This window comes from Oncorhynchus masou, chromosome 3 (assembly GCF_036934945.1).
Source record: "Oncorhynchus masou masou isolate Uvic2021 chromosome 3, UVic_Omas_1.1, whole genome shotgun sequence".
Lineage (NCBI taxonomy): Eukaryota > Metazoa > Chordata > Actinopteri > Salmoniformes > Salmonidae > Oncorhynchus > Oncorhynchus masou.
In genome coordinates, this window is record NC_088214.1 from 40,399,786 (window position 1) to 40,471,874 (window position 72,089).

The following is a 72,089-nucleotide window of genomic DNA, read 5'->3' on the forward strand; positions in this document are numbered from 1 at the left end:
CTTTGGGATGAAAATGTGTTTTTGTCTCACAGATTATTTGGAAATGGTCATCTTTATGCTTCATATGCGTTAGCCTACCTATTGTATGAAAGTCAACTCTTTGTCGCATTATTCACACACTATCAGCATTCCACTGCTTCAAGTTCAGTAGACTACAGATGTTGGATTTTAATTTGACCCCTTTTGTCTCAGGAGAAAAATAATCCTGTCGCAGGAGGATTTTAAGAAATATTTAGATTCTCCAGGGGGGCAGCTGGAAGCGGTGTTTGTATACAATGCACACCACAGTGGTGCAGACAGTGCGCCCCGGCTCCGAGCCTCATGAGTTCATGCCCCATTGCTGGGCGATATAGTGAGCAGCCTGAGCCTACATTATGCCCAAAAGTTAGTTGCATTTATTTCAATGTTTTCAAGAAGTAAAATGAACAGTCTGATAATTTACACATCAAAGAAAAGTGTGTCCACTCAACTAAATAGTCTTTGGATAGGCTCAAATGCATAAACATCTTGACAGCTTTACAAAATGAAATATTGAAGCCACACAATACAGGCTTTCGATATGAACCTATGTGTTGTGATAATTGCGCTGTTTGCTCCACAATATGCCACTATCATATATAGGCCTAAGGCCAAGACAATAAGAAGACAAAGTGGCAGAATACATTTAACCACACCTTTGTTTCATCACAAAACCAGAGAGCAACATCTGTCCGGTGAAATCCACAAAGCATATTGTATGTAACAAACAGTTACATGATCTATAGCATGGTCAAGCAAGTTAATGTTTCCGACATTTTCGGGTTACTCAACAACTATTGATTTAGAACTACCATTTCAACTTCAACATTTCAACATCATCAAATCACCTATGCTTAGTCTAATACAGTGATAACTAAAAGATACCAAAAACAATTTAGCCCAATCAACCTAAACTCTATATTATGTAGCTGTCCATGGTACTGATTTATGTGTGTGTGTGTGTGTGTGTGTGTGTGTGTGTGTGTGTGTGTGTGTGTGTGTGTGTGTGTGTGTGTGTGTGTGTGTGTGTGTGTGTGTGTGTGTGTGTGTGTGTGTGTGTGTGTGTGTGTGTGCAAGTAGACAACGTTAACATTGGACACTTGGACAGGGGAATATTCAGGATCATTGGACAGTGACAGTGATTTTGAGCACTTGAACAGTTGACTTTGAGTCTTGAACAATCCATTTAAGAAGGACAACAAAGCAAGTGTGAATAGTGATAACAAAAACCATGGCTAAGTAGTGTACGTATCCATTTGATCCTGAACCTAATGGGAAACCGTCTATGACTCTGTCATACAGTACATGCTTTTTGTTTTTGATGTCATAGGCTACCTGCCTAAAACGCTTGCTCGCTAGCCTAACTTAATGGATAACGATGAGTTGACTGTGCCATTAAACAGCTTGAAAATTCCAGAAGATTATGTCATGGCTTTAGAAGCTTCTGATAGGCTAATTGACATAATTTGAGTCAATTGGAGGTGTACCTGTGGATCTATTTCAAGGCCAACCTTCAAATTCAGTGCCTCTTTGCTTGACCGCATTGGAAAATCAAAAGAAATCAGCCAAAACATCAGAAAAAAAATGTAGACCTCCACAAGTCTGGTTCATCCTTGGGAGCAATTTCCAAACGCCTTAAGGTACCATGTTCATCTGTACAAACAATAGTACGCAAGTATAAACACCATGGGACCACGCAGCTGTCATACCCGCTCAGGAAGGAGACGCGTTCTGTCTCCTAGAGATGAACGTAGTTTGGTGCGAAAAGTGCAAATCAATCCCGGAACAACAGCAAGGTACCTTGTGAAGATGCTGGAGGAAACAGGTACCAAAGTGTCTATATCTACAGTAAAACGAGTCCTATATCGACATAACCTGACAGGCCGCTCAGCAAGGAAGAAACCACTGTTCCAGAACCGCCATAAAAAAAGCCAGACTATGGTTTGCAGCTGCACATGGGAACAAAGATCGTACTTTTTGGAGAAATGTCCTCTGGTCTGATGAAACAAAAATAGAACTGTTTGGTCATAAGGACCATCTTCATTTTTGGTGGAAAAAGGGGGAGGCTTTCATGCTGAAGAACACCATCCCAACCGTGAAGCACGGGGGTGGCAGCATCATGTTGTCGGGGTGCTTTGCTGCAGGAGGGACTGGTGCACCTCACAAAATAGATGGCATCATGAGGAAAGAAAATGATGTGGATATATTGAAGCAACATCTCAAGACGTCAGGAAGTTAAAGCTTAGTCGCAAATGGGTCTTCCAAATGGACCCCAAGCATACTGCCAAAGATGTGGCAAAATGGCTTAAGGACAACAAAGTCAAGGTATTGGAGTGGCCATCACAAAGCGCTGACCTCAATCCTATAGAAAATCGGTGGGCAGAATTGAAGTGTGTGCGAGCAAGGAGGCCTACAGACTTAGCTCAGTTACATCAGCTCTGTCAGGAGGAATGGGACAAAATTCACCCAACTTATTGTCGGAAGCTTGTGGAAGGCTATCCCAAAAGTTTGACACAAGTTAAACAATTTAAAGGCAATACTACCAAATACTAATTGAGTGTATGTAAACTTCTGACCCACTGAGAATATGATGAAAGAAATAAAAGCTGCAATAAATAATTCTCTGTACTATTATTCTGACATTTCACATTCTGAAAATAAAGTAGTAATCTTAACTGACCTAAAACAGGGAATGTTTACTAGGATTAAATGTCAGGAATTGTGAAAATTGAGTTTTTAAATGTATTTGGCTAAGGTTTATTTAAACTTCTGACTTCAACTGTACATATTGAACTTCAATCCTCTCAGGCCAGGGGCACAATGTATTAATTTATGGTTGTATCAGAATCACCGCTATAATCATTGGCCAGTACGGAGAATTAAGTAAAACCACAAGGTTAAATCCCTATCTCCATCCATGGCTAATTTAGAAGGGACGATTTTAGCTAGCTTTTTTATTTTTCCCTTATTTTGCCAGGTAAGTTGACTGGGAACACATTCTAATTTACAGCAACAACCTGGGGAATAGTTACAGGGGAGAGGAGGGAGAATGAATAAGCTTATTGGAAAGTGGGGATGATTTGGTTGGCCGTGATGGTATGAGGGCCAGATTGGGAATTTAGTCAGGACACCAGGGTTAACACCCTACTCTAATGATAAATGTCATGAGATCTTTATGCAACATCTTTATGGACCACAGAGTGTCAGGATACCCTACACAGGGAAATGTCCACAATCACTGCCCTGGGGCATTTTGATATTTTTATTTGTAAAACTTTTTTTAGCTTAGCTAGCCACCGGAGGACAACGACACAAGAATTTTGTTCTGTTTGTTTGTTCTGACATTTAGCTTTTGATGTAACTGGTGTGAAGCCAAATCCAGACATAATTTCTTTGGGTGTACCAGGACCATTCACAGTTGAGCTCACTCAGTTTAGCTCAGATTGGTGTTATTTTATTGTATTTTTTATCAAGGGAGGCCACATGCTCGCTGGCTTCCCTTACATTCAATGCTACGGGCGGCAACAAAGAAACTTTAAAATTATGTATTGTTTCGTTGGTCTGACTGGTCTTGGAACTGTGACAATGGGCAGCCTCTCCCTGCTTGGCTCGCCGTTAAGTAGTAATGATATGTAGTGATTTTGCCAAAACACAGTTGTACCATTAACCTATTGTATTAGTTGATTACATTTACTTTATTAATGAGTAATCCAGGAATGTCACGAGTTAATTGACACCACAAGAAAATGGAGAAAATAGAAACTATCGATCGCAATGACTACAATGAAATGGCTAAATTACTTCCGGACACTAAGGGTCCGCAGAGCTCCTCCTCCTCACCACACTATTGTGATTCTACAAGTACAATTGGTAGGTTACAGTGTATTCGGAAAGTATTCAGACCCCTTCACTTTTTCCACATTTTTGTTTTTAACATTACAGCCTTTATCAAGCTACGCACAATACCCTAGAATGACAAAGCAAAAACAGGTTTCGAAATTTTAGCAAACTAACATAAGTATTCAGACCCTTTGCTATGAGACTCAAAATTGAGCTCAGGTGCATCCTGTTTTCATTGATCATCCTTGATGTTTCTACAACTTGATTGGAGTCCCCCTGTGGTACATTCAATTGATTGGACATGATTTTGAAACGCGCACACCTGTCTATATAAGGACACACAGTTGACAGTGCGTCTGAGCAAAAACCAAGCCATGAGGTCGAAGGAATTGTCCGTAGAGCTCTGAGACAGGATTGTTTCGAGGCACAGATCTGGGGAAAGTTACCAAAAATGTTCTGCAGCCTTGAAGGTTCCCCAAGAACACAGTGGCCTCCATCATTCTTAAATGGAAGAAGTTTGGAACCACCAAACTGAGCAATCCGGGGAGCAATCAGGGTAGAAGGGCCTTGGTAAAGGAGGTGACCAAAAACCTGATGGTCATTCTGACATATATCCAGAGCTTAATTATTACAACTGTTTTACCCTGTCTTAACCCCAAATACAGTTACAGTTGTATTAGGCTTCTCCATTGTTTATGTTTTTGTCGTCATATGAGTCTTTATAAACAGTGATTCAAAATATGTTTAAAACTATCATGTCAATCTCATGAACAGCCAGTCCTTGTATAGCTCTGTAGGCAGGCTATAGAAATGACAGGTTGTGTCTTTAGAGCTGAAGATCGGCAGATTAACACATTAAAGCATTGCATTTAAAAGTGAAGTATATTTATATCTTCTGATGACATACATTTTTAATGTCAGTTGCTGCGAGCCTATGGTAATCGCTGCGAGCCTATGGTAATCGCTGCAAGTTGAAGGACTATCGGCTACAATGTAACAATAATTCTACGTATCATGTCAATCATCAAACTTCCTTACTCATCCTCTTTTTTCCCCTCCTATCCTTATTTAATCTCCTATAGGTCCATATCAGCTGGCAGATGACATGATGCTCATGTTTTATAGTTACTACAAGCAGGCTATGTTACATTCCAAGACCCACAGGATACTGGGACACCACAGGCAAAGCCAAATGGTAAATTATGTTTCTGGACTGTGTCGTGTTCATTAGCACTCACCGTAGCAAAACATTTTGCAACAGAAAACAAACATTTGTGTTTCTCATTGGACATGTTCAGATAGAGTAGAACCTCCCAGTTTCACTCCACTTTAGACCTCTTCGGTTCTGTGGCTACTGAACATGACCCTGTTGAATGATGTTGTTGGAGCAATAGGTTATCAAATCAGCTGACAGTCAATTTGCCCCATGTTAGAAAAAAACATTGCATGTTTTAACATATAAAAGATAAACAAGTAATTGTGAACGTTGTTGACACATACGTATTTGACTACTAAGACAGGAGATATGCCAGCCTACAGCAAGAGCACTTCTGAAAGTACTGCTTGGCAAAGCAACCGCTTGAAAATATGATTAAACAGCAGAAGAATGGCATAGCGAGGCAAAGACGAATGAAAAGTAAAAACATTGGTTGAGTTTTTGCCTCAAGGTAGTGGGCTGCATTCCTGCTGGACCTTACAGAGATCATAGCGGCGCAGTCAGCATTTATTATGCTGCGGGCTGGAATGGGTGGTCAGACAGACAACTTTGGGATGAAAATGTGTTTTTGTCTCACAGATTATTTGGAAATGGTCATCTTTATGCTTCATATGCGTTAGCCTACCTATTGTATGAAAGTCAACTCTTTGTCGCATTATTCACACACTATCAGCATTCCACTGCTTCAAGTTCAGTAGACTACAGATGTTGGATTTTAATTTGACCCCTTTTGTCTCAGGAGAAAAATAATCCTGTCGCAGGAGGATTTGAAGAAATATTTAGATTCTCCAGGGGGGCAGCTGGAAGCGGTGTTTGTATACAATGCACACCACAGTGGTGCAGACAGTGCGCCCGGCTCCGAGCCTCATGAGTTCATGCCCCATTGCTGGGCGATATAGTGAGCAGCCTGAGCCTACATTATGCCCAAAAGTTAGTTGCATTTATTTCAATGTTTTCAAGAAGTAAAATGAACAGTCTGATAATTTACACATCAAAGAAAAGTGTGTCCACTCAACTAAATAGTCTTTGGATAGGCTCAAATGCATAAACATCTTGACAGCTTTACAAAATGAAATATTGAAGCCACACAATACAGGCTTTCGATATGAACCTATGTGTTGTGATAATTGCGCTGTTTGCTCCACAATATGCCACTATCATATATAGGCCTAAGGCCAAGACAATAAGAAGACAAAGTGGCAGAATACATTTAACCACACCTTTGTTTCATCACAAAACCAGAGAGCAACATCTGTCCGGTGAAATCCACAAAGCATATTGTATGTAACAAACATACATAGCATGGTCAAGCAAGTTAATGTTTCCGACATTTTCGGGTTACTCAACAACTATTGATTTAGAACTACCATTTCAACTTCAACATTTCAACATCATCAAATCACCTATGCTTAGTCTAATACAGTGATAACTAAAAGATACCAAAAACAATTTAGCCTAATCAACCTAAACTCTATATTATGTAGCTGTCCATGGTACTGATTTATGTGTGTGTGTGTGTGTGTGTGTGTGTGTGTGTGTGTGTGTGTGTGTGTGTGTGTGTGTGTGTGTGTGTGTGTGTGTGTGTGTGTGTGTGTGTGTGTGTGCAAGTAGACAACGTTAACATTGGACACTTGGAAAGGGGAATATTCAGGATCATTGGACAGTGACAGTGATTTTGAGCACTTGAACAGTTGACTTTGAGTCTTGAACAATCCATTTAAGAAGGACAACAAAGCAAGTGTGAATAGTGATAACAAAAACCATGGCTAAGTATTGTACGTATCCATTTGATCCTGAACCTAATGGGAAACCGTCTATGACTCTGTCATACAGTACATGCTTTTTGTTTTTGATGTCATAGGCTACCTGCCTAAAACGCTTGCTCGCTAGCCTAACTTTCTTTAATGGATAACGATGAGTTGACTGTGTCAGCTTGGTGATTTGAACTTGCAACCTTTTGCTTACTAGTCCAACGCTCTAACCACTAGGCTACCCTGCCGCCCCAGGGTAGCTATATAAAATGATGGTTGCATTTTTGAATGTTGCAGTAATAAGATCTAGGCCTCGGTTTAAGCGAGCGAGAGAGGAAATTATTTTGTTAGCATGCCCTGATCCCAATGACTCGACTGCCCCCGCATTTGAGAGAAAGAGAACTGCTCTTTTTAAGGGACTCACAAGGCTCATTTGATTTTCCTGGTGCAGCAACTCTCAGTGACAATCTAGCATAACATTTGCCTTGATGACAGCTTTGCACGCTCTTGGCATTCTCTCAAATATCAAACCAACTTTGTGCTAAATCGCCTTAAGACGTCACGTCTCATCTTATGTGTCTGAACTGTGCTTTAGAAAGTAGCTTGATTTATCTTTCTTCATATAGGAATTGCATCTATTTCCCAATTGCAGTCAGATTTTCTAGCTTTGGCGCAGTCCTGATTTCTCATCATAATGAGATCTAAAAGTTCTATGGAGAGCCAATGATTTTTTTAAATGTTAATGGCAAGGTAGTTCGATTCGGCCAAAGATGGTGATAAATACTGACTGATAAATACTGGTTGTTTCTTTAAGCCATTAGCCAGCGAATTTACTCCGGTTGTCAAAAAGAAAAATATCCGGTTGACCTTTAAAATGAGCAGCTTTCCTCTTGCGAACTTCACAAGCTAAATGGGTGGATCGCACATTGAACAGGAGTTTCAGTAACATTAGCTAAAGGAACACAGACAGAGAAACAAGGATAATTCGGAAAGGAACGTTGAAACATATTTGTTGGCCTGTCTAAGAGCGACATTGGAAATGTTTTCCTTGTCAACAACAGTCCAACCACAGGTAAGAAAGTAGCTAGCGTTAATGTAATAGAGTAACTAGCTAGCCATTGACATTGAGTGTTGAATGTTTACCCGTTAACGTCAGCTAACCATAGTTGTGCAAAGCTAACCTTATCTCTGTCAGTCGATTCTTCTCATGAGATAGTTATTGAGCAGTTTGTAAGGGATATGTTGTCAATTTCACCAGGGTTTTAAGATATACGTTATCTAGCCTAGGCTAATGTGTCTGCCGCTGCAGAAATGCTAGAAACTCAGCCACTCAGGCCCTGCTCTCTTCCTGGGTAATAGCAACAATCTAGCTAGCACAGCTATAAGTCAAAGTTGTATATACAAGCCAAGAGTTGCATACTTCTGCAGACCCATAAGCAACTCTTCAATTGTAGCTAGTTTATGCTATCATTGTAATACCACGTGGATAGCTTGTTACATTGAGGTCAGTGGTCTGCAGAAGAGTATCACGAGTTCTTATTTTGGTGCTGCTATTAATCTCTGGTGGACAGATGAAACGGCGAGAATCTGTCAACGCTCACGACGTATAATTGTGTAATTATGAGCAGTAGTAGTTTTCTTCCATTATTTGGACGAATCAGGATTTGGCAAAGGCGGTGCTTAAACTAGTGCGGTGGTTTCCAAGCCCTTGTGCAGACGATAGACGGATTCTTCCGCCCAAAAATGCTTTAGTGTGGCCAGGGAGTTGACATGACGCCTCCTTGCGGCCATGTTGTAAAACCACACAATCAATTATTTCGACCACATCTGAGAGGCTACCCCAAGCTGCGTGCTAACGGTTCCTAAAACTAGTTGATTCATCACCACAGTCAATTTCTGTGCTGTATTTGGTTGCTCTAACAAGGTAGAAAAGACAACGGGAAAATACGAGATAAGACTCAACAACTGTCAGAAAAGCGAAGAAACCTTTTTGCCCGTCAAGACCTGAACCAACTGGTAAGTCCGATTTCGAGTTCCCCTGCTAACAAGGTGTTCACAACAAGACTTAAGTCAGCCAACATTAGCTAGCTAGATTGCTTGTAGTCTCTCTTACATAGGCAGCGCGTAAGTTTCAAGTTTTTAGGAACCCCCCCATAAAAAAATTCACCTTTGTAACAAAGGATTGATTTCATGCATTTATCATTGCATTTGCAGTCTGATGTAAGCCTACTATTCCTAATGTGATGAGTAGATTGGATAGTCATAATTTAGGCTATTAATGAGCGCGTAGGCCTATAGGCTATATCAGAGTTTATTTCCATTGCAAAAAAATGTGTAATTTGTTAAACTTTTCATGCAATTCCACTACACTGAAACATCAGCAGAATCAGAATAGCCTGGCGCTGTAAACAGATAAATAAAAACGACCTTGTCTTGAATGCAACCATGTAATCTTGGCCTTTGAAAAGGGGTCATGGCGAGAAGGGATCCAGCAAATTAACTTTAAAACATGTATTTTTATGGCATTTTAGCTTACCCTTTTCCTAACCTTAACCTACTATGAAAAGTTAAATTTGACATTCATTTTACAAAAGCTGGATCCCTTCTAGCCATGACCATGAAAAAGGGGAGACACAAATTGTACAATATGACTACCATATAGAGTCGTGGCCAAAAGTTTTGAGAATGACAAAAATATAAATTTCCACTAAGTTTGCTGCTTCAGTGTCTTTAGATATTTTGTCAGATGTTACTATGGAATACTGAGATATAATTACAATCATTTCATAAGTGTCAAAGGCTTTTATTGCCAATTACATGAAATTGATGCAAAAAGTCAATATTTGCAGTGTTGACCCTTCTTTTCAAGACCTCTGCAATCTGCCCAGGCATGCTGTCAATTAACTTCTGGGCCACATCCTGACTGATGGCAGCCCATTCTTGCATAATCAATGCTTGGAGTTTGTCAGAATTTGTGGGTTTTTGTTTGTCCACCATCCTCTTGAGGATTGACCACAAGTTCTCAATGGGATTAAGGTCTGGGGAGTTTCCTGGCCATTGACCCAAAATAGTGATGTTTTGTTCCCAGAGCCTCTGAGTTATCACTTTTGCCTTATGGCAAGGTGCTCCATCATGCTGGAAAAGGAATTGTTCATCACCAAACTCAGAGAATGTGTTACCATTCTTTATTCATGGCAAAATTGTAAGTGAGCCCACTCCCTTGGCTGAGAAGCAACCCCACACATGAATGGTAGCCTTGTGGTTAAAGCAGGGCGGCAGGGTAGCCTAGTGGTTAGAGCACAAGTTCAAACCCCCGAGCTGACAAGGTACAAATCTGTCGTTCTGCCCCTGAACCGTCACTGAAAATAAGAATTTGTTCTTAACTGATGCCTAGTTAAATAAAAAATAAAAAAATGGTCTCAGGATGCTTTACTGTTGGAATGAAACAGGACTGATGGTAGCACTCACCTTGTCTTCTCCGGACAAGCTTTTTTCCAGATGCCCCAAACAATCGGAAAGGGGATTCAGAGAAAATTACTTTACCCCAGTCCTCAGCAGTCCAATCCTTTTGTACCTTTTGCAGAATATCAGTCTGTCCCTTTCCTGGAGAGAAATGGCTTCTTTGCTGCCCTTCTTGACACCAGGCCATCCTCCAAAAGTCTTCGCCTCACTGCGTGCAGATGCACTCACACCTGCCTGCTGCCATTCCTGAGCAAGCTCTGTACTGGTGATGCCCGGATCCCGCAACTGAATCAACTTTAGGAGATGGTCCTGGCGCTTGCTGGACTTTCTTGGGCGCCCTAAAGCCTTCTTCACAACAATTGAACCACTCTCCTTGAAGTACGCAATGATGACGGCACGTGTTTCCTTCCAGGTAACCATGGTTGACAGAGGAAGAACAATGATTCCAAGCACCACGCTCCTTTTGAAGCTTTGTCTGTTATTCAAACTCAATCAGCATGACAGAGTGATATCCAGTCTTGTCCTCATCAACACTCACACCTGTGTTAATGAGAGAATCACTGACATGATGTTAGCTGGTCCTTTTGTGGCAGGGCTGAAATGCAGTAGAAATGTTTTGGGGGGATTCAGTTCATTTGCATGGCAAATACAAACTGAGGTAGCAGACTTTGAATTAATATTTGTTTCATTCTCAAAACATTCTCAAAAAGAAGTGATAGTCTAACATCAGGTATGCTTTTTATTTGTTTTACTGTAGGTTCACCAGCTGACCTCTATCAAGACACCCATGTTGACTGGATTCATCTACAAAGATGGCAATGCTGCAGCATCAGTTTCTCCTTTACTAATTGGTCCTTTTCCAGATATGAAAGGAGACATCCCTCAGTTACAGTGCATTTGGAAAGTATTCAGACCCCATTACCTTTTCCACATTTTGCCTTATTCTAACATGGATTTAAAAACATAAATCCCCATCAATACCCCATAATGACAAAGTGAAACAGGTTTAGAAAGCATTACAAATTGTATAAAAAATATATATAATTATTCAGAGCCTTTGCTATGAGACTTGAAATTGAGCTCAGGTGCATCCTGTTGCCATTGATCATCCTTGAGATGTTTCTGCAACTTGATTCGAGTCGACCTGTGGTAAATTAGATTGATTGAACATTATTTGAAAAGGTGCACACCTGTTTATATAAGGTCTCACAGTTGACAGTGCATGTCAGAGCAAAAACCAAGCCATGAGGTCGAAGGAATTGTCTGTAGAGCTCCGAGACAGGATTGTGTAGAGGCACAGGTCTGGTGAAAGATACCAAAAATTGTCTGCAGCATTGAACAGTGGCCTCCATTATTCTTCCCCCGGCCAAACTGGGCAATCGGGGAAGAAGGGCCTTGGTCAGGGAGGTGACCCAAGAACCCGATGGTCACTCTGAGAGAGCTCCAGAATCCTCTGTGGAGATGGGAGAATCTTCTAGTAGGACAATCATCTTTGCAGCACTCCACCAGTCAGGCCTTTATGGTAGAGTGGCCAGACCGAAGCCACTCTTCAGTAAAAGGCACATGATGGCCTGCTTGGTTTTGCCAAAAAAAGCACTTAAAGGATTGACCATGAGAAACAAAATGCTCTTGTCTGATCAAACCAAGAATTAACTCTTTGGCCTGAATGCCAAGCATCACATCTGGAGTAAACATGACACCATCTCTACGGTGAGGCATGGTGGTGACAGCATCATGCTGTGGGGCTGTTTTTCAGCGACAGGGGCTGGGAGACTAGTCAGGATTGAGGGAAAGATGAATGGAGCAAAGTACAGAGAGATCCTTGATGAGAACCTGCTCCAGAGCACTCAGGACCTCAGGCTGGGGTGATTGTTCACCTTCCAACAGGACAACGACCCTAAGCACACAGCCAGGACAACGCAGTAGTGGCTTCGGGACAAGTCTCTGATTGTCTTTGTGGCCCAGCCAGAGCTCAGACTTGAACCCAATCTCAGGGAAGCACAAATACATGCTCGTCATCCTCACCAGGGTCTTGACCTGACTGCAGTTTGGCATCATAACTGACTTCATTGGGCAAATGCTCACCTTCGATGGCCACTGGCACACTGGAGAAGTGTGCTCTTCATGGATGAATCCCGGTTTCAACCATAACGGGCAGACTGCATGTATGGCGTCCTGTGGGCTAGCGGTTTTCTGATGTCACCATGATGCCCTATGGTGGGGTTATGGCATAAACTACAGACAATGAACACACTTGCATTTTATCAATGGGAATTTGAAGGCACAGAGATACCGTTACGAGATCCTGAGGCCCATTGTCGTGCCATCTGCTGCCATCACCTCGCAAGGATCTGTACACAATTCCTGGAAGCTGAAAATGTCCCAGTTCTTCCATGACCTGCATACTCACCAGACATGTCACCCATTAAGCAATGGGATGCTCTGGATCGACATGTACGACAACATGTTCCAGTTCCCGCCAATATCCAGCATCTTCGCACAGCAATTGAAGAGTGGGACAACATTCCACAATCAACAGCTTGATCAACTCTATGCGAGGCAAATGGTCACACCAGATACTGACTAGTTTTCTTGTCCACACCCATACATAACTTTTTTTTAAGGTATCTGTATTCCCAGTCATGTGAAATCCATAGATTAGGGCCTAATGAATTTATTTAAATTGACTGATTTCCTTATATGAACTGTAACTCAGTAAAATCTTTGAAATTGTTGCATTCATTTTTGTAAAGTGTAAATGCAATTGTGTTTTAAAAGGTTTTGGCCATGATTAAAAATAGTTTTTTATTAAGAAGACCGGCTTCATCAGCACGACACACCACTTTGCAATGAGCTGGAGGCAGTATGCATTTTGAAAACATATCGCTACTTAACTAATTTTTTGAAACCTGAACGTTTTACTACATATGAGGCATGTTTTACCTTGCTTTCAAAGTAGCCTAGGCAAAATGCGACCATATCAGGGATTGCAATTATTTTATAAAGATTCCCATATGCCATTGAAACCACTAGGCTATTTCTCTCATGTTCTATTGGTTTTCAACGTTTATTGTCCTGTAGCCAAATGCACACTTGCATGTTCCATACTGCCTTGTGTGCTTTGCTGCAATAATAATAATAAATAAGTTTATCAACATTTTAAGCTTAAACGTTCTGAGCTGTTACGTCAGATTCTTTGCTTTAAAAAAATAAAAATGATGTACCTTGGCCTACTGGTTGTATGAATTTGGGATCTATCGTCTCACAGCTGTCCCCAGAGTCTGTTTGGGCTGTCTCTTTCACGACAAGCTGACCGATTGACATAGGCGCCGCGTCCATAAGGCTCGGGGAAGCTTTCCCCCTAAGTAAATTGCCAAACTGATATAGCCTAATTTAGCCTACAGTATACATAAACAGTCTACAGTCTACATAAATAAATAAAATAGTCTACTAAAGCATGATTTGGGCACAGGGGATCATTAGCTTCCCCTAGCCTTAAACAAAAATAAGCTGTGGATTGTTTTAAATCGTATGGCCTACAGTCCGGAAAGAAAGGCAGCGCGCGCAGCAAATACTTAATAGATAATTGTTGAGTTGCGACTCTCCGTGAAAAGTAGAGGCCCGGCCAGCCAGGCATATCGCAATATAATAAAATAAAACAATTGTGGGAAAGCCATTTGCTTTCCAAACAATGTTATTGCTGTAAAGTTAAGACCATTTTAAAATACGAAGCCAAAAACTTATACGAAGCTCATTCAACTTAATTGAGTGAACAGTAGGCCTATCTTATTGGCACCAGCGAGTGCGCACTGCGCATGTTCACTCTATCATTGTTAGGTCAGTGCCACTTAAGTTTGTTTTTAGACAATATTTTCCTCCTCCATTTCTCGTAGGCCTATTATATGATCTGTTTGTCAGTGTCAGCAGATTAGGCTACCCTGTAAATTGTCATATTAAAAAAAGATTATGCTCATGTCTACCAGTCATATAAAGTGTAGTAGAATTGCTTGAAATGTATTTTTCCTGTGCGAAGAAAGAAAAACGTATGTTATAGCCCATGGCTATACGCGCTCAGTCATTCATTGAACAGACTTTTTTTTGCAAACAGTGAATGAGTTATATTGTTAGCCTGGCTAAATGCAGTGGTTAATTTGAGCCAGATCCTGCCAGAACAGGACAGTTTCGTTCCGGAAACTATTTGACCGGATCTGGTACCTCTACATGAGAGAAAAAAAGTAATTGTTTTCAATGTAAAAAAATTATAATAAAAGCAACCAGAGCTCATTCGAGTTGCCTTCTCATTCATTTTCCAGCCCCCTGAAAAAAAACGTAACGTGAACCTAGATTTTCAGCCCGCGTCTGATACATATAGCCTGGCCCAAAACATATAGCCTGTTTGAGACCAATGTATGGCCGTTGCTGTGGTGAGAGGGAGAAGCCGCAGAACTAGTATGACATTTATTTTCTATGATCTCTGCTAGAGTTGAGCCTGCAACTCATCTCTCCAGCGTTGTACTTCATTTATTTCTTTATATTATCATAGCCGCGGGAAGTGCGCTGGAGGAGCGGATTTAATTGAAATACATTTTCCAAAGTTATAGAATTACTACTCTGTTCAGAAATTAAATGAAATAATTCAGAATAGTCCACCAGGAGTATGCCTATAATTTATCTGGAGGACCAATGGCATCTTTAAAAAATAAATAAAAAAGCCTAGCAGGCCTCCCGAGTGGTGCAGTGCATGGTCATGGTTGATACCAGACTCTCTTCTCCTCCCAGAGGATCCCTGATGGCTAACAATTAACATATCCTGACATAATGTAAATGTTATACATTACCCTCTCTCCTTATCAATGCCTTCCACATGTAATCGCTTCCCTGCACTCAACACATTCCAAGCTTAGTTGCACCCACTATATACCTTCCTCCTATAACCCTTAACTTCAGTTGTAGACCCCCAACCTTATCACTCCATCAGTGGCATGAAGAAGTAACATTTCATATTCTCAGAACCCAACAATGTCCTAATCAGGTTACACATCCAATGAATATGGGTCCGGTAAATTTAAAATGCAACTGGTCTATTGTCCAGCACATTTTTATAACGGAAACCCTGGCAGCCAGCTATACACTCGTATCCCCCGTGGACCCGGTCGTGCATAAAGGCTCCAAAGGCATCAATTTCTTCAGCTTGATTTAATGGTAAGAAGGCGGGGGTGAAAACATACTTTCTTTATGAAACCCCCTTTTTTTTCACCATCACACTAATGGCTAATCCTAATGTTGCGTTCCGCATTGACGGGTAAACTAGCATTCCTAGGTATTAGCCACTCTCTAGCATGGTGGTTTCATAAAGAATGTATGCATATCCCTCCCCCGTTTTAATTTTCACCTTCTCGACATTTAAATCGGGTTGGAGGAAATCGTCACCTTTACAGTCTGGATGGAGAATGTTATGTACGAACCGGTACACGGGGACTGACGGTATTTGGCCTATTGTATTGGGTTGCACAAAAAGCCTGTGGGAAGCCAGAAGTGAAATCAAATTTAATTGAAAGTTACTGTGCCGGTGGGTCATTTTAAAATGGTGAATTTGAGACCGTATCTGAAGGCATGTATGTGTTTCCGACCCACTTCCTCTGCCTACACGTAAAAGTCCAGGCTCAACTTTTCCACTGTTTTGGTCCCGTGGCTACCACTCTGTGAGCAGCATGAAGTGAACCCATACATAGGGGGCTGCTGATGTGATATCACAGGTACGTCTCCTGCCGGTATGCATTTACCCCTACATAGGGTGGCGCATAATTGTCCCAGCGTCGTCCGGGTATGGCTGGGGTAGGCTGTCATTGTAAATAAGAATTTGCTCTTAACTGACTTGCCCAGTTAAAAAGGTCAAATTAAACAGCTCCAGGGACGCTGACTTGGCTCACAATTTAACATGTAATTCGATACTCGAAAGCCAGAGATACTAAATAAGACTAAGCTTTATTGACATTTAAAAACCACTTGTAATAAAGTTTGACATTTTATTGCAGTAAACTTAATTTACACACTCTGAAAACAACTCATTCATGTTACCTTCAGTGGTTTCACAGACCTTGTTCTGGATTAATCAGAAATTCCCCTCAACCTAGACAATCACAGACCTACCAGAACTGCTGAGATGGGTCATTTAGGATTTGAAAGATGGGCACAAGCTACAAAGCTGTATGAGAAAAGACCAAATTAAAAACAAATGCATTGCTCTACTAAAATTAGGCCTACTTGATTAAAACTCAGTGACAAGAATTAGCCCGATTCAGAACATGGCAGATTGCACTACCCAAATGTCACTTTTGGTACAGTATTATTGCAATATGAAGGGAACGCACTCCAACCAAGGTGCATGAATGAGGAGCGAACTAAAGTAAATTAATACAGCTATAAGCAAAAACATAGTAAAAAGGATGAATAAACAAATGTGAAATGTACAGTGGGATTAATGTACAATATGGGAAGATACAGTATCTCAATAGATATCCTCTAGGCTATACAGTGGCAAGAAAGTATGTGAACCCTTTGGAATTACCTGGATTTCTGCATACATTTTAGTCAAGACAAACACGGTGCTTAAACTAACACAAAATATTGTATTCAATATAGACAAGAAAAATACATTTAAACATTCAGTGTAGGTTGGAAAAAGTATGTGAACCCCTAGGCTAAAGACTTCAAAAGCTAATTGGAGTCAGGCGTCGGCTAAACTGGAGTCCAATCAATGAGACGAGATTGGAGATGTTGGTTAGAGCTGCCCTATTAAAAATTAACCTCACAATTGGAGTTTTGCTATTCACAAGAATTGACTGATGTTAACCTTGAACAATAGAGCTCAAAAGATTAAGAATCATTGACTTGCATAAAGCTGGAATGGGTTACAAAAGTATCTCAGAGCCTTGATCATCAGTCCAAGGTAAGACAAATAGTCTATAAATGGAGAAAGTTCAGCACTTACTACTCTCCCTAGGAGTGGCAGTCCTGCAAAGATGACTGCAAGAGCACAGTGCAGAATACTCAATGAGGTTAAGAAGAATACTAGAGTGTAAGCTAAATACTTACAGAAATCCCTGGAACATGCCAACAACTCTGCCGAGTCCACAATCCGTGAAACACTAAACTAAAATGGTGTTCATGGGTGGATACCATGAAAGAAGCCACTGCTGTCCAAAAAAAAAACATTGCAACATGTCTGAAGTTAGCAAAAGAGCACTTGGATATTCCACAGCGCTACTGGCTAAATATTCGGTGAACAGATTAAACCAAAGTTGAGTTGTTTGGACAGACGGAACATAACACTATGTGGAGAAAAAGGCACAACACACCAACATCAAACCTCATTCCAACTGTAAAGTATGGTGGAGGGAGCATCATGGTTTGGGGCTGCTTTCCTGCCTCAGGGCCTGGACAGCTTGCAAACATTGATGGAAAAATGTATTCCCAAGTTGGACATTTTGACAGAGAATGTAAGGCTATCTGTCCGCCAACAGAAGTTGGGTAATGCAAAAGGACAATGACCCAAAACAAGTAAATCAACAGAATTGTTTAAACAGAAAAAAATACGCCCTGACCTCAACCCGATTGAGATGCTGTGCCATGATCTCAAGAGCGGTTCACACCCAAGAATTGCTGAACTGAAAGTTTAAAGAGGAATGATCCATAATTCCTCCTGACCGTTGTGCAGGTCTGATCCAAAACTACAGAAACCGTTTGGTCGACGTTATTGCTGCCAAAGGAGTCAACCAGTTATTAAATCCAAGGGGTCACATACTTTTCCCACCCTGCACTATGAATGTTTACATGGTGTGTGTAAATAAATTCATGAGAAATTGTGTTTTAAGCAGTCTATTGTTGGATGAAGATCAGACCACATTTTATGACCAATTTATGCAGAAATCCAGGTAATTCCAAAGGGTTCACATACTTTCTTGCCACTGTATAATGCAGTCGGTCAGTGGCAGAGTTTAAATTGACAGGTGGATACATAAAGGAATGCATTTATACTCGAATTTCAAATGGTCAAGAGTTCATGATATAGCCCAATACATGTAGCCTACATAAACGTGTATAACATTTGTCCAGGGTCTGTGAAACCAAGTCATCCACAACTATAACATTTTTGTAATCAACCAGATTTTATGACAATGAACACATTAAAATGTCAAAAGAAAATTATTGAAAACAGACTAAAATCTAAAAAAATCTCACAAGCTGTCCTGTTTTAAATGTTACTCCACTGGTTATGTCAAAGTAGGCCTAGTGAACAGGACTGACAGTCAACAAAAAATATTTAAGTCTAAATCATAAAATGATCTGAGGAGTAACATTGATAAGCAAACTACAAGGATTCAATTGGTGAACCAAACCCCTCAAGTTGTGAAACTGTACATTTTAATGTAGAAATTTGAGAGATGTTGGGTTCAAATCAAATGCATGTCACACGCTTCATAAACAGGCGTAGACTAACAGTGAAATGCTTACTTGTGGGCCCTTCCCAACAATGCAGAGAAAGAATTGGAAGTTGCATGGTCCAGGACAACAATAAGGCTAACCATTTTAACCCCATAAAGGTGAAGAATGCAATCAGACAAGTGAAAGTAGCCTAGTGGTTAGAGCGTTGGACTAGTAACCGAAAGGTTGCAAGTTTGAATCCCCGAGCTGACAAGGTACAAATCTGTCGTTCTGCCCCTGAACAGGCAGTTAACCCACTGTTCCTAGGCTGTCATTGAAAATAAGAATTTGTTCTTAACTGACTTGCCTAGTAAAATAAAGGTAAAATTAAAAATCTATATTCATAACTGAGATCACCCCAATATAAAACTGCATTATCAGATGATCTCATATCAGCAATTGTACTGGAAACCCCAAAAAGAAAAAAAACAGGGCAGCTATGAAGTGGGGAATACTTGCTCTGGTCGGGCTTTCGCCAAACATCCTGCTTATGGCCCCAAGAAAGCTACTGCAGTCACTGGGGGTAACTGGCTTATTGGTGTCTTCTGTATATTCATCCACTTTCCTCCATTCCCCTTTCTGGTTTCACTTTCCTCAGTTGACCTTTCCCGTTTCACTGTCCTCTTCGACTGGAGGAAATCCTTCCTCGCTTTTTTCGCTGGAGTTGCAGGATCGTTTGACTAGAGGTTCACTGTTGGCCTCATCTTGCTCTGCCTCGATCTCATCTTTGTTTGCTGCACTAGGAGGACAGCCCCTTTTCAGTGGGGGACCATCATAAATGGGGGGTTTGGGAGGTTTCCGCAAGTGAGCACCCCTTTTGTCCTCAGACTTGCATGGGCGGCCTCTTCCTCTAGGCTCAGTGACTGGTGGGTCATTGCGGGGATAGATGCGTGGCCTTCCAATTGGCTTCAACACTCTTGGCTGACTTTCCAGTTTCTTTCTCTCCTCTTCTTCCTCGGGTGTTAGGATCTTCTTTGGCCTACCCCTTTTTGATTTAACTTTAAAGGGCCGGCCACACTTCTTAGGGGAGGGGTCAACCACTTTACTGGGTTGGCCTTGCGACGGCTTGCCTATAACCTTCAGCATCTTGGGTTTTGTGAACACGGATCCTTTGGCCCTTCCCCTCTTAGGTGTTATGCGGCTAGCACCTAACCTGGAGGTTGATCCTTTTGGCTGACCTTTTTTAGGTGTTGTGGTGCTACTATTAGACAAGGCTCCACTTGGCCCATCTCTTCCCTTCTTGGTGACTGATCTTTTGGGCCTACCCCATTCCCTCTTAGGTGTTGTGGAGCTACCGTTGGATAAGGCTTGATCTGATTCAGAGACTGGTCGGTTTTTGGGGGGCCTACCCCTGCTTCTCTTAGGGGTTGTGTGGCTACCATTAGACAAAGCTTCATCTGACTTCTCTTCGCTGCCAGCCGCATCCACCTGCTCTTCTTCAGACTTGGTTGCCTCTTCCACCTCCATTTTAATCTCCTTTCCTTCTATTCTCTCAACCTGGCTCTTTTCAGATGGACCTGTGATCTTCAGGGGCGCAAAATACATTCACATGGTTACTTAAAACAAATATTCTTCATGGCTCCCTCCATTGCTTTGAAAACCTAAATTCAACAGGTTGTATAATTAAGAGAAACAAAATGGTCAATAATCGATAAAGTGAGCAGAAATTTTACCCTAAATGTGATTTTGTTTCGGCCTATATTGTGTCAGTTGAAATTCCTGTTCCACCGCCGGACATACGCAATGGCAATTTATTGTAATATAACGTTTCCAGTCCAGAACCACGTTACCCTGATGAGACATGGGCCGAATTGACTTCAATAAAAACAGTCAGCGAAAAGAAAAGCCTACTTATTGCAACCACCGAACGAAAATACATTTAGTCGAGATCAATGTAAAAGACAACAGTCATATGAAATGGGCTAGGACTGCAGTGACGCTAATACAAAACAATTGATATTAGTTATGCCAATGTAAGTTTTTAAATGGCTTCAAATGCGTTTGCATGGCACGCGTGTTGGTATTTGTCCACTTTGTGTAATCCCACCCCACACAAGGACACTTTTTCCACAAGCAACAGCATGATGAGAAAAGGATTATGGCAGAAGACAGGTTCTTCTAACACACGTTTATCTTCAGTTAGATACCGTTATCTAGCGCTACTGATATTAGCTAGCTACCAATAAGTTAGTCTAATAACGACATGTTAACCCACATTACACAGCAAGCTCGTCCATAACGTTACTAACTAGCCAAAACAGTGCCGACAACATTTTAGGCTAAACAAAGAAAAGCATACACGGCAATGACGCAAACTGGGTTGGGTAATCAATTATTCTAGCAAGCCAACTAGCTAGAGACGCATGCGGTTAGCCTTATTGCTAGTTGACGTCCAGTTGAATAAAAATACACGGTATTCATGCATTACCTTGGGGGGAAACCTTATTTTCACCACGATGGTTTCTATGTCGTTGTTTGTAGCTACCCCGTCTGAGAATAATAAGTAACAAATCTTTATCAGCGTCTCGTCAGCAACAATAATAAAAAAATTCCGGTCACAGAATTTCGAAATTTTTCTAAATAAAGGTCCCCCACGTAATAGTACACTAGTGTCAATAACCTGTATTTGTTCATGATATATTAATAATAATTGTCTAAACATTAACAATGATTCTTGTGTTAATATTTAAGTTACATTTGCACAAATAAATGCCCCCAATGGAAATCACTGTATGAAATACATATTGGCGAATAGAGCAAATGTTATTCTATGTGCAGCAGTAAAAATGTTGTAGGGAATACTCAGTGGGATCTGTAGAATGTATATAAGGTGTCATTTCATAGTGCATTGAATAATACCGTGTTGCTGGCCTTTTAGTCCACCCATTGTACTTGTGCATGTGACAATAACTTGAAACTTATGTGTAACTGTTGATGATCAATTTGATTAATTAACTTCATTGAGATATTTGTTATCAATAAAATTAGCTTTCTTGGACCAACTTTACTTGCATCTCTCTTGACTTTTTGAATAAAAATATTGTGTGATGTATTTTTTTCCAAAGTGTCCACCAAATGGAAGATTCTAAGATATGTATTTTTAAATTATAAAGTATTTTGGTATGACAATATATGTGTCCTATGACACAGTGCTATACTTGAACCGTATAGGGACCTGTCACCCCATTTTAGGCTGTTTGACCACAGTAAAAGACCAGCGTTCCTATGACTTCGCTTTTTGTTCAAACTCACCCTACTGAGCCTTTTTCACCCCACTGAGACCGGTAGTGGAGTCCAATACAGTGTATTGCATTGGGGACTATGGAGGCGGTTGAGTAAAAATCCAGCAACAGTCCGTACGACACCATCCCCTAAACATATTTGGTTGGTGGAGACCCTATTGAGTCTTGCACTTTGCTTTAGCTGAGAGGTGTAGTAAACGTTTTCCTCTACAGTCCAATATGTATTCCTTATACAGTGAACTGCATTGGCAGCTATGTCCTGTTGCATGGGTAAATAGTCACAAACTCTGAATGACCAAATGATTTGTATTTATTAGCAAGAGATGGCAAGACAACTCCTGGGCACAGCACATAGTGTTATGGTTTCACAGAGCTAGGATAAAACGCATGAGGCTTTAAGACACTAGTGACTAGGCCATATTATCATCCAGGAATACAACTCAAGCAAACTGGAAATAAATTATAACTGTGATAGGATCTGTAAGAACCAAGACACACATTTAAGCATAGCACCAGTCATACACATATCATAAAATTACATATTAAAAACAGCCATTTCTCATTGTGCTCCACTTTTTATAATATTATTTATCTTCTATAAAGTAGTCATTCTCTTTAGTTTAGTAGTTATCATTTTGTAACAATTTGAACATTATGCACAATGACTATGCAAAGCAGCAAAAAAATATCGATTTCGTATCATACACATAGCGTTTTAACGCAGACTTTTATTTTGAAGGCAAAACCGAAAGTCTTATTGTTGCTGCCAATAAGTTAATCAAATCTTTGCAGCTGTATTTAAATGTGCAACTGCTTCCGGTCAACCAAGGTTCATTTAACTAAGGGTTCTTATTTTTCTTCTGTGGGCTATGATGGCGGTTGGCATGATTTTTTCTGCTCCTAATATTTACTATATTATAGCATATACTGGCCATTGTTCATTTATATAATTTTACTCCATGATAATAACTAAAAACACCCAGAATGTATCTTCACTCATAAATGCTTTCTGCTTCTCCTTCCTTGTTTACTTCCATCTTTCCTTGTTTCTTTACTTCCTTTTTATATAGTAAGATACAATACTTTTGGAACAGCCTCACTTTGTTCATGACAGCGTTCGTGTTGTGTGGACAAAGGTTTAAATTGGTCTTGCCCATTTTGTAGTTTTATACTCAACAGGAATTAGTGTCTTTGAACGGATGTCATCCTGTTCTGTGTTTCCTGGCAGGTCACTGTCCCCCTGAGTCACCTGATCAACGCCCTCCACTCCCTGAAGAGCTCAGTGGGAAGCAGCAGCAGTGCCACTGCTAAACCTCCGCAGAAACAGCATGCCTCAGAACAAGACTTGCATAGTAACGAGGTAAACACACACGTGACCTACAGATTATAGGCCTGCCAAGAACCAAGGCAAAGCAGCTTGCAAATACTACTCTGTGTCAGCGGTCATTGGCAGCTTAGTATATATGGTGAAGGTGCTTTCTGTATCTACAAGTGTCCATGTATCTGTAACCTTTGAAATGTGTGAATCTTTTTGATATGTAATATGATATGTGGATTAAAATAAAGCATTTAAAATGTGTGTGTGTGTGTGTGTCCATCCCTGTTTGTGCTCGTATGCGTAGCCCACGTGGAGCCTGAGGGACCTGGGCCTGTCTGACCTGGGCGTGCGGCAGCTGGACGAGATAGTGAGCGGTGTGTTACCTCGCCTGAGTCAACAGGGTGTGCCGTCCTCATCCAGCCCCAGCCAAAAGGCCTGGAGGACCTCCCACCTGTCCTCACAGTCATTCTTTCACAACAAGCATGGTGAGGCTAAGGACATGCTTATTGATAATGAAGCCTATTGGAACTTTACTGCTGGTTGGTGATTATTACAAAAACATAAAGGTTATGTTAAGCACAAAGATAATCTTAGACGAATGCTGACCTTAATGTTACCCGTAGGGATGTGCATATTTTCCTTTCAAGACGATTCAATAGGTATCTAGATGCATGGACTCAAATACGATACAGGAATGATACGTTTTAGAGAACGAATCGATGCATTTTCAGTTTGATAGGATGCACTAACATTTGTTGCATAAACACATTCATTTTCCATTCCAAATTAAAATCTGCGGTTGATTGAGCCCATGAGCTGGGCCTCTGAGCTGGACGTGTGTGTGTGTGTGTGTGTGTGTGTGTGTGTGTGTGTGTGTGTGTGTGTGTGTGTGTGTGTGTGTGTGTAAATTATGTACCGTATGTCTACGGTGTATGTAATATGTTGGCACCTGAGCTGAGCCATAAGGGAGATTAGGCATCTACCACCCCACTACCACTATCAGATTATGGGGGACAATGTAGCCTGTTTGGTTCTGACATCTCCATCACCCACTAATTCACTTATTTTGGGGGATTTAAGTATTTCAGCTAGTAATGTATCAATATTTATTGTTGACAAATTAGTTATGACATGAATATACAGTGGGGCAAAAGAAATCCAGAAATTCACATTGTAGGATTTTTAATGAATTTATTTGCAAATTATGGTGGATAATAAGTATTTGGTCACCTACAAACAAGCAAGATTTCTGGCTCTCACAGACCTGTAACTTCTTCTTTAAGAGGCTCCTCTGTCCTCCACTCATTACCTGTATTAATGGCACCTGTTTGAACTTGTTATCAGTATAAAAGACACAACCTCAAACAGTCACACTCCAAACTCCACTATGGCCAAGACCAAAGAGCTGTCAAAGGACACCAGAAACAAAATTGTAGACCTGCACCAGGCTGGGAAGACTGAATCTGCAATAGGTAAGCAGCTTGGTTTGAAGAAATCAACTGTGAGAGTAATTATTAGGAAATGGAAGACATACTTACAGACCACTGATAATCTCCCTCGATCTGGGGCTCCACGCAAGATCTCACCCCGTGGGGTCAAAATGATCACAAGAATGACCAAGTGAATGACCTGCAGAGAGCTGGGACCAAAGTCTACCATCAGTAACACACAACGCCGTCAGGGACTCAAATCCTGCAGTGCCAGACGTGTCCCCCTGCTTAAGCCAGTACATGTCCAGGCCGGTCTGAAGTTTGACAGAGAGCATTTGGATGTTATTCAGAAGAAGATTGGGAGAATGTCATATGGTCAGATGAAACCAAAATATAACTTTTTGGTAAAAACTCAACTCGTCGTGTTCTTTGCATCCAAAGAACATCATACCTACTGTGAAGCATGGGGGTGGAAACATCATGCTTTGGGGCTGTTTTTCTGCAAAGGGACCAGGTCGACTGATCCGTGTAAAGGAAAGAATGAATGGGGCCATGAGATCTTGAGTGAAAACCTCCTTCCATCAGCAAGGGCATTGAAGATGAAACGTGGCTGGGTCTTTCAGCATGACAATGATCCCAAACACACTGGCAACAAAGGAGTGGCTTCGTAAGAAGCATTTCAAGGTCCTGGAGTGGCCTAGCCAGTCTCCAGATCTCAACCCCATAGAAAATCTTTGGAGGGAGTTGAAAGTCCGTGTTGCCCAGCAACAGCCCCAAAACATCACTGCTCTAGAGGAGATCTGCATGGAGGAATGGGCCAAAATACCAGCAACAATGTGTGAAAACCTTGTGAAGACTTACAGAAAACGTTTGACCTCTGTCATTGTCAACAAAGGGTATATAACAAAGTATTGAGATAAACTTTTGTTATTGACCAAATACTTATTTTCCACCATAATTTGCAAATAAATTCATAAAAAATCCTACAATGTGATTTTCTAATTTTTTTCCCTCATTTTGTCTGTCATAGTTGAAGTGTAAATATGATGAAAATTACAGGCGTCTCTCATCTTTTTAAGTGGGAGAACTTGCACAATTGGTGGCTGACTAAATACTTTTTTGCCCCACTGTACACTCAGAGGCCAAGTTATTAGATACAACACTCCGTTCACGATAATGGTTAGCTCGTACAGACAATGAGTCACGTGGCTGTGGCTTGCTATATAAAGCAGGCAGACAGGCATAGAGGCATTGAGTTACTGTTTGATTGCGAACGTTAGAATGGGCAAATTGAGTGACCCAAGAGACTGAACGTGGTATGATCGTCGGTGCCTTGCTCGCCGGTTCCAGTATCACAGAAATGGCCGGCCTCCTGGGCTTTTCACGCATGAGAGTGTGTAGGGTTTCCCGAGAATGGAGCGACAAACAAAAAAACATCCAGTCAGCAGCAGTCTTCTGGGCGAAAAAAAAGAAGAAGCTTGTTGATGAGAGATCGCAGGAGAATAGCAAGAATCGTGCAAGCTAACAGGTGGGCAACAAACGGGAATGTTAGAAAGAATGTAATTTGAGAAAAACATTTGAGTTAACCTCCAATTTGAATAGATTTTATGTCCGATGCATGCTACATTTGGATCGGTTTGGGGTCCGCGGACCGATGGACTTTATCTTAAACATTCGAATTGGGGACCGATGCGTGTCGGTGAATCATTACATCCCCAATTTCCCTGTAATACAGTGGCTTGCGAAGCTATTCACCACTCTTGGCATTTTTCCTATTTTGTTGCCTTACAACCTGGAATTAAAATTTTATTTTGGGGCGTTTGTATCATTTGATTTACACAACATGCCTACCACTTTGAAGATGCTAAATATTTTTTTATTGTGAAACAAACAAGAAATTATAGAACAGAACTTGAGCATGCATAACTATTCACCCCCCCAAAGTCAATACTTTGTAGAGCAAACTTTTGCAGCAATTACAGCTGCAAGTGTCTTGGGGTATGTCTCTATAAGCTTGGCACATCGAGCCATTGGGATTTTTGACCACCCTTCAAGGCAAAACTGCTCCAGTTCCTTCAAGTTGGATGGGTTCCGCTGGTGTACAGCAATCTTTAAGCCATACCACAGATTCACAGTTGGATTAAGGTCTGGGCTTTTGACTAGGTCATTCGAAGACATTTAAATGTTTCCCCTTAAACCACTCAAGTGTTTCTTTAGCAGTATGGTTAGGGTCATTGTCCTGCTGGAAGGTGAACCTCCGTCCCAGTCTCAAATCTCTGGAATACTGAAACGGGTTTCCCTCATGAATTTCCCTGTATTTAGTGCCATCCATCGTTCCTTCAATTCTGACCAGTTTCCCAGTCCCTGCCGATGGAAATACATCCTCACAGCGTGATGCTGCCAGCACCATGCTTCACTGTGGGGATGGTATTCTCAGGTTGATGAGAGGTGTTTGATTTGCGCCAGACCCTAGCGTTTTCCTTGATGGCCAAAAAGCTCAATTTTAGTCTTATCTGACCAGGGTACCTTCTTCCATATGTTTCAGGGGTCTCTCAAATGCCTTTTGGCAAACACCAAACGTGTTTGCTTATTTTTTTTCTTGAAGCAAAGGCATTTTTTCTGGACACTCTTCCGTAAAGCCCAGCTCTGTGGAGTGTACGGCTTAAAGTGGTCCTATGGACAGATACTCCAATCTCCCAGCGGCGCTTTGCAGCTCCTTCAGGGTTATCTTTGGTCTCTTTGTTGCCTCTCTGATTAATGCCCTCCTTGCCCGGCCCTCTCTTGGCAGGTTTGTTGTGGTACCATATTCTTTCAATTTCTTTATAATGGATTTAATGGTGCTCCGTGGGATGTTCAAAGTTTCAGATATTTTTTTATAACCCAACCCCGATCTGTACTTCTCCACAACTTTGTCCCTGACCTGTTTGGAGAGCTCCTTGGTCTTCATGGTGCCGCTTGATTAGTGGTGTTGCAGACTCTGGGGCCTTTCATAACAGGTGTGTATATATATACTGAGATCATGTTACAGATCATGTGACACTTAGAATGCACACAGATGGACTTTATTTAACTAATTATGTGACTTCTGAAGGTAATTGGTTGCACCAGATCTTATTTAGGGGCTTCATAGCAAAGGAGGTGAATACATATGCACACACCACTTTTCTTTTTTTCCCTTCTTTTTTTTAACTTCTTATGGCTGGGGGCAGTATTAAGTAGCTTGGATGAATGAGGTGCCTAGAGTAAACTGCCTACTACTCAGGCCCAGTTGCTAATATATGCATATTAGATTTGGTAGATTTGGATAGAAAACACTCTGAAGTTTCTAAAATGATGTCTGTGATGTCTGTAGTATAACAAAACTCATTTGGCAGGCAAAAACCTGAGAAAAAAATACAACCAGAAAATGGGAAATCTGAGGTTTGTAGTTTTTCAACTCTTTGCCTATCGAATATACAGTGTCTATGGGGTCAAATTGCACTTCCTAAGGCTTCCACTAGATGTCAACAGTCTTTAGAACCTTGTTTGATGCTTCTACTGTGAAGGAGGGGGGAATGGGAGCTGAATGAATCAGTGGTCTGGCAGAGTGAAATGAGCTGGTCACGCATATTCACGTGAGATTTAGCTTGAGTTCCATTGCATTTATGAAGACAAAGGAATTCGCCGGTTGGAACATTATTGAAGATTTATGGTAAAAACATCCTAAAGATTGACTCTATACTTCTTTCTTTATCAAACAAATCAAACATTTATTGTGAAACTGGGATTCCTGGGAGTGCATTCTGATGAAGGTCATCAAAGGTAAGTGAATATTTATAATGTTATTTCTGACTTCTGTTGACTCCACAACATGGCGGATATCTGTATGATTTGTTGTCTGAGCGCTGTACTCAGATTATTGCATGATGTGCTTTTTCCGTAAAGCTTTTTTGAAATCTGACACAGCGGTTGCATTAAGTAGAAGTATATCTATAATTCCATGCATAATAGTTGTATCTTTTATCGATGTTTATTATGAGAATTTCTGTAAATTGATGTGGCTCTCTGCAAAATCACCGGAGGTTTTGGAACTACTAAACATAACGCGCCAATGTAAACTCAGATTTTTAAAATATAAATATGAACTTTATCGAACAAAACGTACATGTATTGTGTAACATGAAGTCCTATGAGTGTCATCTGATGAAGATCATCAAAGGTTAGTGATTCATTTTATCTCTATTTCTGCTTTTTGTGACTCCTCTCTTTGGCTGGAAAAATGGCTGTGTGTTTCTGTGACTAGGTGCAGACCTAACATAATCGTTTGTGCTTTCGTCGTAAAGCCTTTTTGAATCAGACACTGTGGTGGGATTAACAGCAAGTTTATCTTTAAAATGTTGTAAAATACTTGTATGTTTTGAGGAATTTTAATTATGAGATTGCTGTTGTTTTGAATTTGGCGCCCTGCACTTTCACTGGATGTTGTCACATCAATCCCATTAGCGTGATTCAAGCCATAAGAATTAAACAAGTAATTTTTTAAATTTCACTTCACCAATTTGGACTATTTTGTGTATGTCCATTACATGAAATCCACATAAAAATCCATTTAAATTACAGGTTGTAATGCAACAAAATAGGAAAAATGCCAAGGGGGATGAATAATTTTGCAAGGCACTGTAGTATATCTACTATAACCCGATTTAGCTGCGTTTAAATAGCCTTTTGTGTTGTTGGGGCCCATATCAAAGGGCGTGTGTGTCGTTGCCTGCTTGTGATTGGAGCATAGAATACATCTTGTGATGGTGAGGCAGAATTGGTGTGGAAGAGGTGAAAAAGTTGTTGCTACCAATAAATAATTACAATCTACCTGGTACCGACAATCTGGATGTAAAGTTGGTAGCAGAATACATTGCGACTCCTGGCTGCCACATCTTTAATTTAAGCCTAGAAGACAGTGTGTGCCCTCAGGCCTGGAGGGAGGCAAAGGTCATTCCGCTGCCCAAAATAGCAAAGCACCCTTTTTAATGGTTCCAACAGCCGATCAATCAGCCTGTTACCGATGCTTAGAAAACTTTTGGAAAAAGTTTGACAAAATACAATGTTATTTTACAGAAAACAAATTAACTGACTTTCAGCATGCTTATAGGGAAGGGCACTCCACATGCTCATCACTGACACAAATGACTGATGATTGGCTGAAAGCAGAAAAAACATAGGGGTTATGGATTTACGTTACGGATTTACACTCTCTGCCCTATCATGGATTGAGAGTTTTATCTAATAGAACACAGAGGGTTTTCTTTCATGGAGGCTTCTCTCATGCAAATTCAGTTTAGTGTGGTGTACCGCAGGGCAGCTGGCTTGAGCCATTATTGTTTTGAATAAAGCCTGTGTGTCTATATATGCTGACGACTCAACTGTATACACGTCAGCTACGACAGTAAAATAAATAACTGACACCCTTAACATAGAGATCCAGTCAATTTTAGAATGGGTAACTAGCAATAGGCTGGCACTAAATCATGTCAAAAACTAAATACATTTTTGGGACAAAAACTCATTCAACCCTAAACCTCATCTTGATCTATTACTGAATAATGTGGTGATTGAGTAAGTTGAGGAGACTAAACTGCTGGGTGTAACCCTAGAAAGCAAGCTGTCATGGTCAAAACATATAGACTCAATGGTTGTGCTAAAATTGAAATAGGTCTTTACATGATAAGGCATTGCTCTGCTTTCTTGACTGACATCTATATCAACCAAGCAAGTCCTACAGGCCATAGTTTTGTTGCACCTGGACTACTGCCCAGTTGTGTGGTCATGTGCGGCAAAGAAGGACAAGAAAATTGCAGTTGGTCCAGAACAGAGCAGCACGTATTGCACTTAGATGTACACAGAGGTTGAATGTCAGTGATATGCATGTCAATCTCTCCTGGCTTACTATCCTGACACTATTGGTCATTGTGCGTGGTGTTGATGTGTTAAATGTAGCAAACTGCCTGTTCAAGCATTTGGCACACAGTTCGGACAATCAGTTCTACACAAGACATGCAAAAAGAGGTCTCTACACAGTCCCCAGGTCCAGAACAGAGGCTGGGAAACACACAGTATTAAATAGAGCCATGCCCATGACTACATGGAACTCTCGGCCACCCAAGGTAACTCAAAGCTAGCAAAAAAAACAGTTAAAGAAATGGATAAAAGAACACCTTACGGCATAATGGGGACTGTGAAGGGGCATATTTTTATACTGAACAAAAATATAAACGCAAATGTGTTGGCCCTATGTTTCATAAATTGTTTCATAAATTGAAATAAGATCCCAGAATTTATTCATATGCACAAAACGCTTTTTTCTCTCAAATTTTGTGCACAAATTTGTGACTGGTTTCAGGAAACTAGGCGTATGTCACGCGTCACTACCTCACAGGACAGCCATTTGAACGTAAACTTTTTAAAATGTTATTATTGCGTTTTTTTGTTGTTGGCAGAAATGCCTTCTGGAACATGTAAACTTTCATGTGCCTTAGTAACAAACTTGTATGCCATCTGTAAATACAAATAAAATAGTTAAATTACTAGCCTAGTTGGTTTAGCCACGAAATAAGACAGGAACCTTCCCACTAGCCATGATTGGCTGAGGTAATGGCTGGACTGGACATGCCGAGAGATGAGTTCGGATTGGTCTGCCATTTAGCACGCTTTTCTGTCTGTAACATGAGCTGGTCAGTATGTGTAGGCAGGGGCGCAACTTTGGTTTTAGAAGTGGGGGGACATAATTATTATAACTATTGAAATATTTTATCCTGTCGAATAAACAGTCCAAACAGCCTACCCAGCCGCTCTGAGGTGTTTGCATGGTCTTAAAGCACATCATTGCCTCGTTTTGTATCACATTCCAATTATAAAACTGGTGGGAGCAAAAATGCAATTTAAGAATGTGGGGTGGACATGTCCCCCCAGTGAAAGTTGTGCCCCTGACATTGTCAGTTAAAGTATATGGTCATTATTTGAACTGGCTAACTAGCTAACTTAACATTAGCTAGCCAATAAGCTAAAAGCGAACCAAAACAAGTTGCTTTTCATTTTTAAACAGGTGGGTTTATTGGTGTTATGCTATTTTGGACCACCAGAAAGCTGATGTCATGCAGCCTGTAGTTTTTGTGTTTATACCTTTTCATAACGACAACGACAAGTTTGACGTCGGACGACAATATAATGTCACTGCGACAACTGTCAATTTCATATAGTATAAACCAGCCTTTAGTTTTGAATTCTTTGGTTGTTTAGTACATGGCCTCACATGTGAATCCTTAGAGATGGGTGGGGCTAAGACTTAAGAGGGTGTGAATGATGCTGAATGGGTGTCGACAAAGAAGAGCTCTCCAGTAGGTTTACCAAAACATTCAATGGCCATTTTCTCAAGTAAGGTTACAAGTTCCTCAACTGTAGTGTATATGATATACCATTTTGTAGCTCAAAGTCTATACTTTTATCCAGTGTTACAAAAAAAATGTTGCTACATAAGACCTACTCGAGCCGGTCGGTCACATTTGTTTACATCCCTGTTAGTGAGCATTTCTCCTTTGCCAAGATAATTAATCCACCTGACACATTTGGCATATCAAGAAGCTGATTAAACAGCATGATCATTACACATGTGCACCTTGTGCTGGGGACAATAAAAGGCCACTCTTGTCGCAAAACACAATGTCACAAATGTTTTGTGGGAGCGTGCAATTGGCATGCTGACCAGAGCTGTTGCCAGATAATTTAATGTTAATTTCTATACCATAAGCCGTCTCCAGTACGTCCACCCAGCCTCACAACCGCAGACCATGTGTATCCACGCCAGTCCAGGATCTCCACATCCAGCTTTTTCACTTGCGGAATGGTCTGAGAATGGCCATCCGGTCAGCTGATGAAACTGGGTTTGCACAATCGAAGAATTTCTGCCCAAACTGTCAAACTGTTTCAGGGAAGCTCATCTGCGTGCCCCCTGGCACGCTGGAGAAGTGTGCTCTTCATAAATGAATCCCGGTGTCAACATTAACGGCCAGACGGCGTTGCGCGGGTGAGTGGTTTGCTGATGTCAATGTTGTGAACATAGTGCCCCATGGTGGCGGTGGGGTTATTGTATGGGCAGGCGTAATCTACGGACAACGAACACAATTGCATTTTATCTATGGCAATTTGAATGCACAGCGATACCGTGACAAGATCCTGAGGCTCATTGTCGTGCCATTCATCCGCCACCATTCAAATCAAATCAAACTTTATTGGTTACATACATGTGGTTAGCAAATGTTAATGCGAGTGTAGTGAAATGCTTGTGCCTCTAGTTCAGACCTTGCAGTAATATCTAACAAGTAATCTAACAATTTCACAACAACTACCTTATACACACAAGTGTAAAGGAATAAATAAGAATATGTACAGCTGAAGTGAGAAGTTTACATACACTTAGGTTGGAGTCATTAAAACTAGTTTTTCAACCACTCCACAAATTTCTTGTTAACAAAGTATAGTTTTGGCAAGTCGGTTAGGCATCTACTTTGTGCATGACACAAGTAATGTTTCCAACAATTGTTTAAAGACAGATTATTTCACTTATAATTCACTGTATCACAATTCCAGTGGGTCAGAAGTTTACATACACTAAGTTGATTGTGCCTTTAAACAGCTTGGAAAATTCCAGAAAATTATGTCATGGCTTTAGAAGCTTCTGATAGGCTATTTGATATAATTTGAGTCAACTGGAGGTGTACCTGTGGATATATTTCAAGGCCTAACTTTAAACTCAGTGCCTCTTTGCTTGACATCGTGGGAAAATCAATAGAAATCAACCAAGACTTCAGAAAAAAGTTGTAGACCTCCACAAGTCTGGTTCATCCTTGGGAGCAATTTCCAAACACCTGTACAAACAATAGTACGCAGGTATAAACACCATGGGAACACGCAGCTGCCATTACCGCTCAGGAAGTTGCTGTCTGTGTGGGTGGACCATTTCAGTATGTCTGTGATGTGTACGCCGAGGAACTTAAAACTTTCCACCTTCTCCAATACTCTCCCGTCGAAGTGGATAAGGGGGTGCTCCCTCTGCTGTTTCCTGAAATCCAAGATCATCTCCTTTGTTTTGTTGACGTTGAGTGTGAGGTTATTTAAAAGACACCACTCTTCGAGGGCCCTCACCTCCTCCTTGTCGGCCGTCTCGTCGTTGTTGGTAATCAAGCAAAAATGTCCCAGTTCTTCCATGGCCTGCATACTGACCAGACATGTCATCCATTGAGCATGTTTGGGATGCTCTGGATTGATGTGTATGACAGTGTGTTCCAGTTGCCACCAATATCCAGCAAATTCACACAGCCATTGAAGAGGAGTGGGACAACATTCTGCAGGCCACAATCAATAGCCAGAACAACTGTATGAGGCAAATAGCAGCCACACCAGATACAGACTAGTTTTCGGATCCACACCCCTACGTTTTTTAAGGTATCTGTGACCAACAGCTGCATATCTGTGTTCCCAGACATGTGAAATCCATAGATTAGGGCCTAATGAATTTATTTCAATTTACTGATTTTCTTATATGAACTGTAACTCAGTAAAATCTTTGACATTGTTGGATGCTGAGTTTATATTTTTGTTCAGTATATGTGTGTATATATAAATTCTAATGAAATTTGCATTGTGTTGTATTATGTAGTGTTTTGTGTATATATATTTTTTGGTGTGTGTGTTTTGTTTACTGTTTGCCCCCCCCCCCATAATTGGGGATCCTAATAAAATATAAAACACCAAAAATGCATGTTTTTGCATAGCACCGATTTGCTGTATTTTATGGAATTAATTGTGTATCGTTTATATGAACATGTTTATTTTAAGACAGAGAATCACGAATATGTGGTTATAAATGTAACTAAATCCTAAAAGGATTGTCTGAAGTGAAGAAGACCATTTGGGTTGAATATGTACATCAAACTCTCCTTATACTGTCTTTCTAGGGTCCTTTGGTGGCAAAATTGGCATTGACTCCCCTGTTTTCTGCAGACAGATCCCCTCACCTCTTCAATCCATTTTCACAGAGCTCCACTACTGGCCAGGTAACAGAAATTCATTCTATTCTATAATCTATTTAAGCTTAAAGTGCCCGGTGCAGTTACTTGCTGACTGATAATATGCTTAAATTACTTATTTTATTAATTTCCCAACGTTTTGTAAGTCAGAGCACAAAAGACTAGCCATTCTTGGCTTCTGTTTAATAAACATGTCTCTGGCTTCATCCACTGGTCATCTGCGTCATTACATCACATTTTGTCTCCTCTTTGCCACCTCACGTCAAGGGGGTGGTCCTTAGAAAAGCTGCTCTTCCGGTCCAAACCTCCCGATTCCTATTCATAGCTGTATGATAAAGAATGCGACCTACACAATCAAACTGAAAAGTATATAAGTAATTTTGTGTGGAAGTCAAAAAGTGTATATATATATATTTTTTTATGTCGGAGACAGACAAGCACATCAGTAGAACCAAGAAAAAAGTTAAATGTTCAGAGTGCATCTCCCCTTGTCGATAAGGTGGACACACGCTGTTTAAATGGCCAAAATGTTGATTTAGACTTTCACAAATTTCACACATTTTGACTATCACTTATGTCATGATATTTTGGCTAGATGTTCCTAAAACTAGACATATAAAGCAGCAATATATATCAACTAGTGGACCTATTTATTTATTTATATTTATTGAGTGGATGGTCAGGGGGGGGAACTTAATTATGAATCATTTGTAGACTCCAAGAAGCCCAAACAGATACAACATTTGACTAAGCATAATCATTTCAAATCTTTCATACATTTTGTGTATCATCACATACTGTATATCTCTCTATTATATGTGGGAATACTTTAGGACAGATTTCCAAAATTGAAATCACTTGGAGATGATTTGCTGGTGTTTTTACAGTCTTATGTCCAACAATCCAAATAATAATAAAACAGTTCCACTTGTTTTTCTCAGAAAACTTTGGGGGCCAAATAAAATCACTCGCAGGGCAATTTTTGTTTACAAATTATTTCAATTAAAAAATGTTTTCTGAGCAAAATAATAATAATAATTTGATATAGATATCTGCCAGTTAGTTGGGGAAGGCTTGTTAATTCACATGTCATGAATTCACTATGATATCATCATATTCAGCCTGGTCTCAGATTAGATGTAACATAGTAAATGTAAATCCGGGACACTGAAATTAGTACGATATCTTATGGTTACTTTGGTAGGCTCCAGAGTGGCACAGCGGTCAAAGGCACTGCACCTCAGTGTTAGAGGCATCACTACAGACCCTGGTTCAATTCCAGGCTGTATCACATCCGCATGTAATTGGGAGTCCCATAGGGCAGTGCACAATTGGCCTAGCATCGTCCGGGTTAGGGTTTGGCCAGGGTAGGCTGTCATTGTAAATAAGTATTTGTTCTTAACTAATATTAATATCATATCTTATGAATTCTTTATTGGTGGGCAGGTAGCCTAGTTGTCAGAGCGTTGGACTTGTAAACGAAAGGTTGCAAAATCAAATCCCCGAGCTGACAAGGTAAAAATATGTCGTTCTGCCCCTGAACAAGGCAGTTAACCCACTGTTCCTAGGCCGTTATTCAAAATAAGAATTTGTTCTTAACTGACTTGCCTAGTTAAATAAAGGTCAAATTAAAAACACATAATGGGTGATGGACATCCACAAATTAATACATACCATACAAAATGCTCTGAGACCATGTTGTCATATTTGGATTTGATTGATAATACTTTTATTATGTACTAGATATGGTTTGAAAAGTGTTTTTTTTCCCTCAGACATAAATAAACAATTCCAGGTGAAAGCCAAAGTTCATAGCTTTCAGGGGGGGGGGGGACACTACGACATTATTCAAAATATTCCCTTCTTTCTAGATTGATGAACACAGCTATAGCAAAACAGTGCAAAACGTCTGTCAGCTCAATAGTCTATTCTATTGTATTGCAATTAAGTGACTAATAAATACTGAGCAAAAGTCACAGCTTAGGACTCCTGTAAATGCAATTCAATGTCAACAGTGGCAAGCTTGTGAGAACAGATAGAAACCTGCATGGGAGCCTATTCTACTCCTTGCTATTGGAATATTTTAGAGGAATAGTTCATGCAATGAAATGTTGGAGGGCAGGATGTTTTTTTATATTGTTTTACAATCACTCTCCCATGTGAGTGAACGCCTGAAGTGCATTCAAATTTTCCAAACATCTTATAAATGTGTAGTTTGATTTTCTATATGTTAAACATATGTGTGCCCTTGTTTCCAGTGTGGGTCCAAAGCCGAGGCTTTAAAACTCTAAGGAAACACAAGCGACTGCAGGCAGGCTTTGAGCGTCCCATGGAACCAGATGGCTTTACCCCATCTTTTATGAAGGTGAGACCCCGGGTTTGTCTGTACTCTGTCACTCTATGGAAAGAGTATGTCACACCATACCAAAATGTGTTAAAATGTTTTATAACAGAAAACAAAAACAAGCATTTCCTCATTAGACAAGGAAGGATCGTACCTTCCAGTTTTGCAGCCTGGATGCATTGTAAACATCTATGACTCTGTTGTCTCATGGAGGGCCTCCTGACGCGTGATAAGGGGATGGAGGTGGAAACCTTGGACAAGCTCCTGAAGAGCAAGAACATTCCAGATGGGCAGCAAGATTCTTTTAAGACTGGGTTTGCCGAGGGATTCCTAAAATCCCAAGCGCTGACACAGCGCAAACAAGGCAAGTGTATACACACACACACACACAACGCTACAGAACACCACACTACACAATAAGACCAGGGCCATGCACACTGAGACACAACATGGCTAAACATTTTGAGATGGAATACCAAAACGCAGTTCTCAGTGGACAGGCTCAGGTAGTATCTCCTTCGTTTCACAACATTGTCTCTTGTTTCTTTCCTTCTAAATATGAACTAGGTCTGCGTTGCCTCCCATAATGTTGGCTGTTAGCGGATTCAGAAAATGAAAGTCTACCGTACTCTCCTTGCAGTGAGCATTAAATTACCAACGTTTCAGCCCGCAGGCCTCGAAGGCCTGCATTGATAATTAAATGCTCACTGCAGCAAGAGATAAGTGTTGTCGACTTACATTTTTCTTGAAAGCGGATTGAAACACACATTCTCTCCCCTTCTCTACAGATTCTCTGAGGAGGACGAGGTTTATACTGCTGGTCCTGCTGCTGGTGGGACTCTACGGCCTCTCCAAGACCCCCTTCCTATCGGGTAAAGGCTCCTTTTTCATTTTATTCATATGCATCTCTCTAATCAAGCTCAAAGACCTTCACTCTGGCATGCAGCTTGGTGTGTACTTTTTAAAGGAAAACTCCACCCAAAAACTATTGGTATACAGAAATAACCCCATATGATGCAAAATGCATCATACAGGGATGATTTATTTTAAAAGTTACATATCTTGAAACTTGATTGCAGACAAGCAAAATATTTTGGGCCTATGTCAACAATGGACGAATGAAACAAATACCAAAAGTTTGGGGGGTGGAATTTTACTTTAAAGTCACAATCTGGAGTTTGCGTTTTAGCCCAACTGCACTCCTCACTGCAGAGGGATGGGCCTGGAGAAGTGTAACCACTGTCAACTTCATATGCAGTCCATGAGAGTAACATGATGGTTTATGATGCTGTATATTGTCTGTTTAAAGTTCCATTCTTCATAAATAAATGGGCAGCCTATATAATGTATTTAAATGGCAATTGAACAGCCTCCCAGATTGAGCCTTAACTTTTTGCTGATGCATTCAAATTTGCTGTGCATTCTTTATGTGCATCAATTCTGATGATGAGTAATCGAGAACTTGATGTTGTGATATTGATGCTAATTGTTTCCATCGATTTACTTTACTGAATGCTTTTTAAAAAACAGTGATTTGTTGGGGGGAAAAAACCATAGCTAAGAATGTGTTTGCATCCAAGCAGTGTGATTTCGAACCTTAATCTAACCATTCTGGACAGTGCGATTCCGAACCACATCAGGCCTGGACTCGGTGGACCCTGTCCAGATGAAGAACGTGACATTTGAGCACGTCAAGGGGGTGGAGGAGGCCAAGAACGAGCTGCAGGAGGTGGTGGAGTTCCTCCGGAGCCCAGAGAAGTTCACCGTCCTCGGAGGGAGACTACCGAAAGGTGCAGCAGACCACTGAGCTGTTTTATAATAAGAATATATTCCATTTAGCAGACTCTTTTATCCAAAGCAACTTAGTTAGTCATCCTTGCATACATGTTATGGTCTTTAGTTGATCAGGATTGTGTTCTTTAGGCACCAAACAAGAAAAACATTTACAGAAAGGACTACCTGGATTTGTTCAATAAGAAACGCTCACATTTGTTTTCCGTTGCAAAACATTTCGAAAAAAAAATGTTCTGTGTCCTAATGAACAAGACCCAGGTTTAGACTGATTTAACAATGCTGAATTCAAGAAGTTGCTTAGGCAGGCAGCCAGGCACACTATCCTCCTCTGATGGAAGATGAAAATTAAGAGGTAGGGTTTCAGGGGCTAACACATAAACCACATGCATATGACACATACAGTACCAGTCAAAAGCTTTGACACGCCTACTCATTCATGGGTTTTCTTTATTTTTGACTATTTTCTACATTGTAGAATAATAGTGAAGACATCAAAAGGCCAGCCAGTAGCAAACACCACAGTGATAGGGGACAGGTGAAAAGGACTCTGGAAAACCAAAAAGACAACTTATCATTTCTCTCATCCGTGTTGACATTACATTAAAGAGTAGCCAACAGAACGCAATGCACTTATCTTGTTTATCATTACACATTTTCAACCCCTCCTCTTAAATGTGTACATGTTTCAAGATATTAGATTAAAATCAACTATTTTAACTATTATTAATAATAGTTAGACAGAAGCACATACATTTCTTGCTTGGGATGAGGCATCATCCTGTCTAGCCTGAGAAAGTGATCTTGTCTGAGAATGAGCACCCAGAATTTAGACCATCAAAACTATGAAATAACATATGGAATCATGTTGTAACCACAACATTGTTAAACGAATCAAAATATATTTCATATTTGAGATTCTTCAAAGTAGCCACCCTTTGCCTTGATGACTACTTTGCACACTCTTTGCATTCTCAACCAGTTTAACCAGGTAGTCACCTGGAATAAATTTCAATTAACATGTGTGCCTTGTTAAAAGTTAATTTATATGGAATTTCCTTCAGTGAGTCCCCATTTGAGCCAATCAGTTTAGTTTTGACAAGGTAGGGGTGGTATACAGAAGATAGCCCTATTTGGTAAAATTCCAAGTCCATATTGTGGCAAGAACAGCTCAAATAAGCAAAGAGAAATGACAGTCCATCATTAGTTTAAGACATGAAGGCCAGTCAATCCGGGAAAATTTCAAGAACTTTTAAAGTTTCTTTAAGTGCAGTCGCAAAAACCATAAAGTGCTATGATGAAACTGGCTCTCATGAGGACCACCACAGGAAAAGGAGACCCAGATTTACCTCTGCTGCAGAGGATAAGTTCGTTAGAGTTACCAGCCCAAATAAATGCTTCACAGAGTTAAAGTAACAGACACATTTAATTAACTGTTCAGAGTAGACTGCGTGAATCAGGCCTTCATGGTTGAATTGCTGCAAAGAAACCACTACTAAAGGACACCAATAAGTAGAAGAGACTTGCTTGGGCCAAGAAACATGAGCAATGGACGTTAGATGGTGGAAATTTGTCCTTTGGTCTCAGTCCAAATTTGAGATTTTTGGTTCCAACCGCTGTGTCTTTGTGAGATGCAGAGTAGGTGAACGGATGATCTCTGCATATGTGGTTCCCACCGTGAAGCATGGAGGAGGAGGTGTGATGGTGTGTGGGTGCTTTGCTGGTGACACTCGATGATTTATTTAGAATTCAAGTCACACTTAACCAGCATGGCTACCACAACATTCTCCAGCGATACGCCATCCCATCTGGATTGTGCTTAGTGGGACTATAATTTGTTTTTCAACAGGACAATGACCCACCACACCTCCAGGCTGTGTAAGGTCTATTTGACCAAGAAGGAGAGTGATGGAGTGCTGCATCAGATGACCTGACTGCCATTCTCCCAACCTCAAACCAATTGGGATGAGTTGGACTGCAGAGTGAAGGAAAAGCAGCCAACAAGTGCTGAGCATATGTGGGAACTCCTTCAAGATAGTTGGAAAAGCATTCCAGGTGAAGCTGGTTGAGAGAATGCCAAGAGTGTGTAAAGCTGTCATCAATGCAAGGGTGGCTACTTTGAAGAATCTAGAAAGATATTTTGATCTTTTTGGTTACTACATGATGGCATATGTGTTATTTCATTGCTCTGATGTCTTCACTATTGTTCCACAATGTAGAAAATAGTAAAAATAAAGAACAACCCTTGAATGAGTAGTTGTGTCCAAACTTTTGACTGGTATTGTACATACATACAGACGTGCGTGCCTACGTACATACATACATACATACATACATACATACATACATACATACATACATACATACATACATACATACATACATACATACAGTGGGGAGAACAAGTATTTGATACACTGGCGATTTTGCAGGTTTTTATACTTACAATGCATGTATAGATCTGTAATTTTTATCATAGGTACACTTCAACTGTGAGAGGCGGAATCTAAATCAAAAATCCAGAAAATAACATTGTATGATTTTTAAGTAATTCATTCGCATTTTATTGCATGACATAAGAATTTGAACACCTACTAACCAGTAAGAATTCCGGCTCTCACAGACCTGTTAGTTTTTCTTTAAGAAGCCTTCCTGTTCTCCACTCATTACCTGTATTAACTGCACCTGTTTGAACTCGTTACCTGTATAAAAGACACCTGTCAAAACACTCAATCAAACAGACTCCAACCTCTCCACAATGGCCAAGACCAGAGAGCTGTGTAAGGACATTAGGGATAAAATTGTAGACCTGCACAAGGCTGGGATGGGCTACAGGACAATAGGCAAGCAGCTTGGTGAGAAGACAACAACTGTTGGTGCAATTATTAGAAAATGGAAGAAGTTCAAGATGCCGGTCAATCACCCTCGGTCTGGGGCTCTATGCAAGATCTCACCTCGTGGGGCATAAATGATCATGAGGAAGGTGAGGGATCAGCCCAGAACTACACAGCAGGACCTGGTCAATGACCTGAAGAGGGCTTTGGACCACAGCCTCAAAGAAAACCCTACGCCGTCATGGATTAAAATCATGCAGCGCACGCAAGGTCCCCCTGCTCAAGCCAGCGCATGTCCAGGCCCGTCTGAAGTTTGCCAATGACCATCTGGATGATCCAGAGAAGGAATGGGAGAAGGTCATGTGGTCCGATGAGACAAATAGAGCTTTTTGGTCTAAACTCCACTCGCCATGTTTGGAGGTAGAAGAAGGATGAGTACAACCCCAAGAACACCATCCCAACCGTGAAGCATGGAGGTTGAAAAATCATTCTTTGGGTATGCTTTTCTGCAAAGGGGACAGGACGACTGCACAGTATTGAGGGGAGGATGGATGGGGCCATGTTTCGCGAGATCTTGGCCAACAACCTCCTTCCCTCAGTAAGAGCATTGAAGATGGGTCCTGGCTGGGTCTTCCAGCATGACAATGACCTGAAACACACAGCCAGGGCAACTAAGGAGTGGCTCCGTATGAAGCATCTCAAGGTCCTGGAGTGGCCTAGCCAGTCTCCAGACCTGAACCCAATAGAATATCTTTGGAGGGAGCTGAAAGTCCATATTGCCCAGCGACAGCCTCGAAACCTGAAGGGTCTGGAGAAGGTCTGTATGGAGGAGTGGGCCAAAATCCCTGCTGCAGTGTGTGCAAACCTGGTCAAGAACTTCAGGAAACGTATGATCTCTGTAATTGCAAACAGGTTTCTGTACCAAATATTAAGTTCTGCTTTTCTGATGTATCCAATACTTATGTCATGCAATAAAATGCTAATTAATTACTTAGAAATCATACAATGTGATTTTCTGGATTTTTGTTTTAGATTCTGCCTCTCACAGTTGATGTGTACCTATGATAAACATGACAGAACTCTACATGCTTTGTAAGTAGGAAAACCTGCAAAATCGGCAGTGTACCAAATATATGTTCTCCCCACTGTACGTACATGCATACATACACACACACTCTCATCATATGCTGCTGCTACTCTGTTATTTATTCTTACTCTTATCTATTCTGATGGCTAGTCACTTTATCTCACAGCTAATTACATATCTTATTGTTTACTTCCACATTGGATTTCAGTCTTTTATACAGTAATACAATATGAATAATTTATAGTTGTTTATATCTTGTGCACTCTCTCTCTCTGTAGGGATCTTGCTGGTTGGCCCCCCTGGCACTGGGAAGACTCTGTTGGCCAGAGCCGTAGCTGGAGAGGCCGACGTCCCCTTCTATTACGCCACCGGTTCGGAATTTGATGAGATGTTTGTGGGGGTTGGAGCCAGTCGCATCAGAAACCTCTTCAGTGAGTCCCATCTCATCTTCAAGTCTCACCCTATTCCTGGCTTCAACCCTGAATCTAATAATGTACTTTTCCCAGTTAATTATTATTATTTTTTTACCCAAACCTGGTTGCGAAAATGTTTACAAGCTAGATGATATTGTGTCATCATTGATTCACCATACGTTTGAGACCCTGCCCTAGACAACCCAATCTCTCTATACATTACTTGTCTGCAGGGGAAGCTAAAGCCAACGCCCCATGTGTGATCTTCATTGATGAGTTGGACAGCGTCGGAGGGAAGAGAATCGAGTCTCCCATGCACCCTTACTCCAGACAGACCATCAACCAGCTACTGGCTGAGATGGACGGGTATGTTTTCAATGTGTTCTTCTGGGTTGTGTTCAATGACAGTATACACTACCATTCAAAGTTTGGTGTCACTTAGAAATGTCCTTGTTTTTGAAAGAAAATCACTTTTTCCCATTAAAATAACATCAAATTGATCAGAAATACAGTGTAGACATGTTAATGTTGTAAATGACTATTGTAGCTGGAAACGGCAGATTTAAAAAAATATATATTTTTATGGAATATCTACATATGCGTAAAGAGGCCCATTATCAGCAACCATCACTCTTGTGTTCCAATGGCACGTTGTGTTAGCTAATCCAAGTTTATAATTTTAAAAGGCTAATCGATAATTAAAACCCTTTTGCAATTATTTTGGCACAGCTGAAAACTGTTGTCCTGATTAAAGAAGCAATAACACTTGCCTTTGTTACACTAGTTCAGTATCTGGAGCATCACTATTTGTGGGTTTGATTACTGGCTAAAAATCGCCAGAAACAAAGACCTTTCTTCTGTAACTCGTAAGTCTATTCTTGTTATGCGAAATGAAGGCTATTCCATGTGAGAAATTGCGAAGAAACTGAAGATCTCGTACAACGCTGTGTACTACTCCCATTACAGAACAGCGCGAACTGGCTCTAACCAGAATAGAAAGAGGGGTGGGAGGCCCCGGTGCACAACTGAGCAAGAGGACAAGTACATTAGACTGTCTAGTTGGAGAAACAGACGCCTCACACGTCCTCACCTGGCAGCTTCATTAACTAGTACCCACAAATTCCATAAAAAATCTGCTGTTTCCAGCTACAATAGTCAATGTCTACACTGTATTTCTGATCAATTTGATGTTATTTTAATGGACAAAAAATAGCTTTTCTTTCAAAAACAAGAATTAATAAGTGACCCCAAAATGTGGTGTGTGTATATCTTTAAAACAGAGTGAAATAGAGATCTTCTACCTGAATTTGTCCAATAATAACACAGATTATTTGTTGCAAAATGTATTGCACTGTTGTGCCATACTGAACACTACTGTGGTGTAGCACCGCTGTTACTTTCTGTGGGGAGAAACCTGACTTCCCTTAACCTTGTCAAGTTTGTCGCCCACAGGTTCAAACCAAATGAAGGGGTCATCATCATCGGGGCGACAAACTTCCCTGAGGCTTTGGATAAGTATGTTAAGCTTTGTTCATCTCATAATATTACACAATCACAGGGCCTGTGTTGTATTAGTTTACATAAGTACAGAATGGCTTGCCATGTTAAAACAAACCTAGGCTCTCCCTCCTAACTGTCGCCCCCTCTCTAGCGCTCTGATCAGGCCGGGTCGTTTTGACATGCAGGTCACTGTCTCCAAACCAGACGTGAAAGGACGCACAGAAATCCTCAACTGGTATTTAAGGAAGATCAAAGTAGACCCTGGTATGTGAGCAACATCCATTTTTTTTATTGAACCTTTATTTAAGTAGGCAAATCAGTTAAGAACAAATTCTTATTGACAATGACGGGCGCCGCCCTATTGGACTCCCAATCACGACCAGACGTGATACAGCCTGGAATCAAACCAGGGACTGTAGTAACGCCCCTTGCACTGAGATGCAGTGCCATAGACCGCTGCACCACTTGGGAGCATGTGTATGTGTGATCTGTGTTGGCCATAGCTTGAGTCACAATTGGCCCAGCGTCGTTAGGGTTTGGCCAGGGTAGGCCGTCATTGTAAATAAGAATTTATTCTTAACTGGCTTGCCTAGTTAACTAAAGGTTCAATTAAAAAACTAAAAATAGACTATGGCTACATTTTTAAATAGACTACGGTGACATGCCATTTGGATACATGCTAATAGAATATGGCTACAAGCTAAAGGCTACCAACTAAAAGACAATGGTTATAAAATAATCTGCACTGGCAACATGCTAAATAGACTATGGCTACATGCTAATAGATTGCAATATGAGAATCTGCAATGGTAACATGCTAGTAAGTCACACTGTAGTTGACCTAGCTTCGCTGTCACTGTTCCTGCTTAACGACCTGGCTTCCTCATGCAGACATCGAGGCTGGGATCATCGCCAGGGGCACAGTGGGCTTCTCCGGGGCCGACCTGGAGAACCTGGTGAACCAGGCAGCTCTGAAAGCGGCGGTGGATGGCAAAAACATGGTGACCCTCAAAGAGCTGGAGTTTGCCAAGGACAAGATCCTCATGGGTGAGCACTGCTGTTGGAATAGGGAGAAAATAGAAATACACCCCCTTAATCACAAATCTGCCCTTACCCCTAGGCACTTGTTTAGATCTGAGAGGATATTAGATAGGTGCAATCTATATGGTGGTAGCCCGTCTTAGGCCAAGTGGAATTGGCACCGTATTGCCTACACTTTACATAGAACCAAAACCGGCTGCGCGCAAGCACCATTGTGCATAAATGTATTTTGTCCCCCCACACCAAACGCGATCACGACACGCAGGTTAAAATATCAAAACAAACTCTGAACCAATTACATTAATTTGGAGACAGGTCAAAAAGCATTAAACCTAATGGCAATTTAGCTAGCTTGCACTTGCTAGCTAATTTGTCCTGGGATATAAACATTGAGTTGTTATTTTACCTGAAATGCACAAGGTCCTCTACTCCGATAATTAATCCACACATAAAACAGTCAACCAAATCGTTTCTAGACATCTCTCCTCCTAGGCTTTTTCTTCTCTTGACTTTATATTGCGATTGGCAAATTTGATAAATGAGGTGCATTACCGCCACCGACCTCGTTCGTCTTTCAGTCACCCACCTTGGTATAACCAATGAGGAGATGGCACATAGGTACCTGCTTCTATAAACTAATGAGGAGATGGGAGAGGCAGGACTTGCAGCGCGATCTGCGTCAGAAATAGAACTGACTTCTATCTTTTTCCTTGGCAACGCAGACGCTCGTTGGCGCACTCGTGCAGTGAGTGCAATAATTGAACAACATAGATTTCTACATTTATTTTGCAAAACTCGCGCACGTGACACGAGCGGTGTAGTCAGCCTGTTGGCCTCGGAAACCCAGGATTCTCAGAGGAAGGTCCGAAATTGTTTTCAAAAGTCTTCAACCACCCAAGCCATAGACTCACTCTGCTACTGTCCGGCAAATGGTACCGGATCATCGGTTCTCGGACCAGCAGGCTCTGAAACAGCATCTAACTCCATGCCAAAAGACTGCTAAATAGCCATAAGACTGCTAAATAGTTAATTAAATGATTACACTGACTATTTACATTGACTCTATCTTGCACAGACTCTATGCACAGTCACAAGACTATACAGTTGAAGTTGGAAGTTTACATACACCTTAGCCAAATACATTTAAACCCCCTTTTTTTTTTTTTTTTTTTTTACAATTCCTGACATTTAATCCAAGTAAAAATTCCTTGTTTTAGGTCAGTTAGGATCAACACTTTATTTTAAGAAGGTGAAATGTCAGAATAATAGTAGAGAGAATAATTTATTTCAGCTATTATTTCTTTCATCACATTCCCAGTGGGTAACAAGTTTACATGCACTCAATTAGTATTTGGTAGCATTGCCTTTACATTCTTTAACTTGGGTCAAACGTTTCGAGTAGCCTTCCACAATAAGTTGGGTAAATTTTGTCCCATTCCTCCTAACAGAGCTGGTGTAACTGAGTCAGGTTTGAGGCCTCCTTGCTCGCACACACTTTTTCAGTTCTGTCCACAAATTTTCTATAGGATTGATGTCAGGGCTTTGTGATGGCCACTCCAATACCTTGACTTTGTTGTCCTTAAGCCATTTTGCCACATCATCAGAAATACTTTATTTACATAAGTATTCAGATCCTTTGCTATCAGACTCGAAATTGAGCTCAGGTGCATCCTGTTTCCATTGCTCATCCTTGATGTTTCTACCACTTGATTTGGAAAGGCACACACCTGTCTATACAAGGTGCCACAGTTGACAGTGCATGTCAGAACAAAAACCAAGCCATGAGATCGAAGGAATTGTCTGTAGAGCTCCAAGACAGGATTGTGTCGAGGCACAGATCTGGGGAAGGGTACATAAAACATGTCTGCAGCATTGAAGATCCAAGAACACAGTGGCTTCCATCATTCTTAAATGAAAGAAGTTTGGAACCACCTAGACTCTTCCTAAAACTGGCCGCTTTAGGAAATTGAGGGAGAAGGGCCTTGGTCAGGGAGGTGCCCAAGAACCCGATGGTCACTCTGACAGAGCACCAGAGTTCCTCTGTGGAGGAGGGAGCATCTTCCAGAAAGACAACCATCTCTGCAGCACTCCACCAATCAGGCCTTTATGGTAGAGTGGCCAGACTGAAGCCACTCCTCAGTAAAAGGCACATGACAGTCCGCTTGGAGTTTGTCAAAAGGCACCGAAAGACTCTCAGACCATGAAAAACATTGTTTCTCTGGTCTGATGAAACCAAGATTGAACTCTTTGGCTTGAATGCCAAGCGTCACGTCTGGAGGAAACCCTGCACCATCCCTACGGTAAAACTTGGTGGTGAATAAGAATAAGGCTGCAGCGTAACAAAAATTTGGAAGAAGTCAAGGGTTCTGAATACTTTCCTAATGCACTGTATATGTGTCCAAAATCTACATACTTTATCTCTTTTAGTCGTCCTAAGTTTACACTGAAAACATTTTTTCCATCCCATTTATTATTACTATTATTATATATTTTTTTACTGTTTGGACATAGGCCCCCGAAAAAACACTTAGGCGGCCCGTCAAATACTTTTCTATGTAGAAACAACCCTGTAAGATACAAAATGAATTCCGCATAGCCTATTAAAAGCGAGACACGGACCAAAGAAGAAAAAAAGTAAACAGAAGGAAATGCCGCTCCTAATTGGAAACAGCATTTCTACTTAGAGCCAATCAAATGTGAGCGCTGGATGCCACTGACTCTGACCACTACCATTCAAAATATAAATCCAAACCTGAATTGTGCCCAGACTTCCAATAGTTGAGTGAACGAGATGGGACTACATACACCTATACAATCCTCTCGAACCTTCCTATGGGTTTATTTGGCATACACCTATACAATCCTCTCGGACCTTCCTAAGGGTTTATTTGGCATTCAGGGACCGAATGCCTTCGAGCAGGAAATCAAGTGATTTATCTCTATCCATCTCTTCCCTCCCAAAGGCCCAGAGAGGAGGAGTGTGGAAATTGACAAGAAGAACAAGGAGATCACAGCGTACCATGAGTCTGGCCACGCTATCGTGGCGTACTACACCAAGGACGCCATGCCCATCAATAAGGCCACCATCATGCCCAGAGGTCCTTCCCTGGGTCATGTAAGTAAGACTGGAAATAGGGAAATTGAAATATATAGGAAACAAGATGGGTAGGGAACACAACATGGTTAGACTAATTTTATACTGGTTTCTTATATGAAGGCTATGACACAGAAATAAACCACGTTTTTTTCAGGAATCTGTTCTGCTGAGCATGCCAATATAATAATGCTTAATTCCCCCTGGGTTTATGTCTTGCAAATGAAATCATAGTTTTTTTATGTTTTTAGAATCGTCAAATTGAAGTGGTTGGTTTCGTTCGCTGCCAGGCCTCACTCCTCTTCCCCCACTGTCCATCCTAGGTGTCTATGCTCCCGGAGGATGACCGCTGGAGCGAGACGCGTGCTCAGTTGCTGGCCCAGATGGATGTCAGCATGGGAGGCCGCGTGGCAGAGGAAATCATATTTGGCAATGAGTTCATTACCACTGGTATGCAGGGGGATGTAGAGTTGGAGTAGGAGGGCAATTAGAGTACAGAGTTACAGTATACACCTTGCACAGTACTGTAGAACAATAAGAATTTTCCAGAAAACGGGATGGTGCATCCCGGTGTCGTGCTATGCCGGATTAAGTGATATGACATGCTATTCTATAAAATAATTTCTCCATAATTAATATCACCTGATTGAGCTAATCATGTAAGTGTAATTAACTAGAGAGTCGGGCACCACAAAATAATATTTATAGAGCTGTTATCTTCCGTATAAACTCTTAAAGACCTAGTAATATTTTACATCAATAGCAGTCAATATTAATCGTCACCTTAATGCAGTCTCATCTGAAAGTTGTAAATTCTTAGTTATTTGCACGAACCCTGGCTAACAATTTGAATCAGCAATACAACATTTTGTTTAATTATTTATTTACTAAATACCTAACTAATCACACAGAATTACACATACACATAATTAAATCATAACTTGATTACAAATTGCATCATAAAGGAAAACATCCTTAGCGGGCGGAACAGATATGACAGCTTGTTACACAAAAGAAAAGGGGTTGGGTTGAGTGAAGGAGCGGGAAGACTGAGGAACACAGGGAAGAAGCTGTGCTATCGCATACAGTATCTTATGCATTCTAAATTACCGCCCATTTGGAAAAGGAAAATGCAATAAATATTTACTCTGAGCTGCGCTTCGGTAGGTTGGTGGTAGATGGAAGGCCGTGTTGCCAAGCCGAGTCCTTTGAAGAATGTCTCTGGTTGTCAATTGGATACGTTGTAGTAACATCGTTGTCTTTTCCTTCCTAACCTGCGTTTGCAGGTGCGGTTGCTAACTCAACGGCTAGGAGGTATCACTTCTGTAGTGTATAAGAGTTCAAAGTTCATACCATTCGCAACCAAAACTCACGCTGATGTTTTGGCTTCGTTCTGTAGTTATTATATGAACCATTCTGACATAGGACCGTCGTCCTACATCCCCGGAACAGGAAGTTCTATTGTCGTCAAGGCTTTATATAGGAAGGGAGAACAGGGGTGTTTCATAGTTACATCTGTCTCTTCACGTGGGTGGGCCACTGAGTGAGCAGCCCTATCTTATGAAAACCCACATCTCCCATTTTAGAAGCTAAAATCACATTTCATCCCATCACAAATAATTTCATATTCAAACATTTAAATTGAACAACAATTCCATGTGAATCTGATAACTCTGTGTAGACTTTCCACTGTAGAGTTTCTCATCTTATCATTGATGAGAATGTCTCAGATGACAACCGAACTGACATATTCATTAAGTACCACCGCACATGTTGAATTGTTCGGATTACTAGAATATAGTTAATTTCCCCCCTCCTTCTGATGTTCCCAGATTCTCTATGTTAACCAAGGGTTTTGCAAATGTAACCTCAGTAGGGTAGGGGTAATCCTGGCATCCAAATGTAAAATAAATAACATTCAAGTTTTAGTGATCTGGTCATATAGCTGACACTTTTATCCAAAATGACTTACAGAATTGTGGAACATAAACAGTGACACATATGTTTTCAGTATATGTGACCCATGCAGGAATCGAACCCAGGTCCTTACTGTTGCCAGCACCATGCTCTGACTCACTGAGCCATTGGTATCTTTAATCCCGTTAATAATCTTCCAAGAGTCCAAGACTAAACAAAATATATGAAATACATGTTCATCTTGTTTTTTTTAGGGGCATCAAGTGACTTTGATGCTGCCACCAAAATTGCAAGAATGATGGTGACCAGATTTGGAATGTGTGAGAGGGTAAGTTATGTTTGTTCGGGAAAGAGGAAATTAATTAATGTCTTATACTGCATGAGCAAAGGCCTGCTGTTTGTGTTGTATGCCCGTCAATACTTACTACCTAGTGTGGAACCTTCACAAAGATCTATCTCTGTTTCTCAATTCAATGAGCTTCATTGGCATAAATGGTAACCACCCTATGTTGCAGCACTACATACAGTGCATTCGGAAAGTATTCAAACCCCTTCCCCTTTTCCACATTTTGTGGAATGTCCTTATCAATCTACACACAATAACCCATAATGACAAAGTGAAAACACGTTTTTAGAGATGTTTGCAAATGTATATTTAAAAATAAAATATACCTTATTTACTTAAGTATTCAGACCCTTTGCTATGAGACTCAAAATTGAGATTAGATGCATCCGGTTTCCATTAATCATCCTTGAGATGTTTGTACAACTTCATTGGAGTCCATCCGTGGTAAATTCAATTGATTGGACATGATTTTGAAAGGCACACACCAGTCTGTATAAGGTCCCCCAGTTGACAGTTCATGTCAGATCAAAAACCAAGCCACGAGTTCGAAGGAATTATCCGTAGCCCCCCGAGACAGAATTGTGTCGAGGCACAGATCTGGGGAAGGGTACATAAAAACATGTCTGCAGCATTGAAGGTCCCCAAGAACACAGTGGCCTCCATTCTTAAATGGAATACGTTTAGAACCACCAAGACGGTTCCTAGAGCTGGCCTCCTGGCCAAACCGAGCAATTGGGGGAGAGCACACAGACAAGACAATACAGATGTACCAAGCTTGTTGCACCGTACCCAAGAAGATTCAAGGCTGTAATTGCTGCAAAAGGTGCTTCAACAAAGTACTGAGTAAAGGGTCTGAATATGTGATATTTCTGTTTTTTTAATTTATACATTTGCAAAAATGTCTAAACCTGTTCTTGCTTTGTCCTTATGGGGTATTGTGTGTAGGTTGATGAGGGGGGGTAAATAAGGCTGTAACGTAACAAAATGTGGAAAAAGTCAAGGGGTCTGAATACTTTCTGAATGCACTGTATATATTGTGACAGTATATCTTTCTCTTTTTTAAATAAATAGTTTTTTTACCCACTTTTCTCCCCAATTTCGTGGTATCCAATTGTTAGTAATTACTATCTTGTCTCATCGCTACAACTCCCGTACGGGCTCGGGAGAAAGCCATGCGTCCTCCGAAACACAACCTAACCAAGCCGCACTGCTTCTTAACACAGCGCGCCTCCAACCCGGAAGCCAGCCGCACCAATGTGTCGGAGGAAACACAGTGCACCTGGCTACCTTGGTTGGCGCGCACTGCGCCCGGCCCGCCTGGGCGCGAACCCAGAGTCTCTGGTGGCACAGCTAGCACTGCGAAGCAGTGCCCTATACCATTGTGCCACCCAGGAGGCCAGCATATCTTTCTCACTCACTCACTCACTCACTCACTCACTCTCTCACCTGTGTTGTAGCTGGGTGTCATGACCTATGCCGACCAAACGAAACAGAGCCCGGAGACACAGGCTGCCATCGAACATGAAGTCAGGATACTTTTAAAGGTAAGTTTCCACATACATCGTCCTTCCAAGGCCCTGATTTGGTGCTCTTTGGCTTGTGGTTGCATCACCGCCTGGTATGGCAACTGCTCGGCATCTGACCGCAAGGCGCTACAGAGGGTAGTGCGTACAGCCCAGTAAATCACTGGGGCCAAGCTTCCTACTGTCCAGGACCTCTATACCAGGCGGTGTCAGAGGAAGGCCCTAAAAATTGTCAGACTCCAGCCACCGTAGTCATAAACTGTTTTCTCTGCTACCCCACAGCAAGTGCTACTGGAGCGTCAAGTCTTGGTCCTTAACAGCTTCTTCCCCCAAGCCATAAGACTGCTGAACAGTTAATCAAATGGCTACCCAGACTATTTTCATTGACACCCCCCCTCCCTCTTTTTACGATGCTGCTACTGGCTGTTAATTATCTATGCATAGTCACTTTACCCCTACCTACATGTACATGCCTCAATTACCTCGCCTAACCTGTACCCCAAGTATATAGCCTCATTATTGTTATTTTATAACTCTTTTTGTTTTACTGTAGTTTATTTAGCAAATATTTTCTTAAATCTTATTTTTCTTAACTGCATTGTGGGTAAAGGGCTTGTAAGTAATCATTTCACATTAAGGTTGTTGTATTTGCACTTGTTGTATTTGGCGCAAGTGACAAATAACATTTGATTTACAGAAATTAATTCAACCCCGCGTCCATTATCTTCTGTCAGATGGCATCATTCTAACAGGACACGCAGTTGCCATCTATAGTGGAACTCATCTCTAAAAATTGAGATGTTGCTTACCCGCTTAACACTAGTTCCTAATTCTGGAAATCATTCTGCTCTCCGTAGCTATGACGCCCTGGCTATTACAGCAAACCATGCTCGATCAGATGCGCAAACGTGCTCCAGCTAGCATCCTAGTGCTAGCTTGTTTGAATGGCCTTTACAGTAGCCAGTTTGACAGGTTGTTGATAAAGTTATGGGTTTTTCTCATAAATCAGTATGTATTGGACTATGACAGCTGGCACTGTGCCTCGCTAGTACTTTGTAACATTTGGCCAGCGCAATAACGTTGCAGCGAGAGCAGTCAGCTGTGCTGAAGAACTCGGCTCACTATAATCACAGCTAACATAACATACATTTGAAGTCGGAAGTTTACATACACCTTAGCCAAATGCATTTAAACTCAGTTTTTCACAGTTCCTGACATTTAATCCTAATAAAAATTCCCTGTCTTAGGTCATTTAGGATCACCACTTTATTTTAAGAATGTGAAATGTCAGAATAATAGTAGAGTGATTGTATTTCTTTCATCACATTCCCAGTGGGTCAGAAGTTTACATACACTCAATTAGTATTTGGTAGCATTGCCTTTAAATTGTTGAACTTGGGTCACACGTTTTGGGTAGCCTTCCACAAGCTTCCCACAATAAGTTGGGTGAATTTTGGCCCATTCCTCCTGACAGAGCTTGCTGAATGGTTGGCTTTAACAACAGGGGTTAATATGCCTGTCTGACATCAGATTCATTTTTTGTTTTACTTTTGCAATACCATCTCTCCTGTACCCTTATAGAATGAACGGTGTCCAGATGAGAAGTTCACTATTTCTGAGCCAGGCAAAATCACTCATCAGGGTCATTATCATATGTATATCCAAGTAAATGCCAATAGAAAGCAAACTAAAATGCGGCTAGTTTACTTTTATTCCATGTGCTATGTTTGACGTGATTGTTAGCTGAAGTTGGCTAGCTAGCAAGTGACAAGAACGTTAGTCAGCCTTCATAGCAAACATTTTTGTTAGAACGGACGAACAGAACTTTTGCATAATTAACGACTGGTTGCATCTGTGGCAACCTGCCCAAAAGAACAAACCAATATTTGACCAGACTGGTGGTAGAATGATATTGGTGGAAGAATGGAATTGTAGGAATTTTCTTATCAAACTCAATTAAAATATGTAATTCATTGTTAGTTTAATATGTTAACTGTTTTATAAAACCAACAAGGCATGCAAAATCGCGCTATGTGATGAATACAGTCACAGGTAAATGGATTGACTGGCTCTTCGTTTCATGTCGGGCGCCATTTACCTGTGACTGTATTAATCACATAGCACGGCCTCTTATGCCTTATCGCTTAAATATTAGATACAGGTTTATAGTGTTTTAAATCTGACTCATTTGAGGATGAAGGGGGGTTCAGTGGACGATGTCACCTTGGTAACATTTTCGAATGTTAGGGCAGCATATTGTGGTCAAATGTAGTTCTCAAACACTCATGGGGCAGCTAAAAATATCAGACAGATCAGTGCAGACAGCTGATGTGAGACAATGCCCCTAGCTGTGTCAAAATAATTTCCTGACTTTTCTGGTGGTTTGTGTGGTCCTCCAGGATTCGTACGAGCGGGCCAGGGCGCTCCTCAAGTCTCACGCCAAGGAGCACAAGAACCTGGCCACCGCCCTGCTGCAGTACGAGACGCTGGATGCCAAAGAGATCAAGATGGTACTGGAGGGCAAGGCCCTAGAGATCAGATGAGACTTCAAGGGTGGAGGCGTCACTCTGTTTATTGGGGAGATTGGGATGGGGTGGGGAGTGGAGACAAAATATGGCTGTGGATTAGGGTAGGGAAGCATAGGAACTGTTGGGACTGGCTTTTTGGAAGGTATTTGAACGTAAATATATGAAAATCAAGGTTTCAAGATAAAAAAATGATCCTATGTAAATATGTACGCTAACTACGCACACAGTCTTATCTTCCTGTTAATGTCTGGATAGTTGTTAGGATCCTTATTGCCGATAAAATGAGGATTGTGGGATTTCCCTTGAAATTGGTAGGGGCAATCAGCAGTTGCTGCATCCATTTTTAGATTTATAAATTAATGATATGTACCCATTTGATTCTTGAAGAATATAACTTGTAAATGCTGTTGTACCCCATCAGAACCCAAAATACAGAACCCAAAATATAAGCTTGTATTACGTCAATGTTTGTAAACAAACTAAATGTAAACAAACACTGTAAAGCCTAAAAATTGCCAGATTTACACATTTAGTTTTTAGTTTGAATGTATCCCATTGTCATATGACCTCTTTTTCAATGTACCCTGTCGGGTGTGTGTGTGTGCACATGTGTATGTGTGTTGAATGTTTTATGGCTAGTAAGTCCAAGTCCAGTGAGTCCATGCCCTGGCTCCTCAGAATTGTCTCTACCTGAGACTGTCAATCATGTATTTGTAATAAGGAATCTGATTCCCCCTAAATAGTCGGAACAACTTTCCCCAGGTTTACCAATATTCCCAGGTTTGTCTGAGCCGTGTGTGCTAGTTGCCGTTTCGAAGATGGCCTTTTGGGAATGTACATGTACCCGGAGTAGGGACTCTTTTGGACTTGAGCCACAATTAAAATGTGTCTTAGCACTTTGGTCAGTCTGAACACTTACTCTATGTATTTATGTTATCAAATATGTCAATGCTGTGTGTATATATAGATGGGAGTGCTGCTGTGCTTTGAAATTAGGCTTTTATTCACTTCATACTCAACGTTGGCAAATTAAGCTGCGACAGGCCATTGGATTCTCTGTTTTTGGATCAGATTAGTCCATCTATTTACTATGAAATACCTTAAAGTTATCTGGTTTCTAGGTCTAAACAATTGTAACAGTTAAACCTAAGAGACCCTACAACTCCTCATATCCTGGTTCACTCCCCACTACTGCTGTGTACTCTCTATTCACATCTGAGCACAGCTGTCTCTCTAGCATTACTTGAGTAGATCTGTGAATCTGTTTTTTTTTTTTTACATTTCCTCACTTTGAATGGTTTTAAGCACAGTAGCTCAGAACCTCACAGTGTAAGCAAGGACCGTCATACTAATTTGTTGACGTGTAGGCCTATAAGGAAAACGGTCAAATGCATCTGTAGACAATCGACTCAATCACTGCATTGTTGAAGCGATTATCTCCATCTTTGGTGAGAATTAACAGTTTTTACAGAATGCTTTAGGCAAGAATATTGAACTCCTTTTGAAATAATGTTGAGTTGGAAGCGTTAAGATTGTGATACAATGGAGGTTGAAAGCCATACCTTTTAGGGTGTAATAATGTTCTTTTAGAGGCAAAGTTTATTACAATGTCTTGCAAAAGTATTCATACTCCTTGGTTTTCTTCACATTTTGTGTTACAAAGTGGGATTAAAATGTTTTTAATTGTAATTTTTTGTTAACAATCTACACGAAATAGTAAAATGTCAAGTGGAAGAATATTTTTTAAGATTGATAGAAATTAAATAACTGAGGTGTATTCAGTCAATATACACATTGAGTATACAAAACATTAAGGACACCGGCTCTTTCCATGACCGACTGACCAGGTGAATCCAGGTGAAAGATATGATCCCTTATTGATGTCAGTTGTTAAATCCACTTCAGTCAGTGTAGATGAAGTGGAGGAGACCTGAATGAATTTCACCTGAATGGGCAAGACTGGTTTGTGTTAAGAACTGCACCACTGCTGGGTTTTTACACTCAACAGTTTCCCGTGCGTACCAAGAATGGTCCACCACCCAAAGGACATCCAGCTAACTTGACACAACTGTTGGAAGCATTTGAGCCAACATTGGCCAGCATCCCTGTGGAATGCTTTCGACACCTTGTAGAGTCCATGCCCCGATGAATTTACATTGTTCAATTCGTACGGGGGGTGGGACAACTCAATATTAGGAAGGTGTCCTTAATCATTTGTACACTCGGTGTATGTTAGAAACACATTTAGCAGTGACTACAGCTGTGAGCCTTCTTGGGTAAGTCTCTAAGAGCTTTACACATCTGGATTGTGCAATATTAGCCAATTAATTATTTTTATAATTCTTAAAGCTCTGTCAAGATGTTGGGACTCATGGCTAGACAAAAATGTTAGTCTTGCCATAGATTTTAAATCCGATTTAATTCAAAACTGTAACTTGGCCACTCAGGTACATTCCCTGTCTTCTTGGTAGGCAACTCCAGTGTAGATTTGTGTTGTAGGTTATTTTCCTGCTTAATGGTGAATTCTTCCCCCAGTGACTGCTGTAAAGCAGACTGAAGCAGGTTTTCCTCTAGGATTTTACCTGTGCTTAGCACCATCCCATTTCTTTTTATCCTGAAAAACTATTTGCTGACGTCAAGCTTACCCATACCATGATGCAGCCACCACCATGCTGGAAAATAAGAAGGCAGTTAACTCAGTGATGTGTTGGATTTGCGCCGAACATAAGGCTTTACATTTAGGCCAAAAAGTGTGTTCCTTTGCCGTTTTCTTTCTTTTCAGTCATACTTTATTCTGTATATTTGTATTCTTCTTTTGACTGTCGTTTAAGTCATTATGTCGTCATTACAATGTTGCTGATCCATCCTCATTTTTCTCCCATCACAGCCATTGAACTCTGTAACTGTTTTAAAATCACCAATTATCTCGGCTCAGGATATGACCCAGATGCAGACAAAGGAGAAGGAAGGTACAATACACAGAGTAGTTTATTAAACCACAGGAGGCAGGCAAAGGACAGAGATATTCCATGTCTGATTTGTTATTGTTACCCATCTTCCAATCGCTGCCCTTCTTTATGAAGCTTTCAAAAAGCTCCCTGGTCTTTGAAGTTGAATCTGTTGCTTGAAATTCAATACTTGACTTAAGGACCTCACAGATGTTGTATGTATATCGGGTACAGCGGAAGGGTGAGTCATCCAAAAATCTGGTCAACTCCTATTATTTCACACAGTGAGTCCATGTAACTTTATTATGTGATTTGTTAAGCCACATTTTACTCCTGAATTAATTTAGGCTTGCCTCAACAAAGGGGCTGAATACTGATGCAATGAATATATTTTTGTTCTCATTTTTATTTATCTTAAAAAAAAGACTATATATATAATCTTCCACTTTGACATTACAGAGTAGATTGTTGGGCAAAAATTCCAATTTATTTTACACCCCCCCAAAAATGTGAAGACATCCGAGGGGTCTTAACTTTTGCAAGGTACTGTACCTACTGTGTACCTCATTCCCAAGTGTATAACCAGTATCATTATGTGTAGGCCAAAACGCACATTTGAGTTTTTCTTGCCAAAGTAACACATTTTGAGCTCTCAATGATATGACAGACGTTGGAGGAATTTTTTGTGCAGCTCAAATAAATAAATGAACAGAAATGTAATAAACCCTACTATAATATTAACTGTGGTTTGTGGTTGGTTATCTGTTTGATTTACACACCTTTCCTGACATCAAAATTATGCATGTTCAACTTCAGTGTAGTTGCTACATGCTCAAAAAATGCTTGCCAGGAGATTCTGAACGTTGATACATAACCAGCTAACGGTTTGAGTAAAATGACAGCACCCAAGGTAAGTCGGAAATCAGCTAATCTAGATTTTTTTTTTACTTTATATTAAAATAAAAATTCTGAAAATGAGCATAACTTTAACTAAATGTCCCAATGTACTAGCCAGTGCAAACATTTGCACCGGTGTAAATAAACTGATAGAATCAGAATTTTAGGTAACGTAGTCCCTGTATTTTTAATACAGTATGCCCATTATTTTTTGTTTTAATGTTTATTTGGATAGTGAAGCAAAAACATTTAATTTGGCTCTACAGTATACTCCAGCATTATGGATTTGGAATCACATTTTTTATATTAGGCAGAATATCACCTTTGACTCAAATGACACAGTTCATTATTTACATTTAATTTATATTGGATAATAACACGATACGACAAGGTGTAATCCCTTCTGAGAGACTCCCAGCAGCCTTGTTTATTGAATTTATCATACTTCCCTCAGAGCACAGATACACACTCCCCAAGTTTAAAATGAACAGGTCTATACTGTCCTTCACTACAGATGCTCAGATGCTACCATCGTTGTCAATAACCTGTAGTAGCAATGTGTGCTGTCTACATATAGCTGAAAAACTGTTTGTTTTTTTGTCATGTGTTCATGTTTTTATTACTTGCTGCAAAATTAATTGCCCCTAGGGGACAATAATATACCCCTCTACTCTTTTTAATGTTGATATATTTAAATGGCAGTTAAGTGGTGTTTGTTTCCTAAACAAAAAACTTTTTAAAGAGAATCTTGTTATTTTTCCACTTAGTTGGAGTTACTACCGGCAACTTATTTTGGAGATATATACATGTGAAGTCGAAAGTTTACCTACACCTAAGCCAAATACATTAAACTCCGATTTTCACAATTCCTGACATTTAATCTGAGTAAAAATTCCCTTTTTTTAGGTCAGAATAATAGTAGAGAGAATGATTGATTTATTTCAGCTATTATTTATTTCATCACATTCCCATTGGGTCAGAAATGTACATACACTCAATTAGTATTTGGGAGCATTGCCTTTACATTGTTTAACTTGGGTCAATTGGGGAGACAGGTTAGCCTAGTGGTTAGAGCGTTGGACTAGCGTTGGACTAGTAATCAAAAGGTTTCAAATCCCAGAGCTGACAAGGTACAAATCTGTCGTTCTGCCCCTGAACAGGCAGTTAACCCACTGTTCCTAGGCCATCATTGAAAATAAGAATTTGTCCTTAACTGACTTGCCTAGTAAAATAAAGGTAAAAATTAAAAACGCTTCAGGTAGCCTTCTACAACCTTCCCACAATAAGTTAGGTGAATTTTGGCCCATTCCTCCTGACAGAGCTGGTGTAAATGAGTAAGGTTTGTAGGCCTCCTTGCTCGCACATGCTTTTTCATTTCTGCCCACAAATTTTCTATAGGATTGAGGTCAGGGCTTTGTGATGGCCACTCCAATAGCTTGACTTTGTTGTCCTGAAGCCATTTTGCCACAACTTTGGAAGTATGCTTGGGGTCGTGGTTCATTTGGAATACCCATTTGCAACCAAGCTTTAACTTCCTGCCTGATGTCTTGAGATGTTGCTTCAACATACACACATAATTTTCCTACCTCATGATGCCATCTATTTTGTGAAGTGCACCAGTTCCTCCTGCAGCAAAGCACCCTGACAACATGATGTTGCCACCCCCTGCTTCACCGTTGGGATGGTGTTCTTCGGCTTGCAAGACTCCCTCTTTTTCCTCCAAACATAACAATGATCATTATGGCCAAACAGTCCTGTTTTGTTTCATCAGACCAGAGGACATTTCTCCAAAAAGTACAATCTTTGTCCCCATGTGCAGTTGCAAACTGTAGTCTGGCTTTTTCTGGTGGTTTTGGAATAGTGGCTTCTTCCTTGCTGAGCAGCCTTTCAGGTTATGTCAATATAGGACTCGTTTTACTGTGGATATAGATACTGTGGTACCTGTTTCCTCCTTGATCTTCACAAGGTCCTTTGCTGTTGTTCTGGGATTGATTTGCACTTTTCTCACCAGAGTACGTTCATCTCTATGAGACAGAATGCGTCTCCTTCCTGAGCGGTATGATGGCTGCGTGGTCCCATGGTGTTTATACTTGCGTACTATTGCTTGTACAGATGAACGTGGTACCTTCAGGCATTTGGAAATTGCGCCCAAGGATGAACAAGACTTGTGGAGGTCTACAATTGTTTTTCTGAGGTCTTGGCTGATATCTTTTGATTTTCCCATGATGTCAAGCAAAGAGGCACTGAGTTTGAAGGTAGGCCTTGAAATACATCCACAGGTACACATCCAATTGACTCAAATGATGTAACGGTTTTCTTGAGTCGAAGGAGAGGCGGACCAAAACGCAGCTTTGTTATTATTCATGGTTCTTTAATAAAGAAACTATACATGAATAGACTAACAAAACAAGAAATGTGAAAAACCAAAACAGCCCTATCTGGTGCAAACACAGAGACAGGAACAATCATCCACAAAACCCAACACCAAACAGGGTACCTAAATATGGTTCCCAATCAGAGACAATGACTAACACCTGCCTCTGATTGAGAACCATATCAGGCCAAACACAGAAACAGACAAACTAGACACACAACATAGAATGCCCACTCAGATCACACCCTGACCAAACAAAACATAGAAAAATACAAAGCAAACTATGGTCAGTTAGTGACAGTACCCCCCCCCCCCCCAGGTGCAGACTCCGGCCGCAAAACCTGAACCAATTGGGGAGGGTCTGGTTGGGCATCTGTCCGCGGTGGCGGCTCTGGTGCTGGACGTGGCCCCCACTTCACCATAGTCTTAGTCCGCCCCATTGTCCGCTTCCGTGGCCTCCTAACCACGGCGACCCTTCTATATGACCCCACTGGACTGAGGGGCAGCTCGGGACAGAGGGGCAGCTCGGGACAGAGGGGCGGAAGCTCTGGACAGAGGAGCGGAAGCTCTGGACAGAGGGGTGGAAGCTCTGGACAGAGGTGCGGAAGCTCTGGACAGAGGTGCGGAAGCTCTGGACTGAGGGGCTTTGGCGCCTCTGGGCTGAGGGGCACTGGCGCCTCTGGGCTGAGGGGCACTGGCGCCTCTGGGCTGAGGGGCACTGGCGCCTCTGGGCTGAGGGGCACTGGCGGCTCCTGGCTGACTGGCGGCTCCTGGCTGACTGGCGGCACTGGCGGCTCCTGGCTGACTGGCGGCACTGGCGGCTCCTGGCGGCACTGGCGGCTCCTGGCTGACTGGCGGCACTGGCGGCTCCTTGGAGACTGGCGGCACTGGAGGCTCCATGGAGACTGGCGGCATTGGCGGCACTGGGCAGACTGGTGTCTCAGGCGGCGCTGGGCAGACTGGCGACTCTGATGGCGCTGGGCAGACGGAAAGCTCCGGCAACGCTGGAGAGGAAGGCTCTGGCAGCGCTGGACTGAGTAGCTCTGGCGCCTCTGGAATGAGGGGATCTAGCGCCTCTGGACTGAGGGGCGGGAGCTCTGGCAGCGCCGAACAGGCGGGAGACTCCGGCAGCGCTGGAGAGGAGGAACGCTCCGGCAGCGCTGGACAGGCGGGAGACTCCGGCAGCACTGGAGAGGCGAGGCGCACTGTAGGCCTGATGCATGGTGCTGGCACTGGTGGTACTGGGCCGAGGACACGCACAGGAAGCGGGGAGCTGCCACCGGAGGGCTGGTGTGTGGAGGTGGTACTGAATAGACCGGACCGTGCAGGCGCACTGGAGCTCTTGAGCACCGAGCCTGCCCAACCTTACCCGGTTGAATGCTCCCGGTCGCCCTGCCAGTGCAGCGAGGTGGAATAGCCCGCACTGGGCTATGCATGCGAACTGAGGACACCGTGCACAAGGCTGGTGCCATGTAAGCCGGCCCAAGGAGACGCACTGGAGACCAGATGCGTAGAGCTGGCTTCATGGCACTTGGCTCGTTGCTCACTCTAGCCCGGCCGATACACGGAGCTGGAATGTATCGCACCGGGCTATGCACCCACACTGGGGAAACTGTGCGCTCCACCGCATAACACGGTGCCTGCCTGGTCTCTCTTGCCCCCCGGTAAGCACAGGAAGTTGGCGCAGGTCTCCTACCTGGCTTCGCCACACTTCCTGTGTGCCACCTCCCAAGAAATTTTTGGGACTGACTCTCGGGCTTCCATCCACGCCGCAGTGCTGCCTCCTCATACCAGCGCCTCTCCGCCTTTTTCCGCCACCAGCTCTTCTTTGGGGCACACAGGCTTTGCCCAGGGTTCTTTTCCATCCAACTCATCCTCCCATGTCTAGTACTCCTCGCGCTGCTCCTGCTGCCGCTGCCTGTCACCACGCCGCTTGGTCCTGTTGTGGTGGGTGATTCTGTAACGGTTTTCTTGAGTCGAAGGAGAGGCGGACCAAAACGCAGCGTAGTTATTATTCATGGTTCTTTAATAAAGAAACTATACATGAATAGACTAACAAAACAAGAAATGTGAAAAACCAAAACAGCCCTACCTGGTGCAAACACAGAGACAGGAACAATCACCCACAAAACCCAACACCAAACAGGCTACCTAAATATGGTTCCCAGTCAGAGACAATGACTAACACCTGCCTCTGATTGAGAACCATATCAGGCCAAACACAGAAACAGACAAACTAGACACACAACATAGAATGTCCACTCAGATCACACCCTGACCAAACAAAACATAGAAACATACAAAGCACACTATGGTCAGGGTGTGACAAATGATGTCAGTTAGCCTATCAGAAGCTTTTAAAGCCATGACATCATTTTCTGGAATTTTCCAAACAGCACTGTCCGCACTGACCCACTGGAATTGTGATACAGTGAGTTATAAGTGAAATAATCTGTATGTAAACAATTGTTGGAAAAATTCCATGTGTCATGCCCAAAGTAGATGTCCTAACCGACTTGCCAAAACTATAGTTTGCTAACAATACATTTGTGGAGTGGTTGAAAAACGAGTTTTAATGATTCCAACCTAAGTGTATGTAAACCTCCGACATCAACTGTAGTTAATGCAAGGTATTTGTATAATGTAGACTACACATGCAGAACGTGCATGCTAGACATACAATAACTTCCCAGAGGAGTTAGGAGTTATCAAGACAATAACAATGAGGATATATAAACTACTTAAATCAGATCACAAGGGGATCTCCCTTATTAACCAGTTATAATTGTGGTACTTCATTATTAACCATACATCGTTGTTGAACCTGGTCATGACACAGTAACTGACAGATGCAATTCTATTGCCTTTTGGATAGGCTTGAGTGTCTTGTAAAGGAAAATCAGTCCTCTGTCTGACAGGATAGACAATCTGTGTCATACTAACTCCCACCCGATGGGAGCTGTTATCTAAATAGTACATGTTTGAGAGCCACTTTCATGTTGGGCTGATCTGTGAACTGGCAGCACATTCCCAGGTAGGAGAGGAATATTTCCTCACAGACTGTATGTAAGTCTGTGAGGAAACATTCAGATCACGTGTCTTTTGATTGTCTACACACGTCGCCAAAGCTGTTTAAAGGCACAGTCAACTTAGTGTATGTAAACTTCTGACCCACTGGAATTGTGATAGAGTGAATTATAAGTGAAATAATCTGTCAGTAAACAATTGTTGGAAACATGACTTGTGTCATGCACAAGGTAGATGTCCTAACCGACTTGCCAAATCTATAGTTTGTTAACAAGAAATTTGTGTAGTGGTTGAAAAAGGAGTTTTAATGTCTCCAACCTAAGTGTATGTAAACTTCCGACTTCAACTGTAAATGATAGGAGCACATCCTTGTGTCGCTCCCTCTTTGAACTATCGGCTGCCCGATTAACAAAATAACATTCTGTGTAACAATAAATCCATATAGCGCTTACAGCACAATAAAATATATACAAATTCATAGGTCTTTGTGAACTCTTGAAAAATTAAAATATGACAATTTAATTCACACAGTAACATTAATTTTGTTTATTCACGTTGTCATCTGTCTTCACACCTCCCCTGGCGTCAGTGACTTTAGGACTTCCATGAGAACGTCTCTTCTTAGACATTGCCACAGATATGGTATGTTTGAACCTTGTGATAGCCCACAGATTGTCTGCCATCCAGACAATGTAATAAATTGTCATTCAGTCATCATACTGGGCTTTGCATGCCAGCCAGTCACCTTCTCTCATTATTACACTACAACCGTCATTCATGGAAAACAAATGAAAAATCAAAGGGCCTATGCAGAGCATCAACTTTTTGTTGTTGCTGTTTTTACCGATGCCTGGAAAACACAACCAGATTATAATCGAATCAAATATATTTAAATGATAGGAGTGCACCCTTGTGTCTCTCCCTCTGAACAGTGCAATAAAATATATCAAAATTCATAGCTCTTTACGAACTCTTGAACAATCCAAACACGGCAATTTTATTCACACAGTAAAATTCTTTTAATCTGTCTTTACACCTCTCCTGGCTTCAGTGACCCCAGGATTTCCATGGGAACGCCAGCCAGTGAGGAGTATTATCACCGTTTCATCCTTCCACTACAGCAGTCATTTATGGAAAACAAATGAAAATTCAAAGAGCCTGTCATGTCAAATAGTGTCCCCCTGCAAAAAAAGTGTTTTGGGTTCCCAGGACTGCCGAAACATTGCAAAGAATACTATCCAAAGATGTTCTGGGATTTAAATTGCTAGCTAACGTTACTTGTTTGCTTACATCAGCTAGCTAGCCATACAGTTTTGTTTAGCTAACATTAGCTAGCTAGCTAATTGTTTTTGTAGCTTTCAGTTTGCATATAACGTTAGCTGCACTTCAATGGCATGCCTAGTGGAGATGTTATTTTATCTTTCCAACCAGGTGAAGTACTATGAAGGCACCGCATGAACAACCATTTTTCAACAACAGTTTTCCATCTAGGTAGTTGGTCATCTATAAGTTGATAGTTATACATTTAGTTATATGTCTGTCATTTTGAGGAATCTAGCTATATGTTAACACTGATCAATCAAATGGATAGGTCTAAGCAATTATGATCATTCCAACTGCCCTTAACTAGGTATCTTTGCTAGACAGACACACAGACAAAGAGAGAGGGGGAAGAGGGAGAAATAAAGGATGAGAGTGAAAGAGAGAGGTGGGAAAAGCATGAAAGACCGAGAGACATGGAGGAGTGAAACATAGAAAGTCATTAGTGCAAAATTACTTAGACTTGAGTATTTCAACAACTCTTGTCTTCAAACTTGTCAGGCAATCACATGTACCTACGGGGGAAGGGTTGTCAGCCACACAAGAGGGTGATTTTCACTGAGGAGAAGGAGACCATGCTGACCATGCCGAGATGCATGTTGGCCATTTCAGAGTGAAGCACATGATTGCCAAAATCAACATACACTTCTTTTGGCATGGGATTGTCAAGGATATGGACAGCTTGGCAAGTGAAACAACTGTTTGTTTGTCAATCACATTCTATTATATCTGAAATGATTATGATTTCAATGAATGTCATATCAGAGAGAAAACTATGTTTCAATTTGTCACATTGTGCTTGAAGGTGAATACCTGTCGAGCCTGATGGCGACCGATTATAATACCAAGTGGGTGGAGGCAATACCCATTAAGGTCTGTAAATGAAGATAATGTGCTTAACTCTAAATTCCCTTCTGTAAGCCTAAATGAAAAGGGTGCTTGGAACCAAAAATGTATTTTCTTTTGTATGATACCCATCAATGACCAGACTGGCGAGGCTACCTCCAAGGCGATGATGGATATCTTCAACACCCATGGTTCTCCTGAGGTCATCTTTATTTATTTTTTATTTAATTTATTTTTTACCCCGTTTTCTCCCCAATTTTGTGGTATCCAATTGACAGAGGTTGTGAACTCTGGAACAAGGTACGGATGTAACAGGTTATATTCTGTCATCAATAGTTTTTTGGAGTTTGTTTTTACAATTAGTTTTTTTTTCTCCACGGTACATAATCAGACTTGTCAATATCTTCCATTGTCAATAGATATCCCTTTCCAACCCCCTCCTCCAGGTTTGGATGAAAGGACCAACCACACCCTCAAGACTGCCATGGGCAAGTCCCTTGACGGGTTATAGGAATGGTGGGAGGACAACCTGAAGGTATTTATCTTTGTACACAACAGCATCGTCCAGGCCTCCAGAGTACTCACTCTATCGCCTGCTGTATGGACGGGAGCCGCAGCTGTTTACTGAGGTAAACAATGCAATTATACATAAAATGATTGCCTATACTGTAGTATAAAAAAATGTGTGATTGACTTAGTGTTTTTACATTGCTATTTTTGTATAACGTACTTTGAGGTCACTGATACTCCACCTGGTGTGGTGGAAGTTGTCAAACCAGATCAGAACGCCTTCGAGGACCACATTCAGGAACGGACTGGGAAGGATGTGGACGTTTTTGACCAGGTCAAAATTATTGTCTGCTGTTTATTTTCTGGCCATCCAAGATATATATAAGAGATGTATTTGTAATAACATGAAATACAATTGCATTTATTTATTTTATCAATCAAGGTGAGACTGAACATGGACAACGCTCTTGAGAAAAAGGAGAGCCACCCGAGGAGAATCAAGGGGACCAAGTGCTTTGACATCCAGGCGAATTACTTGGCTTGGAAGAAAGGAAGATGATACCTGGGAAAGCTTGATGCTCTTTTGCTCCTCCCTGGGGTCACCATCCGTTATGGTGAATATAAAATCTTAGATGATTACTATTTGTATTTGCTGCCTCATGGTGGGTGGCATCACCATGCTGTCAGCAGTACCAACACTGGCCCAGTGGTTTCTCCAAATATCTCAAGGCTAACCACTGGGTCACATTAAGTAACCGCCACTTCCAGGTAGGTACTCTTAAGGTGAAGGACCATCCCTTACCAACCCCACTGACATAAGCAATTTGACGGGTATCCTTTCTTTTCTGTCTTCCATTAACATTATTTCATGTTGAATCAAACATTTAAATTGAATCATTCAATAACTGTATTTTTACATACCTGAAAATCCTTTAACCTGTGTGTTTGCTTGTTTACATCTGTCTCCTATCCGGTTCCCTTTACTCTGCTCCTGTTCTCCAGGACCTAGGGGTTCTGCCTAAAACCCAGACCTGGATCCACCTGATGTCCTCCATTACCAACCACCCTCCAACTTTTCATTACATCAGCTACTGTTATTGTCATGTTGTCAATATCTGCTAAGAAAGAGCAAGACAAATATCATACTGGCCACATAATGTGAGCTGCACAGATTAGCTAAAAACACTAGCACTGTAAACCCTCAGAACAAAGAGGGCAGCAGCGCCTGGATTTTGCAGTTTCCCTCTTCGAGTCCACCTTCCAAGACTGACTACATGTTGAAAACAAGTGACAGGCTCCCATCTGCGCAGCACCCAAGTGACAACCTTCCATCCGCACAGCACCCACCTCCTCTCTATTCCACACACCAAAATTCAGTATTTCAGTCTTTGATTGCCATGTGAGTGTACAAGAAAATCAGAAAGTAAGTTGACACACAGGTACCAACAATATATATTTTTAATGTATTTAAATCTAAAATATTGCTGGATTGGTTTGCACAGATGTTTCATAAGGTGTTCGTTATTGTAAATTCTTACATATCCCTTGATGGTATTTGTTCAACATTATTAATTGTTGTATCATAAGATATTCAACCACAAGGGTGTACTAATGAGCTAGGCTCCCAAAAAATGTCTGCAGCATTGAAGGTCCTCAAGAACAGTGGCCTCCATCATTCTTAAATTTAAGAAGTTTTGAAGCACCAAGACTCTTCCTAGAGCTGGCCGCCCGGCCAAACTGAGCAATCGAGGGCGAAGGGCCTTGGTCAGGGAGGTGACCAAGAACCCGATAGTCACTCTGACAGAGCTCCAGAGTTCCTCTGTGGGAATGGGAAAACGTTCCAGAAGGACAACCAAAGAAATGGGGTATTGTGGGTATTAATCCAATTTAATCAATTTTAGAATAAGGCTGTAATGTAACAAAATGTGGAAAAAGTCAAGGGGTCTGAATGCACTGACTGATATAGTTCCAGTCCTCTAGGGCTGCACTGTCTCTGTTTTTTGTTCTTGGCTAATAGGCGAATCAGAGACTGAGTTATAGAGGTGTTTGAGATCTCCCTAGCCAATCATTGACATTAAATGATCAACTACATCCTTTTTACACTACTGGGCCAAACGGAGACAAGTCGAGCTCTACTGGGCTGGCCAGGTTACAGATCCACCATAGTTGCTGGAACCGTACTAGAAACAACAACATAAAACATCTGAGCCAGGACAGTTTGGTTTGGGTAGGCTTTACAGTGTAAGTCCGGTAAAAGAGTGAGGAAGAAACATGGATTGGAGTTGTGCAACTGTGATAAAGGGCCCGTAAAGAGAACTAGGCCTAATCTTTTCTCTTCAATACTGACCATTAAGACATACAAATGTCAGTTAGTGTTTCAGTCTCTCACACACACTGCTGATAGGCAGTGGACTGAAATAGGTGCCCGTTCTCATATTGGGTGCCGGTACCGTTTTATATTTAGGAACTCAAGCAGTAGAAAATGTGAGGTTTCGGAACTCAGTTCCGGTGTGAAGTCAAGCACCACTGATGGGACGATTTTCCTAATCCTATTTATGGCCTGGCCCTGGTCCTAAAATAACCCTAGGTTCTATACCCTTTTCGGTGGTGACTAGGAACCAGATAGGTACAGTATTTCTATAGGCAGGGTCACTGCATTGGATATAAAAGCAATCAGTTCATCAGTTCTGACAGAAACAAATTTGGTGGGATTCTAGACATTGTACTCATGTTTACCCTTGAGCTAGGCCCCTAAAATTGCTCCAGGGGCACCGCAATGTGGTTGACCGTGGCTTCCAAACCCTTGGGGTGTTTATGTGTGTGTTTCTGTGGATGTTGGGCTAGGGCAGGGTAGCCAATTCGGTCTCTGGAGAGTTGCAATGCGTACATATTTTTGTTGAGGTTGGTGGGCCAGGGGTTGATTTTGGGCTGGGAATCCCTATTTCTCTGTGTCACTTCTTCCATAAACACACAAATGCACACTTACTGATGTAAATAATGTGTATGTTCTCTCTCTGTCTCTCCCTGGTTGTTGTTGTTGATTCAGGTTTACATATGTGTCAGATGGAGGCCCTGTGCAGCTCCACCGAAAGATGCACCTTCAAATCAAATGTATTTGTCACATACACATGGTTAGCAGATGTTAATGCGAGTGTAGCGAAATGGTTGTGCTTCCAGTTCCGACAATGCAGTAATAACCAACGAGTAATCTTACCTAACAATTCCAAAACTACTACCTTATACACACAAGTGTAAAGGGATAAAGAAGATGTACGTAAAGATATATGAATGAGTGATGGTACAGAACGGCATAGGCAAGATGCAGTAGATGGTATCGAGTACAGTATATACATATGAGATGAGTAATGTAGGGTATGTAAACAAAGTGGCATAGTTTAAAGTGGCTAGTGATACTTGTATTACATAATGATGCAGTAGATAATATAGAGTACAGTATATACATATACATATACATATGAGATGAGTAATGTAGGGTATGTAAACATTACATTAAGTAGCATTGTTTAAAGTGGCTAGTGATATATTTTACATCAATTTCCATCAATTCCCATTATTAAAGTGGCTGGAGTTGAGTCAGTGTGTTGGCAGCAGCCACTCAATGTTAGTGGTTGCTGTTTAACAGTCTGATGGCCTTGAGATAGAAGCTGTTTTTCAGTCTCTCGGTCCCTGCTTTGATGCACCTGTACAGACCTCGCCTTCTGGATGATAGCGGGGTCAACAGGCAGTGGCTCGGGTGGTTCTTGTCCTTGATGATCTTTATGGCCTTCCTGTGACATCGGGTGGTGCAGGTGTCCTGGAGGGCAGGTAGTTTGCCCCCGGGGATGCGTTGTGCAGACCTCACTACCCTCTGGAGAGCCTTACGGTTGTGGGTGGAGCAGTTGCCGTACCAGGCGGTGATACAGCCCGACAGGATGCTCTCGATTGTGCATCTGTAGAAGTTTGTGAGTGCTTTTGGTGACAAGCCAAATTTCTTCAGCCTCCTGAGGTTGAAGAGGCGCTGCTGCCCCTTCTTCACGATGCTGTCTGTGTGGGTGGACCTATTCAGTTTGTCTGTGATGTGTACGCAGAGGAACTTAACTTACTACCCTCTCCACTACTGTCCCAATTGATGTGGATAGAGGGGTGCTCCCTCTGCTGTTTCCTGAAGTCCACAATCATCTCCTTAGTTTTGTTGACGTTGAGTGTGAGGTTATTTTCCTGACACCACACTCCGAGGACCCTCACCTCCTCCCTGTTGGCCGTCTCGTCGTTGTTGGTAATCAAGCCTACCACTGTAGTGACGTCCGCAAACTTGATGATTGAGCTGGAGGTGTGCATGGCCACGCAATCGTGGAGACGCACCTAGAGATGCACCTTCACCACATGGGACAGGTAGGCTGAGAATAATGTACAATGAAGGGAGTACAGTAGATGTTCACTTTACATGTACTGTACAGCAGTGGTGGGCAGTCTCACCCTGCAAGGGCTGGTTTATGATTGCAGTATTTAGTAGTGTTCTAGCACAGGCAATACCCAGACTACGGTTAGTTGAGTAGTAGAATCAAGTGTGCTACTGCTTGGCTGGAAAAAAGCCTGCACTCACACAGGCCCTTGTTGATCACCAGGACTGAATAATTACAGTATGCGTGTACCTGTTGATATCCCACCCCACACCTCTCTCTTTCTTTTTCTACATCTCTCTTACACACACACACACACACACACAAACGGGAGTTCCCTTTCACAACTTCATCAGCTGGCAGGAGCTGAGCACAGCAGAACTGATGAGGTCCTGGAACAACTGCACCATGATGGGTCGGTCTGGGGTCATACAGTAGTTTAGCAGACCCTAGCTCTAATTATGATAATACAGTTGAGTGGCCTCTATCTTTGGACTTTGATTATTAGTAATGCTAACAATAAATAGACT

The 72,089-nt window shown here is 41.4% G+C and overlaps 2 protein-coding genes across 3 annotated transcripts; one reads left to right on the forward strand and one right to left on the reverse strand.

Moving 5' to 3' along the window:
* Positions 1 to 7,669: 7,669 nt before the first annotated feature.
* Positions 7,670 to 58,931, forward strand: LOC135516594 (ATP-dependent zinc metalloprotease YME1L1-like). Of its 2 annotated transcripts, none has more exons than XM_064940941.1 (18): positions 7,670 to 7,897; positions 23,242 to 23,373; positions 23,636 to 23,816; positions 34,748 to 34,846; positions 37,078 to 37,184; positions 37,377 to 37,527; positions 37,952 to 38,035; positions 38,783 to 38,953; positions 43,154 to 43,306; positions 43,522 to 43,654; positions 44,741 to 44,803; positions 44,940 to 45,052; positions 45,680 to 45,835; positions 48,793 to 48,944; positions 49,247 to 49,373; positions 51,095 to 51,168; positions 52,644 to 52,730; positions 55,109 to 58,931. In XM_064940941.1, exons 1-18 carry the CDS (start codon positions 7,865 to 7,867, stop codon positions 55,250 to 55,252), a joined length of 2,160 nt encoding a protein of 719 aa, XP_064797013.1. In that variant the 5' UTR covers positions 7,670 to 7,864; the 3' UTR covers positions 55,253 to 58,931. The 2 variants fall into 2 exon arrangements, with proteins under 2 accessions (XP_064797013.1, XP_064797015.1); XM_064940943.1 differs by having other exon boundaries at positions 38,804 to 38,953.
* On the reverse strand, positions 16,254 to 21,311 carry LOC135516583 (chromosomal protein D1-like). The gene is made up of 2 exons (XM_064940933.1): positions 21,200 to 21,311; positions 16,254 to 20,295 (listed from the first exon to the last, which is right to left on the reverse strand). Exon 2 carries the CDS (start codon positions 20,236 to 20,238, stop codon positions 19,366 to 19,368), a length of 873 nt encoding a protein of 290 aa, XP_064797005.1. The 5' UTR covers positions 20,239 to 20,295; positions 21,200 to 21,311; the 3' UTR covers positions 16,254 to 19,365.
* Positions 58,932 to 72,089: the final 13,158 nt, after the last annotated feature.

Excerpts from the sequence above, each read along its gene's own strand:
- LOC135516594 (XM_064940941.1), top strand. The coding sequence starts at position 7,865 with ATGTTTTCCTTGTCAACAACAGTCCAACCACAG. Across the intron at positions 38,036-38,782 it reads CAAGACCCCCTTCCTATCGG|TGCGATTCCGAACCACATCA; the intron begins GTAAAGGCTCCT and ends CATTCTGGACAG. Across the intron at positions 38,954-43,153 it reads CGGAGGGAGACTACCGAAAG|GGATCTTGCTGGTTGGCCCC; the intron begins GTGCAGCAGACC and ends CTCTCTCTGTAG.
- LOC135516583 (XM_064940933.1), bottom strand. The coding sequence starts at position 20,238 with ATGGAGGTGGAAGAGGCAACCAAGTCTGAAGAAGAGCAGGTGGATGCG.